A 53,920-nucleotide genomic window follows, 5' to 3' on the forward strand; every position below is an offset into this window, starting at 1 on the left:
CTCCAGAATCTATTCAAGGGATATTCGGAGATTAGCTGAATCCTACTCAAGAACAAATTGACAGATTTTTCCTCTAAAAACCAAAAATTTAAAAGTCAAAAATTCTTAGAATCAAAACAAAGTAGATTGCATATGTTGAGGGGGAGAATCTGAATTTTAAGCAAGCTAAATCATTAAAAATATATAAGCCAAACAATTGATTGCATGATATGAAGGCATATATAATTCCAAATGAAAGGGGGAGCTTTAACTCCGAAATTTATTGTTCACACCTTTCAAACTTGGATAAATTAAATTACCAGACATCTGAATTCATTTATGGATTTTACTTCCTTGTTTATAGAGCAATTCACTTTACATATACTCAATGTTTTGTCATCATCAAAAAGGGGGAGATTGTAGAGTGATTGATTAAAACCCTATTTGATTTTGATGAGCTCAAAGCATTTGATTATATCTCTTGTTTACTAATGAATTCAATTAAGTGTTTCAGTGAAAATCTTGTCTAAGTGTCTCTAGACTTGGTTCATAATATTTTGGATAAGTTAAGAAGTCAGCTTGAACCAAAGTCTGAGACTCGAGTCGACTCCAGAGTATCACGAGTCGACTCCAAGCGTATCAAGTTCACTGGCACGAGCTCGAGTCGACTCCGGATCAGTACGAGTCGACTCTGACTGAGAACAGACAGACGAACAGAAAGCATCAACTCAAAACCTGTCAGCGAGTCGACTCCTGAACTGCACGAGTCGACTCCGATGTTCACCGAGTCGACTCCAGGGTAGTATGAGTCGACTCCTAGGAGTCACAGGCAGAAAAGTCAGAGAGCAGTTTTCGAGTCTGAGATTCGAGTCGACTCCAGTGGAACGCGAGTCGACTCCGATGGTTGGCAAGTCGACTCCAAAGAAAGTGAGAGTCGACTCTCAGAGGAACACAAAGAAAAAGTCAGAGAACGTTTTTCGGACTCTGAGATTCGAGTCGACTCCCGCAATACGCGAGTTGACTCCTAGACACCGCGACCCCAAAGAAGACAGAAGACCAATCTGCTGTGTCTGAGAGCCGAGTCGACTCCTAGAAAGCTCGAGTCGACTCCAAGGCAGCGGTACACCAAAAGGGCAGAAGACTTAGTTTCGGAAACTGAGAGCCGAGTCGACTCCGGGGAAGTTCGAGTCGACTCCAAGACTGGACGAGCCAAAAGACAGAAGATCGGGAGTTCGGGCTCTGAGCGCCGAGTCGACTCCCAGGACAGTTGAGTCGACTCGAGTTGGCCAAGTTGAAAATTGGCTCCGTGGACTTCATGGGATGAGCCGACTTCGAAAATGCCAAGTCAGCTCCAGAAGTTGGCGAGTCGACTCCGGGTCAAGACGAGTCGACTCCCAGTCGAAGAGGCTACTTTAATTCAAATCCGAAACAGTTGCCGAGTCGACTCCAGAAAAACATGAGTCGACTCCCGCTACAGCCGAGTCGACTCCTGATCGCGCGAGTCGACTCCAACCCACCAACGGACATATTGTCAGGCTGTGCAGAGTGTGCAGAACGGGCAGAAAAAGGTCTCTAACGGCTAGTTTCCGTGGGGGTTGGTTTAAATAGCCACAGAGGACTGTAGCAAAGTAGAGAACAACTATTCCACTCAAAGTAATCAAGTATTCAATCTCTGCAACCTGTTCTTCAACGAAAAGAGGGAAGAGCGGCATTAACTCCATCCAACTTCCTCTTCCCAGCAATTAAAGAAGCCTCCTCCTGCATTCAAGTCGACCACACATTCAAGAGGAGACCCGAAGTTCGAGAAGCCCCACTCAACTCCAACTCAAACGTGTTTGAGGGCTTCTAACTTTTCTTCTGTTTATATTGTTATTTATCTGCTTTTTGAGAAGCTGTGTTTTCTGTTTGTACCTTTTATTTTCACCTGGTCTTTACTTGGTTCAATCGGAGGATTGAATCAAGGGTATTGAGGTTGGTTGGTGAGCCGAGTGTAAAACCAACGTGTGTAAGGGTTCGATTGTGATCCCGGGAAAACAATCGGGGCGGTTCTAGTCGGTGAGCCAGGAAAAACCGACCGAGTTCGTTGTGAGCTCGTAAAACAACAAGTTTGGTTGTGAGCTTGGAAAACAACCGGCTGTAATCCAAGGAGTTATAGTGAATTCCCAAGTGAGACTTGGGGAGTGGACGTAGGAGCAAGGGTTAGCTCCGAACCACTATAAAACTTGGTGTTTGTGATTGATTGTCTCTCTTTCTCTTACTCTCATATCACTCACAGCACATAGCAATTAATTAAACAACTTGCAATAGTTTTAATTAGTCATCCACAACGTTTTAAATAGCTAAATTATTTTAAAACCCAATTCACCCCCCCTCTTGGGTTGTCTATCTGGGCAACAAAGAAGAAGTCTATGTTGAGCAACCACAAGGCTATGTGGTGAAAGGAAAAGAAGGAAAAGTATATCGGCTTCGCAAGGCTCTTTACGGGTTAAAACAAGCCCCTAGAGCATGGAACAGTAAGATTGATTCCTATTTTCATCAAAATGGATTTAAAAAAAGTCAATTTGAGCCATCACTTTATGTGAAGAAGATTGGAGCATCGGATTTTTTGGTTGTCTGTCTCTATGTTGATGATCTAATCTATATTGGTACTGATGCTAAAGTGATAAAAGCATTCAAGGATGCAATGATGAAAGAATATGAGATGACAGACTTGGGGCTGATGAAGTATTTTCTCGGAATTCAAGTGAAACAATCAAAAGGCAATATTTTTATCTCTCAAGAAAAATATGTTACAGATATGCTCAAACGGTTTAATATGATAGGTTGCAAACCAGTGGCAACACCTATGGCTCTCAATGAGAAACTGCAGCAAAATGATGGGACAGAGAAGGCTAATCCAAAAGTTTATCGAAGTCTTGTTGGTTCCTTGATGTATCTCGCAAACACAAGGCCAGATATTCTACATTCTGTAAGTCTAATTTCTAGATTTATGAAACAACCAAGCAAGATCCATTTTGCAGCAGCAAAGAGAATTTTACGCTATTTACAAGGCACTAAAGAGCTTGGGATCAAGTATGTGAAGGAAGAAAATAACAATCTAGTTGGCTTTACTGATAGTGATTGGGCAGGAAGTCTTGATGATCGAAAAAGCACATCAGGCTATATTTTTTGCTTGGGATCAAATGTGATCACATGGAGTTCAAGAAAACAAAGTTCTGTTGCATTATCATCAACTGAAGCTGAGTATATAGCAGCAAATGAAGCTGCACGTGAAGCTATTTGGCTAAGGCAAATTCTTTCTGACTTGCTGCAAAAAGTTTTAGAACCAGCAGCTATCTTCTGTGACAATATGTCAGCTATTGCAATGACTAAAAATCCATTTTTTCACGCAAGATCAAAGCATATTGAGCTGCGTCACCATTTCATAAGGGATATGGTAAGGAAGAAGCAGATCTACTTAGAGTTCATCAACACTTATGATCAGCCTGCAGATGTTCTCACCAAAGCTGTATCTTTTGAGAAGTTTGAGCAGTTCAAAAAGTCTTTGAAAATTACAAATTAAGAGGGGGTGTTAAGAAGTAATTTGTAATTTTCTAGATTGTGCAGAAGATATTTTTGACTGAATGTTCTCTAGCTTGAATGACTCTTTGTATTCCCTAGACTTTGGAACTTGTTGAACCAGCTTAAATGATGTTCCAGAGTCATCTTCTAGAAATATGTCGCTCATTGTAGTCTCAGAAGTAGTGAAAAAAAAAAAGCTACAGAACTTTAAAATAGTAGTAGCCCTGATGTATCTGAGAAGTTGTAATCAGCCCCCATTTTGAATGAAAAGCAAACATTCTGTAGCAAATCCAATTTTCTAGTCCTTCTCATCCCACTTTGCTTTCGTTGCCTCCAACACCATGCACATCTGATAGCAATTAGATCTTTTCCTGCCACGAGTCTGGATACTTCCAATATTTTTCCTGGTCATTTGCCAAAAGAAGGAAGCATTCTCCCTCCCGATACGCTTGTGGTTATTTATCTGGCAGGGCAACCCAGATGCATCAATCCGAGTGCGAGCTTGCCCCTCATCATGTTCAGCATCTTGATTTGTTACAATTGCAGGATCGTCACTTACCTTAAAATGCTGGCTGCTGGAGTTGCTCTCCTCCATACCACCCTCTTTGCTGAACTCTTGCACATCAATTGACATTTTCGTGCTATCGATACAATGTCCAAAATAGTTTACAGATTGAGATCTCATGTGGGGTGATTTGATCTCTGTGTCTGGGTAATGCGCATTGCTGAATGATTTTTCTTCGCAGTCGCCTGCATCCTTCAAACATGAATCCACGGTTTCTCAGGCTGTGGCGGACATAAACTACGGAACCTCGGAAAGTTAATACTGCACTGAAAGAACCAGGAGTGGATCCCGGATGCTTATTTTCGCTGGTCTTTGGGGGAGATATTTTATATATATTTCTTCGAAGATCGTTTGGTATACGGTGAGGCGGTTGTCTTTGACGGCATCTGTAAGGCTACGCGCTCGTCGTCGTACTTCTCATTTCAAAGGTCATATCTCCGTCTTGCCGAAGCTTTTACTATGGTCAGAGGATAAAGTTACGAAAAGGTCCTTGTAGTTGGCAAGGTCTACGACGACACTGTTGTCTCCAGATGTCTGGGCGCCGTGTTTGCTTACGATCTTCTATGTCACGAGAATAAAAAATTTATAGTCTCCGAAAAAATAAGTGGAAACAAAGTTTTTTTTTTTTTTTTTTTTTTTTTTTTTTTTTTTTTTTTGAGTCACTATAGCTCGCTGTATCTGCTGGTTGGGATCCATCGCTCCACCAAGAGAGATCCCAGGTTCAATTCTAGAGCAAGATAGCCACCGTCTTCCTCAGGAAAGAAAAAGAAATTCTTTTTTTATAACTTAAATTTTAGTTTTAATACTTGACATGTTCTGTAGAAGATTCAATAGTAAAAATTAGGCAGATTGAATATGTGTTCTACATGACTGTTTATCATTGTCACAGACACATGTATGATTGAAGGAGAGATTTCAAGCATAATTTTTCCAATATACTATCTTTTTTCCAATAGTGCACTATCTACTCATCCATACTTGTTGAGATTCTCTAATTGAGCCTTGTTATCTTGTACTTCTCATATTCCCCTCCAATACTATTAAAATATAAAATAGGTAAGAAGTAAAATTGGTGCACCACATCATATGTGGTAGTATTAGAAATGTTACTGTAATGCATACTTAGAAGATTATGACATCAACTTGATTTGCACTTACTGTGATTGTAGATGTGTCACGTCTCGAATCCAGCACCCGAGTCCAGTTCGCGACCGCCTATATGAGCCCTAGAGCAGTGCCCTAAAGATCATGCAAGACCTAAGATGAACAAAAATCCGATAATTCCGTAATTAATTAATTAATGCAAATAGATAAATCCAACATATTCCAATAATCAAATTGGTTCAATTACAGTAGCTTTCAATGTTCACTGGTATCAAATAAACTATCTAACTAACCGATGCCTCTAACGCTCGCACTCTGCGCCCAACCCATCTATGTCTATACATCCTACGACTCTAAAAAGAAAAAGAAGGAGGGTGAGCTTTACAGCCCAGTAAGAATTTTTACACATCCACACCAATATAATAATAAAATAGGTTTGAAAATCACAGAAAACGTTGCACAGATCATGAAATCACAAAGCGACTATAAATATTGTTTGAATAATTAATATAAATATGTACATCAAATATCCATAGAAATCTAGTGATTCAAGAGTGACAAAGCATATGGTATCTCTTAAATCTTCATTATTATTTTCAATGCTTTTCATTCCATTCCTTATTAACTTGATCCGGATCAATTATGTTATCCAACTTTTGGCTAAATTCCGATCACGTTTTCAGCCCGTGACGGGACGATCGATAGTATCACATTTCTAGCATGTGATGGGGCAATCAATAATATCACATTTTCAGCCTATGACGGAGCAATCGATAATATCACGTTTCCAGCCTATAATAGGGCAATCGATAATATCACATTTATAGCCTGTGACGAGGCAATTAGTAGTAATGAGATAAGCCCAAAGTTTCTGTTTATTTAATTAATTCACATCCACACATCAATTTCTTTTTATTCATTTTCAGTTTTAAACTAACCATAGTCATGTTTCCAACTCGTGATGAGGCAATCAATATAGCATGGTTAGTTTAGAGCACCACATCCATTAGTCTGATTATGCAAATGTAAGTTATACGCATACATGCATCCATCATAATACCTATTACAAGCAAATACGATCAAAATACACATTGATATTAAACTATTCTTGCTTTATCTGGATCATAGCATATCATACATATATAGGTACAAAAGTATTTATATCATGCAGGTCGGCATACAAAGATTCTTACCTCTTTGCTGACAATCCAGACAGACTAATTACCTACCCACACCACGATCTACGAACAGAGTATGCAAAACTCTGCTCAACATCTTCTCGTCCATCAGATTGTTCTCCTATAGAACCAAGTCAACATTAAAATTTATCCAGGGAATATGACAAACGAGAACCCTTCATTGATCCTCCAAAGGGTCCACTAGCACTCCAAGACTATCCATTAGTCCTCAAAATAATGATCTTCCCGAATCAAGCTAAAGAGAGAAAATCCCAATAAGAAGAGAGAAAAACTAGAGAGAGAAATAATCTAGGTAGAGAGAGAAAGTCCATAGGGAGGGAAAGTCCATAGAGAGAGAAGAGAGAGAAGAGAGAAGAACTCTCTTCTTCTCCACTCCTCTTCTTTCCGAAATAGGGGAGACACTTCCCTCTCCCCCTCCCTCTTAACCATTCTAGAAGGACTCCATGATCAGTGTCCACCGCAGCCTCTCCACCCGGCGGTGGCAGCCCTATAGTGACGATCCTTGTCGGCAGTAGTGGCCGACAAAAGCAAGAAAAGAGGATGAAAGAACAATAGAAAAATGAAGAAGAGATCCTCCCATCTTGGCCAAGACAGTGGTTGTTTTCTTCAACGCACCACTACATGATCTCGGGGGTTCCTCGACGGCGGCAAAACCTGGCCAAACCCGACGGCCAGTGGTGGCAGAACAAGGAAGAAAAAGGGCCCGAGCAGAGTACTCTATTTTTGGATGAAGGCCCGGTGATTTGCCGGCTTAATTCAAAGGAAATCGATGGCTAGATGGCCGGGAGAAGAAGAGGGGAGGGTGGCTCGGGTCTTACCTTAGTCCGGCGACAATCTAATGACGTTTTTGGTGAGGAATCAAGGGAAGAACTCGAAAGAGCAACTCGGAATTGGCGGCGATTCATGGGGTGGAAATCTGAGGGGGAGAAGGGGATCAGATTTATAGGCAAGATCTTCGAGTTCGATTCGAACTCGGGCTGCCTCGAGATGCCTTCGTCTCCACCGGATTCGGGGAGGAAAAAGACTCCCAGCTACGGTCTTCTTCCCCTTTTTTTCCCCATGGGCCGAGCATAGGTCGGGCAAGGCCTGGCCTCTTCGGGCCCACCCATGAGCCTCTTTTTTTTTTCTTTTATGAGGTTTTACAAGATGTCTAGAATATAATTTATTGTTGAAATCCTCAAAAACCGACTCTCACCAAGTACACAATGCCATGTAGACATTGCGCTTGAACTCTTGCACCAATTCACTTTGTAGCCTTTTTTTAATTTATTTTTATTTGAGAAATAACTCATTTTGTATATTCTTCTGTCGGATATACTTTTATCCTCTGAACTCCTGCAACTTAGTCAAGTGGGTATTCCAGTCGAAACACTTGAAACAAAAAGAAGGGATATCTTTAGTAATTTGGCACCATGACTCGTTCAAAGTCTAATGAGTCGGAGTTGCGAGTCAATACAATCGTTTGTCAAATTTTTTAAAAATATATCATTTTACCAAACACTCCTATTTTATCTAAAAGAGCTTTTGGATGGCCAGAAATTGCATTTTGGCTCTCCAAAAGTTCCTCAAATAGTGCCTTAGTCAAGTGGCTACTTCAGTCTAAACACTTGAAACAAAAAGAAGTGATTAATCGGTAGAAATCTCACTCCCTATCTGCTCAGTCCATCTAGCTCTGAAAAACTGTTCCAACATCCGACTAATCATATCCGGCTCCTCCGTCGTCTGGTCATCATCTCCCCTGATAGTCCTGATCCTATTCCTCTGCCTCCTGATTAGTGTCGATTGATGATAGAATTTAGTATTTCGATCCCCCTCCAAAATCCATTAAGCCCTTGACTTCTGCCTCCAAAAAATCTCCTGTTGGCGAAGGAGAGAATCATGCAAAGATAGAAGTGATCTGAGCTCAGTCAACTGCCCTGCCAACAACCCTCCCCTTAATGTCTCCTGAGACTGTAGCCTAGTAATGGCCTCCTCAATTTCCTCTACCCCTCTGAAAATATTTCCAATCTCTTTCCTATTCCACCTCAACAACCGTAGATCTTTTCCTGTCACGAGTCTGTATACTTCCAATATTTTTCCTGGTCTTTTGCCAAAAGAAGGAAGCATTCTCCCTCCCGATACGCTTGTGGTTATTTATCTGGCAGGGCAACCCAGATGCGTCAATCCGAGTGCAAGCTTGCCCCTCATCATGTTCAGCATCTTGATTTGTTACAATTGCAGGACCGTCACTTACCTTAAAATGCTGGCTGCTGGAGTTGTTCTCCTCCATACCACCATCTTTGCTGAACTCTTGCACCACATCCATTGACATTTTCGTGCTATCGATACAATGTCCAAAATAGTTTACAGATTGAGATCTCATGTGGGGTGATTTGATCTCTGTGTCTGGGTAATGCGCATTGCTGAATGATTTTTCTTCGCAGTCGCCTGCATCCTTCAAACATGAATCCACGGTTTCTCAGGCTGTGGCGGACATAAACTACGGAACCTCGGAAAGTTAATACTGCACTGAAAGAACCAGGAGTGGATCCCGGATGCTTATTTTCGCTAGTCTTTGGGGGAGATATTTTATATATATTTCTTCGAAGATCGTTTGGTATACGGTGAGGCGGTTGTCTTTGACGGCATCTGTATCGTTAGACTACTGGCTCGTCGTCGTACTTCTCGTTTCAAAGGTCATATCTCCGTCCTTCCCGAAGCTTTTACTTTTGTCAGAGGCTAAAGTTACGACAAGGTCCTTATAGTTAGCAAGGTCTTAGGAACTACGGCGATACTGATTTCTCCAGATGTCTGGGCGCCGTGTTTGCTTACAATCTTCGATCTCACGAGAATAAAAAATTTGTAGTCTATGAAAAAAATAAGTGGAAACCAACAAAAATCCGATAATTCCGTAATTAATTAATTAATGTAAATAGATAAATTCAATATATTCAAATAATCAAATTGGTTCAATTACAGTAGCTTTCAATGTTCACTGGTATCAAATAAACTATCTAAGTAACTGATGACTCGAACGCTCGCACTCTGCGCCCAACCCATCCATGTCTCACTACAGAAAAAGGTACATTTCCCGACGCTAGGAAAAAGCGTCGGGATAGTTTTGATCAGCGCCAAATTTTACCGACGCTTTTTAAAAGCGTCGGTACATCATTAGAATAGACGACGCTTTTAAGCGTTGCGGTAAGCTGGACCTACGACGACGCTTATAAGCGTCGTCGTAGGCCAAATCCTTTCCAACCCTCTCTGCCTTAAAAAGTCTCGTCTCGTCTCCTCTCCTCTCATTCAAAAGGGTCCCCATCTCCTCTCCTCTCCATCTCGCTTCCCGAGCTCCGATCGGCGTCCCCGAGCTCCGATCGCCTCTCCATCTCGCTTCCCGAGCTCCGATCGGCGTCCCCGAGCTCCGATCGCCTCCCATCTCGCTTCCCGAGCTCCGATCATCGTCCCCGCGCCGACATCAATCCATCGCCTCCCCATCTCGCTTTCCGAGCTCCGATCGGCGTCCCGCGCCGACATTAATCCATCGCCTCCCCATCTCGCTTCCCCGCCACCGTCGACCTCGCACTCCGGTTCCCTTCTTCTTCTCTCGTTTCTTAAAAGTGGTTATCTCTTTAGATTATTGAAGAAAACCAAACAGAAATGAAAACATTGGTTATCAAAGATGGTTTTCTTGGCACTGGTCAAATTCTTTCTTTCATTAAACTTCTTTTTTGGTTGTGAAACAATGGGCATTTGTCCCAAGCATTAATTTTCGTGATATCTATGTGCTATTTTATTTGCACTCGACAGCAATCTGATCTCGTGTTTCTTGTAGTTAATGGTTAACGAGTTATAGTCATACAGGGGGTTGAGCTGATACCTGTACAGCTACTTTGTTAATTTTTATGTGTTTGCGATTTATTTACTGTTAGCTTCTTTTTTCTGTGCAGTTTATTTACACTAAAGTCTGCAGTCATCCCAACCCTGATGTGGATATTACCTGATCAATGTGAAAAATTAAGTTCACAGAGTCTTTGCGACCATAAAGCAGCTTTAGCACTTTATTCCTTCTTACGTTTCATCCTTGTTCAGATTTTCTATGTAAGTGCTCTACGGTATTTATCATTACTTCTAGTCAATAAATTAATTTTTATAGTGTGTAGTCCATTTGAAACACTTCCAGTAGGGGGAAGAGTGACGGTGGTAGGGTGCTTTAATAGCAAGTACAGTAACAAATTCAACTACCAGGGAAAGTATGGTTTGGGGTCTTCAAATTCTTCTCACTCTGTTCTTGAGTGGAATATTATGATGTATGTAGTTGAGGATATGCTCCTAGTTTTCCTATGCTTCTCAAAGGGACTCCCATGCCACACCATGCACTTTCCTATATTCTCTTCAACAACCATATCTATATATTCCCTCAGAGGTAGCTGTAGTAAGTGGGTGTCCTAAGAATTTCAAAGCATTTAAGAAAACAATATGCACGCCTCTTGGCCTGCTCAAGGCTGTAAAATTGGTCAAAACATCATAAGTTGGTTAGAGGAAGTTCACCATTTTTTATATTCTAGTTATCTAAAATAATCATTCACCATTGCAGATACCGTTAATTATTTTTGTGGAAAATTTTGGATTACCTTATACTAGAAAAGTTTACCTTTTAAATTTGAATCTATTCTTGCCCTCATTAAGTCTGTAGAACATCTGCAACAAACTATACATATCCCTATGCATAATGAATATAAACTATTATTTTTAATTTTAATTTTTTAAAGATGGAATCCTAGACTCTCACTTTGGAATAAGAAATAAATAGCAAACTGAAGTTTGCACTGTCAGATCAGGTGTATAATCATCATTGAACTTCAACCTCCCCAAGAGTATTCATTCTTATTGTTGATAGTTTGCCTATGACCATATTGCTTTTAGTGTACGTGATTTTGAAAAATTTCTTGGTAATAGTTTAACATATCATCTCTCTATATCAATGCTATCCTTAGTTGTTTTTCTTTTCTTTATGCTTTCTCTCTTTTCATATACATGTAATACATAAATGGCTTTAAAGTTTGCTTGTTGTTATCTTATATATTGACTTTGTCATCTACTTACCATTGTTTTGCAGATTTTCTGGTTTTATCCTCTTTACGTTTTCAGCTTCATACTGTGCACCCTCTGGTAGGTACCTCACTGGTTTTATCCTCTTTATGTTTTCATATATCCTTAGTACTGCTTTTTTTTTTAATTATCAAGAATATTTAATTATTTGCCATTATCATAGATTTTATGATTTACTCATGAATTGCCCATGACTGATTCAAAAACTTTGATGCCTTACAAATTAATGATGCTATATGTTGTTACTGGTGGTCTTGTTTTTGCTACTATTTATGGTTAGTTCTCACCAATTCTATTTTTTTTGTGAAGAAATATAATAGATAGTTCAATAATCAAAGTTTCTTTATTTTTGTTGTTTTTCTAATCTTTGATCACCATAAATCTTCTGAGAAGCATTATCTTCATTCCAGACAACATATTCGGACATTTAAACATATCAACAACTTGCAAGGATAAGAAATCAAACAGTAGGTGAGTTGATGTTTCTCGAACTGGTTGTTGTTGACATTCTTAAATAAATTTCATGTGTTCATGCTTGTGTTGGTACATCCACAGGGATTGTAGGTGAAGAGCCCTCTCTTTCACCCCTTTCACCGACACTGTTATCTGCAAACTTTAAGCTTGCTGAGTGGTAACCTTTCTCTTTCTCATTCTCATTCCATTCAGCTGCATAATATACTTATTCTGTTGCATTTGGTTTCGTGCCTTAATTACATGTGGACCTTTAATTACAAGTGGACCCCATTGTGGGAAATAAATCCGCACGATGGGTAGGGTGCAGCACATGAACATTAATTACATTAATTACTTTGCATTTTACTTAATTTTGTTTATCTTTTTTTTAAATACTGCAGTTCAATCGGTATTCTAATAGAATGGACAAAAGTTGGATAAATAAGTTAAGATCTAGTGCTGAATATTTGGATGGAGTTCAGAATTTCATTAAGTTTGCTTTTGAGAAATCTAATATGAACGGAAAGATTTTATGTCCATGTCAAAAATGTGTAAACGGTTCTGCTCTTCACCTATCCCGAGGGCTCGATTGCTGAAGGATATATTGCTGAGGAGTGTTTGACATTTTGTTCGAGATATCTTGAAGGTGTTGAAACGGTTTTCAATCGACCTCAAAGGAATTGTGATATCATAGAGAATGCAGATGTTTACAAGTTCTCATCTGGCGGAAGAGTTTTGGGAAAAGTTGAAAGTGTTGTTCTTGACCAGAAATCGTTGGCACAGGCACATCGCTATGTCTTACTTCATAGTGATATAATATCCGAGTCTCGCAGGTTAGTACGGTTACTTAAAATTTAAATTTACTGTCATGTCAGAAGAATGTAATATTGGCTTTTAATTAATGATTTTCTGATCGTGCAGAGAATTTTTAATAGCTCAGCGAAGTCTCAACCATAACATTCGTCCTACACCAAGGATTGAGCAACGATGGTTGGTTGAGTTATTTCCAGAATGGCTTTTCGAACAGGTTAGATGTCTAATATATTAAGCTTTGTTTTAAAATTTTTGTAGAGAGAAATTAATCATTACTTCCATAATTTTTTTTAGGTACCGGTGATGATGGAGAGGAATTGTTCTGAGGAGTTAATAGTCATTGCTCGAGGTCCGAATAATATTGTCAACAGATATGATGGGTTTATTATAAATGGTTTTAAATTTCATACTCAAGAGCGTGAGAAATTTAGAAAAACCCAAAATAGTGGAGTAATGGTTGAGGCGGATGGGAAAAATTATTATGGTGCTCTAACAGATATTTATGAGTTGGATTATTATGGAAAGTTTAAGGTAGTATTATTTCGATGTAATTGGGTGGATATAAACTCACCTAGAGGTTTGAGGCAAGATATAAATGGCTTCACACTAGTAAATTTTTCAAGGTTGATACATACAGGTGTGCTATTGAAAGATGATCCATTTGTTTTTTCATCTCAAGCTCGACAAGTATTTTTTGTACAAGACTCAAAAGATAAAAATTGGTCTCTTGTTATTAAGACGAAACCTAGGGACTTGTATGATATGGGAAAAAGGTTGGAAGAGGAGGACGATGATACTTATACTCAGTGTATGCCTTATAATGTTGTGCCAACTGATGAAGTAAATGCGCCAATGAGTTTGATCAGGATGGATGTTGAATGAGAATGTAGTTTCATAATGGTAAGTACAATTTATGAAGCATACGTTGAATGAGTTATTATATTCTCTTTTATTAGTCCTTTATTTAGTATAAATTTATCATTTAACCAAATATTGACCATATTTGCAGGATCAGCTTGACCATATTTCATCTTTTTTGCAGAGATTTGCTCCTCCGGTACATAACTAAATATATTTGAATATTTTATATAATTATAATGTATTCTTGTATGAGCGTGATGACTTTCGTATTTTTAGTTTCTAAAGTATTTTTTCTTGTAGGTTGCTGATACTTCATCTACTCGTAGAGATGATGATGCCGTCGACTCTTGATACATCGTAGATTGTGTACTTACGATTTTGAGATGAATGTTTTTAGATTGTTTTAAATTTTTTCAGAGTAGACAGAACACTTGCGGCTTTGATCTCGCATGTTTCTCTGCAAGAAGAGGTCATTCAGATATAGTTTCTTCCAAAGACGCAGGGAATAGATGATCTGGATCCTGTATAAATAGGAGGCTTCTCCATAAAATCTATTGTACATAGAATCTGCATAATAATACTGAACGCTAACACTTGTGTTCTTGTTACAAAACATCTTCAGTTGTTTTTTCTCAAATGTTTTGATGCTCCAGAAACCAGAAATATTTGCACAATATTTTGCAGTGGAAGTCCTGCAGAACTTGTATGACGATTATCTAGCTTATTGTTTTCTTTGTATTGAGACAGGGGATGTAACTTGTTTAGCCACTGTTCCGGTGGACATGAAAGCAGAAGCCCACTTCATTGCAAAGGAGGATGGGGTCATTGCTGGAATTTCTTTTGCAGAGATGATTTTTAATGAGGTTGATCCATCATTAAAGGTATAACTCCTTGCTATAAATTCTCCAAGATTCAATATAATGCTCGCTAGTTTCATTCAGCAGAATTTTTCTGGATAATTTGATAGGTTGAATGGTCTCAGAAAGATGGAAACTATGTTCACAAAGGCATGCAGTTTGGCAAAGTATATGGTAAAAATTTAGATTATAACATGACTTGGTCTTTTGATTATACTCATGAGAATGCTTGTTTATTTTTCTTTTTTATTTGTTATGTTAAGGATGTGCATGCAGCATTATTGTGGCAGAAAGGGTTGCCCTCAATTTTATGCAAAGAATGAGTGGAATAGCAACACTTACCAAGGTAGCTTTCCATGTATCAACTAATATTCCATGGTCTTTTTTCCAGCCTCAATCAGAATAGCTTTACATTTTGCATGGTTCTTCATGCACATATTCATTGTGTTGTGTTGGGTTTGCTAGGGTTGTAGTGGTAAGATAGCTGAAATTATACTGCCTTTTTTTTGTAAAGTCCATCTTGAATTTGTAAAGAAAACATAAACATAAATTTCCAGACCAGGTTTCCATCAATTGAGGTCACGCCTTTCATATCTAATGTGTTCAGATTTATGGCATCATTCTCATTTTTATAATTGTTATGATGTATTTTCTGGATGCAAGGCTAATGCTGGGAAGATTTTGCTGTTTGGTAATTCTCACATGACTGCAATCGAGTGATTAACATTTTATTTCAGGACTGTCTTCATGTATTCTTCTTGGGCACTTGTTCTTATTGGGCAAAAAGACAGCGCAGCTAAGACTGTATTGGGGCTTGATAGGTGAAGTTCCTCTTGGAAGAGTGCCTTGAGAAATTACTACTTACAACCTTGTAAGTTGTAACTGACTCAAAAAGACAGCTACTACCACCACTCCTTCAGATATGGTCCATTTAATTTCCTCACTGCCTATTTATTCCAAGGAATCTTCAACATGATGTTATGTGTTGGAACAACAATACTTCCACTACAGTTCATTTATAGGATATCTATACCTTACCATCGGACGAGCAGAATCAAGTTCCATGCAAGATGCCAATTTCTGATGGATTTGGTAGTCAAATAATATCAGTTCTCCACCAGGGGTTTGATACATGATCTCTTGGGACCTCCCAACTCAGGTGGAAGACGCTGATCATGTCAATATACTCTTGCAAATGCTAATCCATATGGATGTACTTTCTCAAAAGAACATAATAAAACTATAGACATGCTGCCACATCCTTTTTGCCACACACATACACACAAAAAAATAAAAATAAAAAAAAAATCCCTTGATTGAATTCTAATATTTCACTGCTTTCATGTCCTCTTATTTTTTTCAGTCATCTGTGCTTACTAATTATTTGGAGCTTGAAGACAAAGAATTTATTTCTCTATGCCAAGTTGTTCTCATCTAAACTAGCAGTATTAATATCTCTTTCTCTCTAAGAAGAAAGGCTAGAAATGTATTGTAGGGCATATACGAGCACTGGTGGTGATGGTATTTTCTTCAAGTGCCATGTGAAAAGTTCTTATTTGTTTGAATGATAAAATGTGGCAGCGTTCTTGCTAATCTTATTAATCACTTACTTTTTGATTTCTAATTTATAGGTTGAAGAGGTACGAAAAGTGACTTAAGCGGCCTAATTAATTTTCATGGACTGCTCATCGTATCAACTTATCGAGCTTTTACATATATTTATAACACTTTCAACTTCCTGAGCAATTAAATTTGACTCTATTATAGCAAAGTCTTGTTGCATTTGACTTCCATCTATAGTGTATCTTGCGTTATTAATACGTTTGCTTTGACTCTTGATTTGCAGATTACGGCAGCAACAACCACTTTCATTGTTCTTGGTTTGCAGATTATATTTATAACTTTTGTCTTTCTTATTGACTCTATGTGAGCCATGTATAATTGTTTCTCTAAGCTGCTGTTGGGAAATAAAAATGTCTTTCTTATTGTTTCTTATTGCAGCTGTTGTACCCAAAAAAAAAAAAAAAAAAAAGCAGCCCAGAACTTTATTTACTGCTAGACAGGTACCTTGTGTTTTGGTTGTAGTTAATTGTGCTCATGTATTAATTCTTTATTGTTGGTCAAACAGGGTGGTACAGTGCAAGTTAGGTATTTATTGTGCTCATGTATTAATTTTAGACTCAGTCAAGCTGCTACAGTGCCATTTCTCCCAGCTACCGGGAACAAAACCTTAAAAAGGAACTTCCAGGTTTTTTCAGTGCACCCTTGTTCCGTATGATTGGCAACATATTGTTGGATGCTGATTTGCCCAACATTTTCATAACCAGAATATTGGCCCAGTCAAGGAAGCTTGGTGATTTCCGGCATATACACTGCCAAGAGGCCATTGCATATATGATATTGCAGACATCTTCAAGTGAGTGATTCTTTCTTGCATTTACATTTTATTCAATGAATATGCTTCTGATGCTCACTCCCAGCGTGCAGTGAAAATGCTTCTGAAAAAAGCGTATAATTGTTGATAAATTTTGTGCCAGTTTGGTTCATGTTATAGTTTTGAATTAAAGTAGAAGGCTGGTTGAATTTTGACCTTATTTGTCATTCTTAGTATATTTGACATTGCAGATGGAACTTTTTTTCTTTTTCATGTTTCTCCAAAGTGATTTCAATAAGATGAGTCAGCATCCAGTGAACATATATTAGTTAATGACTTTGAACTAACCAGCAAGAGATAAAGCCCGTAAAGCATGCATGACGCAATGCCCTCATCTTTTCAACGTTATATTCTTACAATGCCGGCGCCAAGGTTGCATCTCCCTGATTCTGTTTTATTTTTTTCCAGCATTTTGCCTGTCCATAGAGGGGATTGTGGTCCGGAGATCCTTGAAATTATCTTGAACAAGGTACCCGTCTACTTCAAAATCATGTAACAGATATTTTAGTCTTAATTTATTAGTTTTCGTATCCAACTTTTTTAAAGTTTGGTCCTTCTCAGGATGATCCTGATGGTGATTCAGACATGAACAACCAAGCAGGCTTCTTCTGTGGCTCGCCGCCTGTGCGCACTAACAACCCAGTAGTCCAAGATGCGAAGTTCGCTAAACAAACTCGAGAGTTGGCTTCTCATTTAGGAAACTTGATACATATTGTAGATTGTGTACTTAGGAATTTGACTTGTATGTTTTTAGAATGTTTTTGAAGCACAATGTAATCAAATATGATAATATGAATGTAATCAAAGTTCTTGTTTGTGACTCATATTGTGTTATATATGTGATTCAGTGTATTTGTTTCTATTGTTTTGTAAGAATTTAATGCACACAGAGTATTTAAAAATTACTGTTACAAAATTTTTTTTTAAAAAAAAATTTAATGCCGACGCTTATAAGCGTCGGGAAATGCAACAGAAAAAAGCTAATGGCACGCCTTTAACGACGCTTTTAAGCGTCGGCCTAAACCTGTTGTAACCAACCATTCTCCCCGACGCTTATAAGCGTCGGAGTCTGATAGAAGAAACGACGCTTAAAAGCGTCGGGAAAAGCAAGCCTGTAACGACGCTTTTAAGCGTCGGCCTAAACCCGTAGTAACCAACCCTTCTCCCCGGAGTCTGATAGAAGAAACGACGCTTAAAAGCGTCGGGAAAAGCAACCCCTCTCGCCGACGCTTATAAGCGTCGGCGTATGATAAAAGGAACGACGCTTAAAAGCGTCGGCATAGACCAACGACGCTTTTTAAACGCGTCGGGTTAAACCCGACCCACGCCCACCTGCCCGACGTCTGAGCCATGCTTTGCGAAGCGTGGGCTTGGAATTCGCCGACGCTTATAAGCGTCGGTATAGACCAACAAAAGCGTCGGGAGATTTCCTTTCTTTTGTAGTGTCTATGCATCTTACGACTCTAAAAGAGAATGAAGGAGGGTGAGCTTTACAATCCAGTAAGAATTTTCATACATCCACACCAACATAATAATAAAATAGGTTTGAAGCCCATAGAAAACGTTGCACATATCATAAAATCACAAAGCGACTATCAATATTGTTTGAATAATCAATATAAATATGTACATCAAATATCAACAGAAATCCAGTGATTCAAGAGTGATATAGCATATGGTAGTTCATAAATCTTCTTTACTATTTTCAATGCTTTTCATTCCATTCCTTATTAACTTGATCTAGATTAATTATCTTATCAACTTTGGGCTAAATTTCGGTCATGTTATTACATTTCTAGTTTGTGATGGAGCAATCGATAATATCACATTTTCAGCCTATGACGGGGTAATCGATAATATCATATTTCCAGCCTGTGACAGGGCAATCGATAATATCACATTTCTAGCCTGTGACGGGGCAATCAATAGTAACGAGATAAGCCCAAAGTTTCCGTTTATTTAATTAATTCACATCCATACATCAATTTCTTTTTATTCATTTCCAATTTTAAACTAATCATAGTCATATTTCCAGCTCATGATGAGGCAATCAATATATAGCATGGTTATCTAGAGCACCACATCCATTAGTCTGATTATGCAAATGTAAGTTATGCGCATACATGCATCCATCATAATACCAATCACAAGCAAATATGATCAAAATACAAATTAATATAAAACTATTCTTACTTTATTTGGACCATAGCATATCATACATATATAGGTACAAAAGTATTTATATCATGCAGGTCGGCCTACAAAGATTTTTACCTTTTTACTGACAATCCAGACAGACTAATCACCTGCCCACACCACGATCTACGAATAGAGTATGCAGAATCCTGCTCAATGTTCTCTCGTCCAACAGATTGTTCTCCTATAGAACCAAGTCAACATTAGAATTTATCCGGGTATATGACAAACGAGAACCCTCCATTGATCCTCCAAAGGGTCCACTAGCACTCAAGGACTATCCAGTAGTCCTCAAAATAATGATCTCGCCGAATCAAGCTAGAGAGAGAAACCCTAAGAGAGAAGAGAGAAAAATTAGAGAGAGAAAGAGAGAAAAGAGAGAAGAACTCTCTTCTTCTCCACTCCCCTTCTTTCCGAAATAAGGGAGACACATTCCTCTCCCTCTCCCTCTCAACCATTCCGGAAGGACTCCATGATCAGTGTCCACCGTAGCCCCTCCACTCGGTCCTGGCGGCCCTATAACGACGATCCTTGTCGGCGGTGGTGGCCGGCAAAAGCAAGAAAAGAGGATGAAAGAACAATAGAAAAATGAAGAAGAGATCCTCCCATCTTGGCCAAGACAGTGGTTGTTTTTCTCTTAACGCACCACTACATGATCTCAGGGGTTCCTTGACTGCGGTAAAACCTAGCCAAACCCGACGGCTGGTGGTGGCGGAACAAGGAAGAAAAGGGGCCCAGGCAAAGTACTCTATTTTTGGATGAAGGCCCGGTGATTTGCCGGCTTAATTCAAAATAAATCGATGGCTAGATGGCCAGGAGAAGAAGAGGGGATGGCTCAGGTCTTACCTCAGTCCGGCGACAATCTGATGACGTTTTTGGTGAGGAATCAAGGGAAGAACTCGAAAAAGCAACTCGAAATTGGCGGCGATTCATGGGGTGGAAATCTGAGGAGGAGAAGGGGATCAGATTTATAGGCAAGATCTTCGAATTCGAATCGAACTCAGGTTGTTTCGAGATGCCTTCTTCTCCACCGGATTCGGGGAGGAAGAAGACTCCCAGCTAGGGTCTTCTTCCCCTTTTTCCCTCATGGGCCGAGCATAGGTCGGGCTAGGCCTCGCCTCTTCGGGCCTGCCCATGAGCCTCTTTTTTTTTTCCTTTCCTGAGGTTTTACAAGATGTCTAGAATATAATTTATTGTTGAAATCCTCAAAAACTGGCTCTCACCAAGTACACAATGCCATGTAGACATTGCGCTTGAACTCTTGCACCAATTCACATTGTAGTCTTTTTTTAATTTATTTTTATTTGAGAAATAATTCACTCTGTATATTCTTCTGTCAGATATACTCTTATCCTCTGAACTCCTACAACTTAGTCAAGTGGGTATTCCAGTCTAAACACTTGAAACAAAAAGAAGAGGTATCTTTAGTAATTTGGCACCATGACTTATTCAAAGTCTAATGAGTCGGAGTCACGAGTCAATACAATCGTTTGTCAAATTTTTTAAAAATATATCATTTTACCAAACATTCCTATTTCATCTAAAAGAACTTTTGAAAGGTCCGAAAATGCTTTTTGATTCTCCAAAAATCCCTCAAACAGTGCCTTAGTCAAGTGGCTACTTCAGTCTAAACACTTGAAACCAAAAGAAAGGATATCTTTAGTAATCTAGCACCATGACTTGGTCAAAGTCTAATGGGTCGGAGTCACGCGTCAATAAAATCATTTGTCAAATTTTAAAAAAAATATATCATTTGTCCTCAGTATTTCTACTTCCTCCCCTTATCCTCAGTCCTATGCCTGTTTTCCATCTCACAGCGTTGCAGCCATGGCTCTTCCCAAAACCCCGTCTCCCTTTCCTTCCCCTTCCTTCTCTCTCCTCCTGTTCCTCCTGTTCTTAGCTCTCCAAAGCCCTCTCTCCTTCTCAGCTGACACCATCTCTTCCAACTCCTCCATCTCAGGGGACCAGAAGCTAACCTCCAAAGGAGGCGACTTTGTTCTGGGCTTCTTCTCTCCAAGTAACTCCTCCAAATACTACATAGGCATCTGGTACAAAAAAGTCTCACAGCAAACCCCCGTCTGGGTAGCCAACAGAGAAACCCCTGTCTCAGACAAGACCAAATCCGAGCTCAGGCTCTCTGACGATGGAAACTTGGTTCTCCTCAACCAGTCCAAAGCCCAAATCTGGTCCACTAACGCCAGCATCTCCGCCAAATCCACTGTAGCGGTTCTCCGAGACACTGGAAACCTTGTGCTTGCAGGTGGCTCCAACTCCTCCATGATCTTGTGGCAGAGCATCGACCACCCCACCGATACCTGGCTCCCCGGAGGCAAGCTCGGCCTGAACCAAAGACTCATCTCCTGGAGGAGCACAGCTGACCCAGCTCCTGGGATCTTCTCCTTTGAATTCGACGGAAGCAACGGAGCCTTCATTCAGTGGAATACGTCTGGATGGTATTGGGATGGAGAAGACTTTGGTTTGCCGCCGGGAATGATGAAGAATTATAAATACGACTTAAAATACGATTACGATAATGACGAGGAGTACTTGACTTACTCTGTTACATATCCCTCGATCATCTCGAGGATTATAATAGACCTCTCAGGGCAGATGAGGCAGTTCACATGGATGGAAGATTCCCAGACGTGGAAACTGCTCTGGGCCCAGCCGAGAGCGCAGTGCAAAGTGTATTGTCTCTGCGGGCCGTTCGGGAGCTGCAGCGAGAGCAGTGGGACATTCTGCAAATGCATCAAGGGTTTTGTGGCGCGGAACCAGACCGAATGGGATTTGCTGGATCGAACAGGGGGTTGCGTTAGGAGCACTCCATTGCAGTGCGGTAGCAACAACTCGCGAATGTCAGGAAAGATGGGTTTTATCCGATGGATAGTGTGAAGTTGCCAGAAAATGCTCAGAATTTAGATGCTGGGAGTGCTGAAGATTGTGAATCAGCCTGTTTGAATGATTGCTCTTGTACTGCTTACTTATTTAATGGTGGGTGTTTCGTGTGGCACGGGGATTTAATGAATCTACAGGAGCAAGACGGATCGGATGTAACCCTTTACCTTCGGCTGGCTGCTTCGGAGCTGCCAGACTCCACGAGCAAGAAGGGAACGGCCGTCGACGGGGCCGTCGACGGGGCCGTCCCCGGTGCGGTTGCGGGCTTGGTAGTTTGTGTGGCTATCATATGGGTGCTGATCTGGAGGTGCCGGAAGAGGCGGAGGATTCATGCTGTTAAAGCAGTAGGGAGAGTTCTGGTGCCATTCAGATACAGCGACCTGCAGCATTTCACCAAGAACTTCTCCGAGAAATTGGGTGGAGGAGGTTTCGGTTCGGTGTTCAAGGGGTTCTTGCCGGATTCGACCGCCATAGCTGTAAAGAAGCTTGAAGGCCTTCGTCAGGGAGAGAAGCAGTTCCGGTCCGAGGTGAGCACGATTGGAATGGTGCAGCATGTGAACGTGATTCGACTTCTTGGGTTTTGCTCCGAAGGCGCCAAAAGGTTGCTGGTTTATGAATTCATGCCAAAGGGTTCTCTGGATACCCAGCTGTTCCAGAACAATTCCATGGTCTTGGACTGGAACACGAGGCACCGAATTGCTCTTGGAACTGCTAGAGGATTGGCTTATCTCCACGAGGAGTGCAGGGACTGCATTATACACTGCGATATAAAGCCAGAAAACATTCTACTGGATGCGTCCTTTGTTCCAAAAGTGGCAGACTTCGGTCTGGCAAAGCTTGTAGGCCGGGATTTCAGCCGAGTATTGACTACGATGAGAGGAACAAGAGGTTATCTCGCACCTGAATGGCTAACTGGGGTAGCCATCACTACCAAAGCTGATGTCTACAGCTACGGGATGATGCTTTTGGAAATTATATCTGGCAGGAGAAACTTAGAGCGGATAGAGGAAGAAAAAGCTGCATGTTTTCCTGCATTGGCTGCGAACAGACTCGTGCAAGGGGATGTCCAAAGCTTGGTGGATCATAGATTGGGTGATGATGTGAGTATCGAAGAGCTCGAAAGAGCTTGCAAAGTTGCTTACTGGTGCATTCAGGACGATGAAAGATCCAGGCCAACGATGGGACAGGTTGTTCAAACTTTAGAGGGCTTTCTAGAAATGAACATGCCTCCTATTCCAAGATCACTTCAAATTCTTGCGGAAAGCCCGGAGAACATAAATTTCTTCTCAGACTTGTCATCGAATCAAAGTTCCCAAACACGGAGTACCACTTCTATCGGCTCTCAAGTTAAAAGCACAGCATCAAGGAGTTCTAATGTGTGAAGATGCCCAGGACTTCCCAAGCTCCGCATACCATCTAAGTGAGTCCACTTTGTATTTTTCCAATAGCATCGCAAAGTTGTAGCTTCATTCCACGTCTATGAAGTGTTGAATGTTCTTGTAGCATAAGTAATTGGTATACTAATAATGGTCAAGGCGTCATGTACTCAGATGTGAAGTTACACACCCTTCATGTCCTCGTGTAATTGAGTGAAGAATAACTTAAATCCTCGTATTTTCCATATAATTGAAGTCCGATCAGTATTGCCCATGCATATTCCATTATCTTTAATGTACCATAGCTTGGCATATGTTATCTGGTTTTGATTGCTGTAGGCAGTCTTAGCTGATTTATGGAAGCTAGAATTTGCAGGATGGCATGCACAAACTCTTTTGAGAAATCATTTTAGTATTTTTATGCATTATCTCTCACATTTCATTCATTGAATAGTCACCCACCATCATTTCCATGTTCTATGCAAATTTACAAAAGAATGGTACTGAATGTAGTAGACTGCATGCATAATTGCCCTCAGGAGCCCTGCTATGTTTGTTAGAAGTATGCCCCAGAATCCAATCTGACCGACACATTATTAATTCCGGGACATAATTTTGTACTTAACTTTATTATTATTGATTAATAAATGGGCATTCTTTTCTTTCATATTGTTTATGTATCTATGAATCGTCCAAGAAATTAATAAGATGATGATACATATTCTCAAGAGTTGAGAATTTGAGCCATGTATCATTGGTGATTAATTTCTAAATGCTCCTGATCAATGGATCATCATGAGGACGGTGATCGATCCGATGAGATCAGTGCACAGATCGCTTTCCTTATGGATGGACGAGACTCGAGTCCACAGTGTAGGGACACTGAAGTGATAATGCAGGTGCTTGTTAGAGAACAAGGGTACTGAGCGTGACCAAGACAAGAAGTCACTTGGATGTCTATCCACTCGTCAGTGACTTGCTTGATGTTGCAGTAGTGTGACTAGTCCTTTGACCTGCGGTGCTTCAGCTATTCCCAGTAAGATTATTGCAATTTAACTGCACGTATACATGGTCTCTAGCCATATGGATCCATGTAGTGTAGATTGGCTGCAGTAGGTTCACTGTAGGAGTAGGGTATGCACCTACATGGAATCTATCGACCTTGGTAGATAAGGAGTGATCCTATGTGATTTATACGACTGAGTTCGTAAGACCTCGGCCGGGGCAGTATGAACAGTGGAGAAAGAGTTTTCCACTCTCGAACTTAAGTCGAATAAATCTAGACATATGACAGACGACGGGGTTTGACGAGTTATCCATGACCTCCGTTCTGCAGGGATCCATGATAGAAAGACTGTATCATACGATAACTGCATCTAGAAGTTCATCATTCCATTCTGCTGGGTTGCCACTACATGCTGCTACATGTCACTGGTGGATGGTGAGAGTCACATGAACTATCTTGATGATCGATGATCCCTGGTGAGTTGAGTTGGAATTGTTCCAACCCATTGAAAGGAGTTTTCAATGATATTGTGATGGAGATCGTAATATATCTCACTACCAGACAGAATAGAACCTATGGGATCACACACATTAGAGGTATTGACCGATCCGATGGTTGAATTGTGATTTGGAATCCCAAATAATTCATAATTATCAATTTGATTGATAATTGGTGTAACCCACTAAGAGTTAGTGAGTTGAAGAAGGAGTAATTGCAATTGTATTGCAATTTAATTGAATTAATTAGATTTAATTTAATTGGACTTGATCATATTAAATATGAGTTCTACTTGGAGTAGGATTCCTAGAGTCCTAATTGGATTAGGATTTCAAATTAAATTAGAGTCCTACTTGGAGTAGGATTTCTAAAGTCCTAATTGAATTAGAATTTCTTAAGTCCTAATTAATTTTAATCTAATAAATTAAGATGACTCCTAATTAGATTAGAATTGAAGAATTCAATTGAGTCATGATTCAATTAGGTCCTAATTGGATTAGGACTTTTATAAATCCAAATTGGTTCATAATTTGGTAGAGATCTAATTAGATTAGATCTCTAATTTGAGGGACCACCTAATCCTCATTACATGAGGATTAGATGCACACAAGAGGAGGGGGTACGCCCCCTCCTCTCATGTTTCTTTGGTGCGGCACCAAGAGGGGCGTACGCCTCTCTTGAGATAAGGATGGAGCTCCTATTTTTTAGGAGCTCCATACGCTATTTAAAAAGGGGATAAAGGGGCAGCCATACATGGAAGAATTTCTCTTCCCTTGGCTCTTTACGTGAGGAAAAGAGGGAGGGGCGTACCGCCCCTCCTCTTTCCTAAAAGATAAACATGGAGCTCCTATTTTTTAGGAGCTCCACACGGCTAATTAAAAGAGGGAAAGGGGCCCACGCCAAATAAGAGATTTTCAACCCCTTTTCAGCCGTGAAAGACCCTCTCTAATCCCTCTTAGCAGCCGCCAACAAAAGAAAAAGGAGGAGGGGTTGGCTCTCCTTTCTCCCTTCCTTCTTCCACCCAAAATAAAAAGGCTGCAACTTGTTGCTCCCTTTTTATTCTTCTTTCTCCAATCCTTCTTGTTCAAGGGAGAGCAAGCACTACAAAAGAAAGAAGCAAAGCCGACGCTTCAATGCCGACGCTATGGAAAAGCGTCGGCAAATTTGGCCTCCCTTGAACTTTTGCCGACGCTTATCATAAGCGTCGGCAATTCAAAGGAATAAACGACGCTTTTAAGCGTCGTCATAGTCCATATTTCCAACTCACGCTCGGAAGCGTGGGAATTGGTTATAGGGCGACGCTATTACGCGTCGTTGTTCTTCCAGACCTACAACGACGCTTATAAGCGTCGTCGAATGCGAGCACACCAGCGACCGACCCCGATCGAGCCCTTATTTCTCCTCTCCGGCGCTGCTCGAGCTTCCGTGTTCACTTCCGTCTTGCTCCTCTCCGGTGCCGGCCGTCCGACTCCAACCCCTTCTCCTCCTCCCTCCTCTCCGGCGCCGACCGACCGACCAACCGAGGTATTTTTCTCCTCCTCCCTCCGCTCCCTTCTTCTCGCTTGTTCTCCTCCTTCTCCGCCTCCTTCTGCAAAGCTTCCGTGTTGCCGAACGACCGACCCCAGGGCCTTTGAGAGGAAACAAAGGGGAAGCTGGTGAAGCGCCCCTGGATTCGGTTCTTCGTACCATATCCAGAAAAAAAATTCCATTATGGAAAAGAAAGAAAAGAAAAGGGGATTCCTCTCTAGGGTTTCAAGTTGGGACGGTAGCAGCCTTTAATTTTAGGGTTTTTTGGGCCACGGTAAGGGTATCGTTTGCTCTCACTTTGCTGCTCCCCGCATTCCCATACCCAATCTCACCTCTTATTCTTCACCCCTTCTTCCTCCCTTCTTTCAATCTTCGCAGGGTTACAGTGGATCGATCCAGAGGCGTCACCAGTGGCTGGATTCCGAAGCTAATTACCACATCGGAGCTGTTGGGGAACAAGGGTTAAGATTTTGGAACAGATTAACGGCGTTGAGATCCGAGTTTGAAGCTCGCGAGCCGTTGTCTTCTCTGATCTCAGGTATGCACTTCTTTCTTAGGCAAATGATGTTTCTCGGTTTTTCTGAGGATTTTAATCGGGAAAGTATCGGGTTCCCTGTTGTTCATTCATGTAGTTCAAATATTTTTTGTCCATTGAAATTAATATGAGTTATTTTTGGAAATATATGGGGGAATAGGTGTTAAGAGTTTTTTGTGTCCTGGAATACTGATGGGAATCTTGATTATAATTGCTGCTATGTGGAACAGTAAAAGTAATGTATCTTGTTATATGGTAAAAGTGAGGAGCTTGAGGTCTAGCTTACTCCTTTTTTTTTGTGCCTGTGAGCATGTACTTGAAAAATTGCATACATTGCTGCTTGAGGCGTACCACAAGTGCAGGGGAACAAATCTCTTGATGCTTGTGGCTTGCATAGTCCTGTACCTACTTGATCCTTTTTTTTTCTTCTTTTTTCTGTTTTAGGAAAAGAATGTTTTTACTCGGTCCAGGGAGTTCTAAAGGAGTCCGAAATCTTTCAGCTTGGAAAAGGTGAAGTTAAGGTGTATTAAAAGAGTTTGATGAGGGCAGACATACATGGTGTAATGTGATTGATATTTTTAAATTAAAGCTGACTGTTTGATTCAGTAATGAAATAAAGAAATTTTCAGAAACCATGGGAAGAATTTTAAGATTGTTGGGAGAAATATAGAGATTTATAAGGAGAAACAAAGGAGATAAAATCTAATATGACCGGATAAGCTTTACTACCTCTTGCATTAATATATTTAGCAGTAGTTGCAAAGTCCTGCTCAATATCTGACTCCATTTAAAGTTTAATTTGGTAACTTGAGCCTAGAAACTAGCCTATCGGCAGGGTTAACAATACCATAACGTGACTAGTACTGACTCTTTGACTAGTAAAATTGGTCTGTTAATGGGATCCCATAGGTCAACTTCCTTTAAACTTCATCAAGTTCCACAAGACAGATCTTATTTCATTTAAGTTGCTCTAGCTTTTTATATAATTTTAGTCGGATTGTCAAATACAATGTCGTTGTGAACATATAAATAATGTATAATATTGATAAAATCAAGAATTATAATCTTGCCATTGGATCCTGTATCATTAACTTATCAATATGGGACGGGTCGGTATGGTGTACTATTAGAGTTGGCACAGTAGTTGTACCATGTCTCGTTACAGCTCCATACCAAGCCCGTATACTGTAAATAATGTCAATTTGACAATTTAAGAATATTGGGTACTATAATGTAGCAACCATGAAATATGTTCAACAAATTGTATTCTCTTTTATTAGCCCTTTATTTAGTATAAATTTATCATTTAACCAAATATTGATTCTTTTTTGTACATACCAGGTAACAATATGCCCCGAGGGAGGCGATTTAGAGATGTGGAGTTCCAGCATTCTCAGGTGGGATCCAAATACACATATATTATGGATAGAGAATGCAAATGCAAAATTGAAGGCTGTCCATGACATCGAAGCAGGTCTGTTAAGGCACAATCTTTGTTCCAGTTACCTTATGAAATTATTTGCATTATACTATCCTTTTCTTTTCTACTATGAATGGAAGCTAATTGTCTTGATAATTAATTAATATTTTAACTGGTTTAGGTGAGGAACTGCGGATCTGCTATATTGATGTTAGCATGGGTTATGAGGCTCGGCAGAAAATTCTTGCTGAAGGTTTTGGTTTCAAGTGTAGCTGTCTTCGGTGCTTATCTGGCGAATAACAAGCATTTTTCTTATATTTAATAGGGATGATCTTACACTCCAAGAGGATTAAAAGTACTGAAGGCGGCTAACAGCAAAGCCCAGGACTCCTGAAGGTAACTAACAGCAAATCCTATTTCAGGGCAGCAGATGGCCCTGCCTCCATTTACACTATGCTGTTGGTAGAGATGCCAACTGGCATTGAAACCAACAAGACTGATGCTCCCAAATGGGCCTGATACAAGCATTTGATGAACAACTGATGGTTATCTATACACCAACTTCGCAGATTACACAAGTGGATATCTCCTGACCACCTTGGCTTGATAAGGTTGTCATTAGTCAAAGTCTATTCAAAATCAGCTATCAAAAAATGCTCGCACCCAGGGAGCAGGTGAAGCCTTGAGATGTGGAATTTGCAAATTTTGCCTGTCCAGGAATGTATGAACACGGCAGCAGTGAAGTTGCCAATTCAGTTGTTTCAACCATCATGCAGGGATCACTGGATCAAACAGAGCATGCATTTTCTTTATCTCCAATAGCAATTTTTTGTTAATGCTTCTCTGAAGCCTAGGACTCTTAACCAGCCCAGAACTTTATTTACTGCTAGACAGGTACCTTGTGAAAGACTATAAAGTTTTTGAGTTTTTCTCTAAGCTGCTTATTTTTTTATATGATATCATATAGAGGTCTTAATGTTATTGATCTCTGCAGATTGATATTTGGAGGTTTTGCTAAAGATATCTCTTATTTCTTATGACTTTCCCTGCTAGTTTGACATGCTTGTTGAGTATCCAACTCTCTGATAAAGAGATGCTTAAAGTGTATCTCTTATTTCTTAATGTTATCAACTCTCTGATATTTGAGTATCTCGGCTTGTTTTGCAGCCGAGTTATTGTTTGCATGTATTCAATGGGCACAACTCCCAGGTGACATCTCTTGATTTTCATCCAAAGAAGACAGATCTCCCCTGCTCTTGTGATGGCAATGGTGAAATTCGGTTATGGAGTGTCAGCCAGTTTTCATGCTCACGTGTTTCTAAGGTTAGTTTTCATGATTATGCTTTTATATGTTCACCTTTGGTTGTAGTTAATTGTGATCATGTATTAATTCTTTATTGTTGGTCAAACAGGGTGGTACAGTGCAAGTTAGGTTTCAGCCTTACATTGGACAGTATTTAGCAGCAGCAGCGGAAAATGTGGTGACTATTTTTGATGTTGAGACAGACAGAAAGATATACACAGCGGAAAATGATGGGGGCTTCTACTCGGCCATCATTAAAGTTAATTGTTTAATGTGCAATAGAATTATTGAAGCCTTCTGTTTGTTATAATTATTATATTGCTATATTGTATTTGAAGAATAGTTGGAAGAAGGAACAAAAATTGTACCTTATGCATCATGCAGGTTATATACTAGTATTATCTTTAAAATATAGCCTCCGTCTGATTTTTTTGGCTGCACCACTGTGTTCTGCTTGTGGGTGACAAACTTATGATTTCTGCCAACTTAAAGAAAGGACGATTTGTTTTGTTCCTTATGTTGGAATTTGATCTGAGCATTTATTCTTCTAATTCTATTTTTGTATAATTGGTTTAGAAGTGTCAGATAATATTTAGAATAAAAAAAAGACTATCATTATATTTGGTACTTTCATACTTGTATGTATTGAGAGTATATATATATACTCTCAGCACTCTGGCTTTATAGAAACGTTTGGGACAGATGAGCTGTATTCTTGTTTTTTGCAGGTAGCCTAAATCTGGAGGTAATTAATCTTTTCAGTAATAATTCTACGTATGTGATTAATCTTGCTTCAATTACTATTTGTTCAGAGAACAGAATAGAAATCAGGGTGACAAGGCCTTGAGGGTGGAAACCAGAGTTCTGGTCAGCGGCCAAGGTATATCCGAAGACTTAACAAATTATGGGTTTTACTCATCAGGATGATGGACCATTCAGGATTACAATTAAGTAATATAATATAAAAAGGGGTGGCTTATTAGATAAGGTGGGTTTGGAAAGGATCAGATATATGCCATCCTATCCTATTTATGTGTGCGCAGAAGATGTTTTAATATTTCAAATTTGTGATATCCAGGCCATACTGTAGTATTTCTATTATTGCAAAATTTCAATAAAAGGAAGAAATAATCTCCTATGGTTCGTTGGCTGGTTGTTTGAAATCAATAAAAGTGGAGGTGTCTGCGAGAGTGAACCGCGGAGGATGCAAGCATGTGAAAGGGTAATTTTGGTGGGTAGGGCGGTATTGGACAATGGATTAAGGTCTTAGTTCGCATCCCATAGGTTTGATGTTTAACGACGCTTTATTGCGTCGCTCAAGTAGCATAAGCCGACGCTTTTAAGCATCAGCATAGTCCAACACAAAATACGGTGGGAAGCGTGGGTTGAAGTACGCCGACGCTTTTAAGCGTCGGGTTTGTATAAAATGAACGACGCTTAAAAGCGTCGGCATAGTCCAACACAAAATACGGTGGGAAGCGTGGGTTAAAGTACGCCGACGCTTTTAAGCGTCGGGTTTGTATAAAATGAACGACGCTTAAAAGCGTCGGCATAGAGCGACGACGCTTTTTTGACGCGTCGGGTTAAACCCGACCCACGCCCACCTACCCGACGTCTGACCCACGCTTTGGGATGCGTGGGCTGGAAATTCGCCGACGCTTAAAAGCGTTGGGAGAGACCAGAAAAAGCGCCGGGAGATATCCTTTCTTTTGTAGTGAAGCAAGGAGTTGTTTGCTGCAAAAAGAAAGAGATTCATCCATCCAAAATCTTCTTTGCAAGGGAGCTAGCACCCCGGGGAGATTCAAAGGCTTCGATTGGTCCTCTGCCTCATGTGGATACCCGTAGAGGCCGGACGCGTGTGCGGCTTCAAACGAACTTTCATAAAATACCACGATCATCAGTTTGCAGTGATCATCTACCCGCACAAGGTGAAGATCTGATCTTTCTAATCATGTAAAAAGTATTTAATCCTAATCTATCTACGAACATCGATTTTAAAATACATTCATGCGATGAATGGGATCTCGTGCATTCCTCTTCCGCTGCGCGCAGAATTTTTTTGGAATTTTCTGCGGCATGAGTGGGATCCCAACAATGTTTGCTTAATTTGCTTGTTAGCTTTGCTGGATTGCTATCAGTGAATTTAGACTTGCAATGTTCGTATGAGATACATTCAGAGCTTTTTTGGAACTTCTGCTCTCAGAATCGTAATAATCTAACCTGCCCTCGCCAACTTGCAGCTCCCTGTAGATACTGAGGAGACACCTGCTGCTGCTGGTGCTGTAACTGTTACTGCATAAATTGTTGTTGTTGTTCCATGAAGCGTTGTTGCATCTCCATCATTCTCATCATGTCTGAACGGGAAGTAGCTTGTTGTTGCATCATTGCTTGCATCTTCTGAGAAGCACTCAGTGGTTCATTAGGCTGAATTCCAGGCTCACCTGAGGTTCTTGTCCTTGGAGTTTCCGGGGTTTCCATCTCCAAAGCACTACCAACAGGGTTGACGTGGTGTTCCTGCTGGTGCATACTCCTGGCCGGCGAGGGTGGAACACCTTCTTGTTGTTCGAAGGGCGTCCAAGCAGCGGAGCCATCGGCAAAGCGAGTCGGCCTCCTATTATGCCCACGTCCACTCCCTCGTGCCATATCAACCTAAACAAGTTACTTTAAACATTTTAAGATTGCAATGAAAAATGTATCTAGAGGGTACTTTAGTAAGTCATTTAATATTCTTCCCCCACTCACTCTCACTTGAACCTAATCCCTACGATACTTAAACCTTAAGCTCTGATACCACCCTGTCACGCCCCGAACCCATCACCCGGGTCCGGCACATGATCGGCTGCATGAGACATAGAGCAATACCCTAAAGAACATGCAAAGCCTAAGATAAACAAAAATCCAATAAAACCACAACTGATTAATTTATTCAAATTGACAAATCCAACATGTCCAGATAATCAATTTTAGTTCAATTACAAGATCTTCAAATGTTCATCGACTTCAAAGAAAAGTAAACTAACTAACTAGCTAATGACTTTGATACTCGCGCTCCGCGCCCAACCCATCCATGTTTATGCATCCTGCAACTCTGAAAAGAGAAAACGAAAAGAAGGAGGATGAGCTTTACAGCCCAGTAAGAATCCCTACACATCCATACCAACATAATAATATTGTGAATTTGAAAACCCTGACAAATCGATGCATATATCATGAAGTCATATACCGGCTATCAAAAGCTCAAATAATCAATATAAGTATGTACATCAAACATCAATAAAAGTCCAGCTACACAAGAATGATATAGCATATGATAGCTTATAAATCTTTATTATAGTTTCAATGCTTTTTCTTCAACTTGATCCGGATCAATTATCTCTCCGACTTTGGGTCAAATCTCGATCACATTTCTCAGCTTATGGTGGGGCTACCAAATTATCACATTTTCAGCCTGTAGCAAGGCCTGCACATTATAGTTCCACATTTCTAGCCTGTGATGGGGCTTGCCAAAGTATCATATTTTCAGCCTGTGGCGGGGCCTACACATTATAGTTCCACATGTCTAACTTGTGAGGGGGCCTACCAAAGTATCACATTTTCAACCTGTGGCGGGCTTGCACATTATAGTTCCACATTTCTAGCCTGTGAGGGGGCCTACCAAAGTACCATATTTTTAGCATGTGACGGGGCCTGCCATAATAACAAGATAAACCCAAAATCCGTTTTCATACAATCCAATTTACATCCACACATCAATTCCTTTATATATATATATATATATATATATATATATATATATATATATATATATATATATGGCTTTAGACTAACCACGGTCACGTTTCCAGCCCGTGACGGGGCAACCAATATCACGTGGTTAGTTTAGAGCACCACATCCATCAGTCCAATCATGTAGGTGTAGGTTATGCGCATGCATGCATCCATCATGATACCAATCACAAGCGAATACGATTAAAACATAATTTAATATAAAATTAGTTTGCTTCTTTCTTATTTGGATCATAGAACATATACATAAATAGGTGCAAAAATTATTTTTATCATGCAGGATTGACGTACGAGGATCCTTACCTTTTGTTGAAAACTTAGACAACCAATCACCCGCCCTCACGGTGATAAAGAACCGGAATGCACGGAATCCTGCTCAATGTCCTCTCGTCCAACAGATTGTTCCCCTACAGAACCAAATCAATATTAAAATTATCCAAAATATATATATAAAAACCCAAAACTCTCTAGAGATCCTCTTAAGGGTCCACCAGTATCTAGCACCCCAGGACTAACCAACAGTCCATGATCTCCCTATATTGAACTAGAGAGAAAACAAAGCAATAAAAGAGAGCAACTAGAGAGGGAGAAGAGTAAGGAAGATGGAAGCGGTTGTTCTCTCTCTCTCTCTCTCTCTTTCTTCCTCCTTCCCGTCAATAAAATAACAAAGATGAGAGAGTTGGATCTCTCTCTCTCTCCCTCTTCCTTCCTCCTTCCCGACGGAAAGGAAAGTGCTCGACAACAGGTGGCCCATGGCCGGCGACGCCCCATGGCCGTCGGCCCATGGTGGTGCCGGTGGTGCCACACCCGACGACGGCCGGCCAGAATGGAAGAGGAGCAGGCCGAACAGGGCTCGGCTTCTCCATCAATCCGACGGCTTCCTGGCCACATTCCCAAAGAAGTAATGGCCAAAAACGAAGGAGGAGGAGGAGAAGGTGCTCACCTTGCCTCCGGCAAGATCCTCCCGACCGGATCGACGGCGAATGCTCCGATCCTTCCCGCGGCAAGGTAGAACTCCAATCTCTTTCCTTTTTTTTTGTGTGTGTGTGGGAGGGCTCTCGGTTGATGCCCTAGGGAGAGAGAGAGGAGATTTTGGTAGGGTTTTATCACCCTATAACTCCCTTCCGGTGGATTCAGGAGGAGGGAAAAATTTCTGAAACAGGGGAAGGAGGGCATTTCAATCGGGAGACTCCCTCCCCCTTTTCACATGTTGGGCCGCCCTTGCTCAAAGGCCGGCCCAACTCAAACGTGGCCTTTACACCTACAAACCTTGACAAAACATTTTCTGTTTTTTAGGTCATTGTTGCTCTCATTGAACCTTAAAGCCTGTTTCTCCAGCAACTTTTGTTTCTTCTTTGGTGCTTGTAAATCTTTCTCCATTTACTTAATGAAGTAAAAGAAAAGGTGAAGGATAAGATGAAGCAGTTGGCATGGATGGAGGAATACCAGACATGGATACTGTTTTGGTCCCAGCAAAGAATGCAATGCCAAGGTGCATGTCACGCCCCGAACCCAGCACCCGGGTCTGGTACACGACCGGCCGCATGAGCCCTAGAGCAATGCCCTAAAGATCATGCAAGGCCTAAGATAAACAAAAATCCAATAAATCCATAACTAATTAATTGATTCAAATTGACAAATCCAACATGTTCAGATAATCAAATTGGTTCAATTAAAAAGGCTTTTAATGTTCATTGATATCAAGATAAACTAACTAATGACTCTCATACTCGCATTTTGCGCTCATCCCATCCATGTCTATGCATCCTGCAACTCTGAAAAAGAAACAAGAAGGGGGTTGAGCTTTACAGCCTAGTAAGAATCCCTACATATCCATACCAACACAATAATAATATGAATTTGAAAACCACGACAAATCGATGCACATATCATGAAATCATATATCGGCTAGCAAAAACTCGAATAATCGGTATAAATATGTAAGTCAAATATCAATAGAAATCTAGCCACTCAAAAGTGATATGTCATACAATATCTCAAATATCTTCTTTAATGTTTTCAATGCTTTCAATTCCATTCCTTTTAAACTAGATCCAGATCAATTATCTTTCCGACTTTGGGCTAAATCTCGGTCACGTTTCCAGCCCGTAATGGGGCAAACCAATAGTGTCACACTTAGAGCCTGTGACGGGCAAACCAACATTGTCACACTTAGAGCCTGTGACGGACAAACTAACATTGTCACACTTAGAGCCTGTGATGGGCAAACCAATAGTGTCACACTTAGAACTTTTGACGGGCAAACCAATATTGTCACACTTAGAGCCTGTGACGGGCAAACCAATAATAACGAAACGGCCCAAAGTCCATGTTTGTTTAATCAATTTTACATCCATATATCATCCCTTTTTATGTACAACTATAGACTAACTACAGCCACGTTTCTAGCCCGTGACAGGGCAGCTAATAATAACAAGGTTAGTCTATAGCACCACATCCAAAAATCTAATTATGCAGGTACAGGTTATACGCATACACGCATCCATCATAATATCAATCACAAGCCAACACGATCAAAATATAATTTAATATAAAACTATTTTTGATTTGTCTGGATCATAGCATATCATACATATATGGTGCAAAAATATTTATATCATGCAGGATTGGCGTACAAGGATTCTTAAACTTTGTTAACTCAGACAGACTAATCATCCGCCCTCACGGCGATCTATAAATCCGGATATGCAGAACCCTGCTCAGCGTCCTTTCGTCCAACAAATTGTTTTCCTACAGAATAAGTCATCATTAAAAATTATCCAAAATATCTGGCAACCCAAAAATCTTTATGGATCCTCTAAAGGATCCACCAGTATCTATCACCCCAGGACTAACCAATAGTCCATGATCTCCCTAAATTAAACTCTAGAGAAATCATAGCATTAAGAGAGAGCAACTAGAGAGGGAGAAGAACAAAGAAGAGGGAAGTGGGTGGTTCTCTCTCTCTCTCCCTCTCTTCCTTCCTCTCGATTGGCGGAGAAACTTGATGGCGGCGGCCTATGGTCGACACTGCCCCATGAATGACGGCCCCGGCGGTGCTGGCGATGCGCCCCGACCGGCGACGGCCGGCCGGAACAGAAGAGAAAAAGCAAACCGAAACAGGGGAGTTTGGTTCACATCGATCCGGCGGCTTGCCGGCCGGATTTCCAAGAAAAACAGTGGCCTAAAGACAAGGAGAAGGAGGAGGGGGACCTTACCTCACCTCCGGCGAACTCCTCCGGCCGGCCCGATGGTGAACAACCCAAGCTTCTCACGGATCTCTCTCTCTCTCTCTCTCTCTTTTGAAAGAGCACTCGATTGATGCCCTAGAAAGAGGGGAAAGGGATCTTTTATAGAAGAGAATTGGTTCAATTTTGGTAAGATTTGATCCCCCTTTTTCCTCTATTTTTTTTTCCCTTTCCAATGGATTTGGGGGAGTTCGGTGAAGGAGGAGAGGAAGACTCCAATCGGGAGTCTTCCTCCCCTGCCTCATGGCTAAACAGCCGGGGCCCTTAGGTTGGCCCCAGCGTAGTGGCCTAGGGGTCGGCCCAAACCCAAAAAAAAAAAAAATATGGGTTCTTACAGTGCATGCTCTCCGTGGGCCGTTTGAGAGCTGCGATGAGATCATCTTGCTATTATGCAACTGCATCAAGGAGTTCAGAATCAAAGCATTGGGATAGGATCGATCAAATAGGTGGGTGTGCAAGGAAAATGCCATTGCAGTGCAGCGGCAATAGCTTTGCCAATGCGGAGAAAGATAAGTTCTGGGGAAGTTGATAGCCGGTCCCTCATTGGCCGGACTCTAACTTTCAATCTCCGTAGACTCGGACCTTATTTCCAGTTCAAGTTTCAATATTTCTGTAACTCCCAGTCCCTCATCTCATAGTACCTCTTCGCCTAGTTTTCAAGAAGGCAACGACAATGGGTTCTCAAGCTCCGCCCCTCTACCTGGTCTTCTTGCCATTCCTTCGGAGTGGTCAAAATTTAGATGTTGAAAGTGTTGTCGATTGTGAATGATCTTATTTCAAGGTGTAACAATTTAGGACTTCACCCAAAAAAGCTAGCCAAAGGATGTTATTTAAGTTCTTTGATCCTATATAAATATCCAAAATCTACTCGGTGCATAGCCAATGTGAAAATACAACATATGTCTACATGGGTCCTTATAAACTTTCTCCGTTTAAGCTCTTCTTGATGAGAGGAGAGCTATCTACTTCTCTCGAGCTCAAAATTAATAATGAACCATCTAAATTAAAGATTGACCCTATTGCTTATGATCTATATAACTAAAAACAGTTAGAAATGACGTGTTTTAGTAGTTTATAGCGCCTTGAGTGGGTGCAAAAATGAATGGTTAACATAATTTAAGACCCTTATTTTGTTGTGATTTAAGAATCAGAATCAATGAATTTTCAATTTATAGATGTTCTAACATGTGCAGATCATGATAAATAAGATGGATTTCTGATGCAAATAGTTTATCATATGCTTTAATATACTAGTACAATAAAAATCATCCATTTTTGTGTCTACATGATGCATAAGTTAAAAATCACTAAAAATATATGATATTTAGTTTCTACACATTTTTTGTAGCATAGATCATAAGTAATAGTATGGATCTTCGATTTGAATATTCTGTTATTGACTTTGAATATGAAAAGTAGATACCTTTTTCTTTTAAGAGAAGCATAGCTCGTTTTTATATAGGGAGAGAGGGAGAAAGCATTGGGACTATTACTTATTTTTTCCCTTTCTTTTTTTCCCCTTATAGTTGTTAAACTTGACATATTAATACCAACCTATTTGCTAATAAATTTAATTAAATTTTTTTTTGAGTAAACTAACTATTTAAACTCTTGAGGTCAAGTACTTTATGGACATTCTAATAAAAAAAAGTGCTTCATCAACATGATATATATGCTGCAACTAATGTATTTGGTACAATTATAAATTACCAAGGCTGTCATTTTGAATCATTTAGAAACTTCAGTCTACAATCATTTATGTCTCTCAAAATCTAATCCAAATCAATTATGTTCTTGCACGTCGATTGAATTACTAGCATCCAAAGAAAACTTAAATAGTAGTAACCATAAAAAAAAAATATCTTAAAACTTAAATAGTAGTAACCATAAAAAAAAAACTATGCCAGAACTTTTGTGAAATAGTACAGACAAAGTAACAAGGCAATGAAAAAATACTTTATTAAGCAAGATTTTTCACAAGGACAGGCGTTATGGGTGCACAACGATCTACCGTTCAATTACCGACAAGGGAGAGACCGACGGCAACTATCATCCGCTCGCGTAAGTACTTCCGGAAGATAGCATTGTCTCCGTTTGGGCTATTTATCGTTATATATTTGATCTCATGCTGTGATCCCACCATGTTCGCCTCTCAGGCGGTGAAGGAGCGACCTTTCTGGGTTCCTCCTCCCTCTTTCAAGCTAGGGTTAGTTTTTTTCTTTTCCCCCCTCTTCTTGGAGAATTTCGATCGGCCCATGGCGTAGCGCTCCGCCGGCACTACCATGGGCCGTCAACCACGGGGCGTCGCCGACCATGGGTGGTTGCCCGCTGCCAAACACTTCCCTCTAATCGAGAAGAGGGAAGAAACTGAGTCCTCTCAGTTCTCTACTCATTCCTTATCTTTCTCTCTCCTCTCTCTAGTTTCTCTCTTCTTGCTGGTAATTTCTCAGTTTAGCTTGATTCAGAGAAATCATTGGTTGTGAGGGTTGTTGGATAGTCCTGCGTTGCTATATGATGGTGGACCCTTTAGTCGATCAGTAGCGGGTTCTGGGTTGTTGAACACCTCGGGTAATTTTTAACATTGATTTGGTTCTGTAGGAGAACAATCCTTCAAACAAGAGGACGTTGAGCAGTATTCTGTACACCCCGTCACAAGTTGAAAATGTGAAACTATAGCAGTCCCTATCATAGGCTGAAAATGTGATATCTTGGCAGGCCCAATCACAAGCTGAAAATGTGATTGAGATTTGGCCCAAAGTCGAAAAGATAATTGATCTCGATCAAGTTAAAAAAAAATGAAATGAAAAATATTGAAAATACTAATAAAGATTTATGAGATATCGCATGATATATCACTCTTGAGTAGCTAAATTTCCAGTGATATTTGATGTATTTATTTATACTAATCACTTAAGCATTATTGATAGTTGGTTTGTGATTTCGTAATGTGTGCAACGATTTCTTGCTATTTTCAAACTTATATTATTGTATTGGTGTGGATATTTAGGAATTTTTACTGGGCAGTGAAGCTCACCACCCCTTCTTTTTTTTAGAGTCGCAGGATGCATAGTTTCATATGGGTTAGGCATGAAGTTCGAGTATCAAAGTTATTGGTTAGTTTATTTTTCTTTGATACCAATGAACGTTTGAAGATCTTGTAACTAAACCAGCTTGATTAATTGGATATGTTGGATTTATCTATTTGAAATAATTGATTTATTGTGGAGCTATCAGATTTTTGTTTATTTTAGGCCTTGTATGATCTTTAGGGCATTACTCTAGGGCTCATGCGATCACGTGGTCGACCCAGGTGTTGGGTTTGGGGCATGATATAGTGGTATCAGAACTTAAAGTTTAGGTATTTTAGGGTTTAGGTTCGGATGAGTGTGAGTGGGAAAAAACATCTAATGACTTGTTAAAATACACTCTAGATTTCTTTAAGCAATCTTAAGATGTTGAAAATAACTGGTGCAGGTTGATATGACACGAGGGAGTGGACATGGGTGTACTAGGAGGCTGACCCGCTTTGCTGATGACTCCATTGCTTGGACGCCCTCCAAACAGCAACAAGGTGCTCCAACCTCGCCGGCCAGGAGTGTGCACCAACAGGAATACCCCAACCACCCTGTTAGTGATGGTGTGCGTGCAGAGGGCTAAGCATGAATTTCAAAAATTTTATGCGGAAAGAACGGGTTAAACATTTTAACCCAAAACATGCTTGATATTTTAGATATTTTGACTCTGGTACCAGTCAAAGACAGTCTTCAACTACACATCACATGTGGCGCGGGCCCAGTCCCAATACATAGGGTGACACCCGTGCATGCCTATCAAAGCACTCATCATATGAGCCCTCGGGTGGAGAGCCACGCTTCGTCACACGATCACGCGTGAGAGTTTCCGGAAATCGGATAGTCTCCACTAATCTTTTGCTTTGACACCAAATATCACAAAGCCCTCAGATCCTGAGGATTGTGTGATTCAAATAAATATGCATAAATCACAACTTTTTATGATTTGAAGATTGAGATCATATCTCAACCATAAAAGAGATCAGATCTCTTACCTTTAGAAAGAGGTTCCTTCAAGGATGCTTCGCAGCCGCACAAGCGTCCGGCCTCGATGACTCGTCCACGCGAAGCTCCGAAATGATCAGCTTCCCGGGGAGTGCTAGTTCGCAGGGAGGCAGAAGCTTGGCTGAAAGGAAGAAGAAGGAAGAAGATGGACCTTCATAGCTCAAGAACTCCTTCTTGAGCTTTCACCTTCAGAGCTTCTCTCTCTTCTCACTTTCTCTGGTGCTCTTGATCTCAAGAAGAAGGAAGAGGGGTGGCCTATTTATAGGCCAAGAAGAGGGTGAGGTGTCCCTATGAGGTGTCCGATGAGGTGTCTGTTAGAAGTATGCCCTAGAAGCCAACATGGCTGACGCATATTTGTAATCTGGAGTATAAATTTGTAATTTGACACTTATTAATAAATAAGATTGGGCAATTTATTTTTCATTCATGTTTGTATATGTCCATGAATCGTCCAAGAAATTAATAGATGATGATACATAATTTCAAGGAGTTGAGAATTTGAGGCATGTGTCATAGGGATTAATTTCTAAATGCTCATGATCGATGGATCCATCACGAGGGACGGTGATTGATCCGCTGAGATTAGTGCACAGATCACTTAGTCAGATGGACAAGTCTCGAGTCCACGGTGTAGAGACACTGGAGTGATTATGCAAGTACTTGTTAGAGAACAAGGTACTGAGCGTGACCAAAGATAATAGTCACATGGATGTCTATCTACTTGTCAGTGACTACTTATGCTGCAGTTGTATGACTGGTCCTTTGACCTGCGATGCCTCAGCTATTCACTGGGAGGTTGCTGTAGTTTGACGAGCATGTGAACGTGGACCCTAGTCATTCGGGTCCTTGTAGTGCGAATTGGCTGCAGTAGGTTCATTTTGGAATAGGGTTGCATCTAGATTGGATCTATCGATCTTGATAGATTAGGAGTGATCCTATGTGATTTATGAGACTGAGTTCGATAAATTCCTGGCCAGGTATTTTGAAAAAAGAGTTTTCATATCTCGAACTGGAAGTCGTATAAATTTGACATATGACAAACGATGGGATTTGACGAGATATCTATAACCTCCATCACATCGGGATCCATGATAGAGGGACTGTATCATACGCTAACTGCACCTAGAGGTTCAGACATTCCATTCTGCTGGGTTGCCACCACATATTGCTAGGTGTCACTAGTGGATTGTGAGACTCGAAGGCATTTACTTGGTGATCAGTGAACCCTAAGAGTAGAACTAAAATCGTTTCAGTCCACTGAAAGGAGTTTTAGTGATATTGAGATGAAGATCTTAATATATCTCACTACCAGTCAGAATAGAACCTACGGGGTCACACACATAGAGGATTTAATTAGTCAGACTATCATAATTGTGATTTGGAATCATAATAGAAATCAATCATCAATATGATTAGTGATTGAATTAACCCACTAAGTGTTAGTGAGTTAATGGAATAAGAATTAAGGGAAATTGATTGCAATTGGATTGCAATTGGGCTGATTTAATGAGCCAAATCAAATTAGGTTCGACCCAAATTGATTTGGGTTCATAATTGGGTCAATTTGATTAAACCAAGATTTGTGCAGATTTTAAAGATCACATGTCATCGTAGGATGAATATGACTTAAGTCATGTTCACACTATGCGGACTTTAAAGTCCACATGGCGTCGTAGGATGCATGCTCCCAAATCAATTAATTCTCCTAATGAGATTAGGAATCTTAATGTGATTGGAAAATTAATCAATTGATTAAATAGACACATGTCATGCATCTATGAGCACAAGGACTGGACACTTGGCATTAACGCAAGGGTGGGTTATAGTCCCATACTCCTAATAAGATTAGGAGGAACCCTAAACCCAATCTATAAAAGGGTAGCAAGGGAGACATTATGAAAAAATTCTCTCCTCTTCCTCTCCACGCCTCCTCTTCTTTCTTCCTCCTTCTCCACGGCAGCAAGGGGTCTTCATCCTCCTCTTCTTCAACGGTAGCAAGGCAAGGAAGATCCACGTGTAAGGTTCCTCCTTCCTCTTCCTCCATTGCGAGCAAGGTTGAAGAAGAAAGGATTCTTCTTTAAGGAGGTATGTTGCAGATTTTTATCTTCTAATCTATATGATAGTCATGAGAGATCTTTGCAAGGAGCTAGCACTCCGGTAAGACCCTATCTCAGATGATTAGATCTTCGTGTGGATATTTATAAAAGTCGGACAATTGTGTGGCTCAAACAGGAACCTAGATAGATCAGCAGGCTGTGGTGTTCTTCACCTGCAGAATTTTTAAAGATGAGATCTTCAAATTAATTTCTTCTGATTTTAGTTTCAGTTTTATGAATCTTAATCAACCTTCCTCAGATCCTAATCTCCCCTCCCTAATGAATTCAAAGATCTTCTGGATTTGGATCCAGAAAATTTTTTGAATTCTACGATCCGAGGCGCGTTCATGCGATGAACGACGTTCCGTTTGAATTCCGCTGCGAACGTCGCATCGAACGGGGCGTAACTCAGCAGTGGTATCAGAGCCATGGTTCTAGGAAGCATGATTAGGATCTAAGGATTGATTACCACATTTTTAATCTGATTTTTAAAGAAATTATGCTTGCTAGATTTTCTGCGTGCTGAAATTTCAGGTTGCTGAAATTTTCAGCATGCAGATTTTTATTTGCTATGATCTTGCAAATTATTTTAGAATTGCAATTAGATTATAATATTTTAAATCAAGTAATGCATGATCTGAAATTCAGAGAATATCATAATAGGTTTAAAAATTCAGATATAAAAATATACATGAGATGCATATGGTAATCATAATGTTCATACTTGTTTAAGGTTATGTTTAAAATAATGTATGCATGAGATATATGTAAATTTATTTGCATGAGATGTAAATAAAACTCTTAAATAATAGAAAATTTACATAAGATGTAAACTGAAACAATTATGTCATTTACATAAGATGTAATCACATAATATATGAAAGGGTTTCATAATTACATAGGATGTAAACCTGAACCAATGTGATATTTACATAAGATATAAATCGAATGACATATGGTATGGGATAGATGGTTACATTAGATGTAAATCCCAAGAAACCTAAAATCTTCCTAAATCAATCGAGAGTGAACGATACATTGAGCTAGCCATATTTGATTAATTGATCTAATTGGTGTCTAGGCAAGCTCAAAGGTGGTTACTTAATTAGGACCTTACTCTCTGAGTAAGGGGAGCCTCCCACCTGCTTACCTGGCCAATTGATCGATTACCTCCTATGGAAAGCTCAAAGTTGGAATCACTAAGATCTGATTACCCAATATTAAGTCGATTGGTCTTCCACCATAGTAGCGTTGCTAAGATCTTTCCGACGTTGATTAGTCTCGGCCGGATACAGTGGGCTAGTTGCATCGAGGGATTGGACCTCTCTATTAACATGAGATGTTGTGGGGTAAAGATAGGGTTGGGCTCCAATAACTATTAGGTGAGGACCCAATCATAGCTTTATTTTCGTGGGATATACGGTGGGTCTGACTTGACCAAGGAACGAGTCCAATAATTGTTAGGTGAGGTCCTTATGACTTGGAGATCAGGTTAGCTCAATATGCTTACGAAGCATTGTACAAGAGTTGTACACTCATCGTCTATGTGTCTCCAATAACTGTTAGGTGAGGTGACATGTAGATTGGTGGGACCGCAGCACCCCACTCGAAACCCTCAGTCGCAGGTTTTCGTATCTTTACCAGAGAAGTGTGAGAGATCCGAAAAATAGTGGGAGGATTTGATCCAATTTTATTTTAAAAGTTCCTAAAACAAATTAATATCAAATACAAATTTCTAATTAAAATCTTTACTCTCTGCATATGTCAATGGCAACCCGATAGTTCGAATTTTAGATAACAATAGGTTGACCGGACCAAACTATAAAGATTGGCTCCATAACTTGAAGATTGTCTTGAGCTGCGAAAAGATAGCTTATGTTCTTGACCATGAACTCCCAATGTTACCAACCCGTGCAACCAATGAGCAGCGTGAGACGCATGCAAAATGGTTGGATGACGACAATAAGGTTAGGTGCTATATTTTGGCATCCATGTCCAACGAATTGCAATGCCGACATGAGAGCATGAAGACTGCTAAGGACATACTTGATCACCTACAAGAGTTGTATGGTGAATAGAGTCGTGCAGCAAGGTTTGAAGTGTCCAAGCGGCTCTTCAAAGCCAAGATGCGTGATGGGCAGTCCGTCCATGAACATGGTTTGACCATGATCAAGGATCTTGAGGAGCTTGAGAAGCTTGGCATGACCATGCACAAGGATTTGCAAACGGATTTAATCCTACAATCGTTGCCATCTTTATATGGGCAGGTTATTGTAAACTACCATATGAATAAAATTGAATGCACCAAACTTGAATTGTTGAATATGTTGGTAATAACTGAGGGAGCCTTGAAAGGTTCAAGAGGCACAGTTCTCGCTGCTGAGCTAGCTTCTACTTCCAAGAGAAAGTCTACTGGAAAGAAAAACAAGCCTGCGAAGAAGTAGAAGACCGAGAAAAAGCCGAAGAAGGAAGTTCCTAAGAAGAAGGCTGAACCCAAAGAAAAATATTTCCATTGCAATGAAGACGGCCATTGGAAGAGGAACTGTCCTATCTAAATGGAAAACATAAAGAGCAAGAAGGGTGACACGCCTTCTGAAGGTATGTCTAATATGCTCATTATTGAAACTAATCTAATAGTTTCTTCTATTTCCAGTTGGGTTATAGACTCTGGTTCTAGTGTTCACCTGTGCACTACCATGCAGAATCTAAAGAAAAGTAGAAGGCTTACAGAAGGTGCGGTAACCCTAAGGGTTGGCAATGGAGCAAGAGTTGCTGTTGTTGCTGTGGGCACATTCTCTTTGCATTTACCGTCAGGATTTAGTTTGATACTTAGAGATTGTTATTTTGTACCTAGTGCTAGCAGAAATCTGATTTCTGTATCTTGTCTAGCACAGAAACATTATGAATTCAATTTCAATAAAGACTACGTTTCTATTTATTTACGAAATAAACTGTTTGGACGTGGTTTTATGATTGACGGTCTCTATCACTTACATATGGATGTATCTGTAAACGTATCTGAGCATACAGTGAGTACCATAGGATCTAAAAGATCTAGAGATGAGATAAATCAAAAGTATTTATGGCACCTCAGACTTGGTCATATAGGAGAAGACAGAATTAACAAATTGGAGAAACATGAACTTTTGAGTTCATTGACTTCTGAGTCATATCCGATTTGTGAATCCTGCCTTCAAAAAAAAATGGACAAATTATGCTTTGTAGGACATGGGGAGAGGTCCACTGAAATACTTGCCCTAGTACACACTGATGTGTGTGGCCCATTCGATGTGTAGGTTAGGGGTCAATTTTTCTACTTTATTACTTTTACCGATGATTTCTCACGGTATGGTTATGTCTATCTTATGAGACATAAATCTGAAGCATTTGAAAGGTTCAAAGAATTCAGATTTGAAGTAGAAAAATAGACAGAAAAACTCATTAAGGTTCTTCGATCAGATCGAGGAGGAGAATACCTTAGTGGAGAGTTTCGTGATTGTCTTAAACAAAATGGTACAGTTTCACAATAGACACCTTCTGAAACACCTCAACTCAACGGAGTGTCAGAAAGGAGGAATCGGACCCTATTGGATATGGTCAGGTCCATGATGAGCTTCACTGACTTACCCTTATTCTTGTGGGGAGAAGTCCTACTTACAGCTATCTATATATTGAATAGAGTTTCCTCTAAGTCCGTTCCTACCACACCGTATGAGATATGGCATGGTAAGAAACCAAATCTTGGTTATCTTAAGATTTGGGGATGTCCAGCCCAAGTCAAGCGACAACAGGCGGACAAGTTAGAGTCTAGGACAATTGGTGCTCGTTTCATTGGATATCCTAAAAAGTCGTTAGGATACAATTTTTACATCCCAGAAGATCACAAAGTATTAGTGAGCCGACATGCCATCTTCTTGGAAAAACAGTTTACCCTTGATAGAGGCAGTGAAAAAAAAATTGAGCTCGAAAAGAAAGTCTCTGAAGAGTAACGAGCAATTGAGCCTAGTGAACCTATTTACATTGAGCCAATACATGAAAAACCTTGTCCACTTCGTAGATCCAGTAGGATCTCCCATCCTCCTGAAAGATACTTAGGTATGCTTACAGAGGAAATAGAGGAAGAGTTCCTCATGGAAAAAAGAGATCATAGTAATGATCCCAAGACCTACAACGAAGCGATATTAGACATCGACTCCAAAAAATGGATGGATGCGATGAAGTCAGAAATAAACTCCATGCATTCCAACCAAGTATGGACCTTAGTAGATCCGCCTGAAGGTATAGTACCTATTGGGTGTAAATGGATCTACAAAAGGAAAATGGGTTCGAATGGCAAGGTAGAGACCTATAAGGCAAGGTTGGTGGCAAAAGGTTATAGTCAGCGCGAAGGCATTGACTATCAAGATATCTTTTCACCGGTAGCCATGCTGAAGTCCATTCGAATGTTGCTTGCCGTTGCAGTTTATCATGATTATGAGATATGGCAGATGGATATGAAAACTGCATTCCTTAATGGATATCTTGAGGAAGATATCTATATGGAACAGCCTCAAGGTTTCACTTCCAATGATGGTGATCACAAGGCCTGCAAGTTGCAAAGATCCATTTATGGACTCAAGCAAGCATCTCGGAGTTGGAACACTCGTTTCGATGATGTAATCAAATCGTTTGATTTCATCAAGAACGAAGAGGAACCATGTGTGTACAAAAAGGTCAGTGGGAGGGCTACAGTATTCCTCGTATTGTACGTGGATGATATACTCCTAATTAGGAATGATATTCTCATGCTCACATCGATCAAGTTATGGCTGTCTAAGAAGTTCTCCATGAAAGATCTAGGTGAAGCATCTTATATTTTGGGAATTAAGGTCTATAGAGATAGATCTAAGAGGATGCTTGGCCTTCACAGAAAATGTACATAGAGGAAGTGCTGAAAAGGTTCAGCATGGAAAACTCTAAGAGGGGATTGTTACCCCTAAGGTATGGGATAAATCTCTCCAAAAAGATGTGCCCCAAAACATCTGAAGAGATTCAGCGCATGAGTAGGATCCCTTATGCATCGGCAATAGGGAGCCTCATGTATGCCATGCTATGTACTCGACCTGATATAGCACATGCTGTGAGTATCATTAGCAGATATCAGTCAAATCCAGATGAGGAGCACTGGATAGCTGTGAAAAATATCCTTAAGTACTTGAGAAGGACTAAGGATCTGTTTTTGGTCTTTAGGGGAGGCACAGAGTTAAAGGTAGAAGGATATACTGATTCAGACTTCATAATTGACCTTGATGATAGAAAGTCTACATCAGAATATGTATTCTTATGCAATGGAGAATTGGTAAATTGGAAGAGTTCCAAGCAACCGATTATTGCAGATTCTACCATGGAAGCAGAGTACATTGCTGCATTGGATGCTGCGAAGGAAGCGTTCTGGTACAAGAAGTTTGTCGAAGAGCTAGGAGTCATGTCATCAGATGCCATAATTCTTTTCTGCGACAACAACGGCGCGATAGCACTGGCTAAGGAGCCGAGATCTCACCAGAAGTCCAAGCACATAGAGCGGCGATTTCATCTAATTCGCGACTACCTTGAAAAGAAATATGTAGAGGTGCAGAGAGTAAACTCCACTGACAACGTGGCGGACCCATTCACTAAGCAACTGAGTCAGAAGAAATTAGAAGTTCATCTTGAAAAAATGGGACTTAAATATATGTCTGATTGGCTTTAGTGCAAGTGGGAGATTATTAGAAGTATACCCTAGAAGCCAACGTGGCTGACGCATATTTGTAATCTGGGGTATAAATGTTGGGAATTGTATCCTAAATGTCAATCGTCAGCATATTGATGATTGAATTTTGTAAATAAATTGACAAATTAATAAAGTATTATTTGGCATTATTCATCATTTCATCTTCAAATGAACTCTTATATGATGAAGTCCTTAGGACTTATATTATGATAAAGGAGGATTTATTTTTGAGTCCTTAATATGTTTATTTATAATATGTTTATTTTTGAGTCTTCAAATGAACTCTTATATGATAAAGTCCTTAACATATTTATTTTTTGTTCGCGACCAAATAATATGTTGTTACTAGGACGACAACATTATCGAGATTAGGTCGTTGTGTGACATATACGTTGGTTGTCCTCTTAACCAAGGAGTGTGGAGACACTGGTATGCCATACAGGTGAAGTGTAGGAGTACATTTCACTGAACGTGACCAATTCCGGAATGCTCTACTGTCGAGAGATGTTCCGAGTGGATATGGGTATAAGTTTGGCCCTCTGACCTGAGACCGCAACCTGTGACTAGCAAGCAACTCACTGTACTTTGGTACCGGACTACCTAAATTTCTAATTCAGTGACGGAAGGTCACTGGGTGCAGTCAAGTACTTGCGTAGTCAGTTGTGAGTCAAGATGGAATTGACCCCTTCTGAAAACAGGAGATAATGTCTTGTGATTAATTTAGCAAAACCTTGGCCAGGGTAATTCCAGTGAGGAGTCACGGGATATCTAAAGTTAATCACATAATGGATGTACTAATTATAGGGTTGACAGTGAGCTCTAAGTCATCCTGGCATTAGGAGTCAAAGGGATTGAATTATACAGTAACCATAGTTCAAGGTTCCAGAATATTTGCTTCGCATATATTCGGCCTATCCGGACGTCGGGTACCATTGCTAGATGGTCACATCGATTAGTGTAGGAAGTCGTTCCTATACTACCGGCTTAGGTTCGAACCTATGAGGTCACACGCATAGAAGATTCCTGATTGATCAAGAAGGCTGATGAATGATTAAGAATCATTCAGGGGTAATTTGGTCAATTCGATTGGCAAATTATCTTATAAAATAATTAAAGTAATTATCGGAGGATTGATTAGTAATTAGATTGCTAATGAACTCAATTGGATTGAGTAATTAGACTAAGGATGAGCCAAATTGAATTAGATTCAATTTTGGGCTCAATCAGGATTTTTGACCTGATTGGATTAGGTCTGAATCAAGAGGACTTAGGTTGACCAAATTAAATTAGATTAAATTTGTGCTTAATTAAGGATTGACCTAATTGGATTAGGTTCAACCCATGGTAATTGGATCATTCTAATTGTTAGGATTTAATTAAATTAAATGGGTTTGATCTGAAACTGTTTGGATCTTGAAATCCACTTGTCACATATCCATGCAAGGCGCCATAAATTGATTTTTAATATGATTAATAATTAATTTAATTTATTTAATGGTGCCATGGGACACTTGGCAACATCAGGGACCTCTTTCATCATTAGATGGGTCGAAATGGAGAGATAAATTCATGAAAAGAATTGGATAAGATCAAATTCTCTCTCTTCATGACATATGTCATCCTTATCTTTATCTCACTTCTAATTAAGGTTGAATTTCGAATTTAATCATCACAAAATCACCACGTGACCCTCTAATCTGTTTGGGGGCATGGGAATTTCGAAATTAAAAGAGGAAAGTGGCAACATGATGAATGGTTTAGATTAGATCAAGCTTCATCATGTAATGGCACATGAACTTGAATTTTGAATTCAAAATTCAAAACCCCACAAAATCCTCCACAAATATGGGATGGTTGGCATGAAGTTAAGTAGGAGAGCAATATTAAAAGGACCTCCATCATCTGATGGTCGAATTCAAGGAAAAAAGAGAGAAAAAGAAGAAGAAAAAAGGAAAAAGAAAAGAGAGGAACCCTAGTTCATGCATGGAAAAATTCTGCATTCAATCTAGCTGACTTCTTCCTCCTCTAAGTCCATCGCGCCATTAGTGTTAGGGGTCCCTGATAAGAGTCTTTAGATCAGATCTAAGTCCTCTTCAATCCCTTTAAACCTTTCCTCCAAGTTCTTCCAAGAAGGCGGATCAAAAGTTGATAGCGTTTGGAAGATCAAATTTCAGCCTCAAGAAATTCTGCGCAAGCTAGCACTTCCGCAGGATTGGATCTCTTCAGGAACTTCGCGTGGACTTCTCGTAGAGGCCATTCGTGTGCGTGGCTGCGAAGTCGAGGATCAGATCCACAAGTTTCATCCATCATAAAAGGTATTAATCCTACATTAATCTTTTATTATGGTGTCAAGATCTAGGTCTAATTCCCCGAGGTTTTACCCTCTTTTGGGGCTCCTCACGGAGATATCTCCAGAATCCATTCAATGGATATTCGGAGATTAATCGGAATAGAGTTCTTAAGTTTCAGATCTGATAGTTAATCATGCATGAAAGTTTTAGCATAATTGTTTAAACGATTCCGGCATAATCCTATGTGTTCTTAATGTGCTGATTTCTAGATTTGATCTTGTAAGCATGCATGAATTAAATTGTTTGATTCATTTTTTCGCTGCGTTTTTGAAACTTAAAAAGAACTACGTATGGCTTGATCCCCCTTATGAAGGGGTACGTAGGCAACCCGATCAGGTTCAGCCATGGTTTTAAAAAAAAAAAAAATCAGCATGCTTAACACCGAAGAACCTAGGATTCACTTTCAATAAATTTGTAATTTGACACTTATTAATAAATAAGATTGGGCAATTTATTTTTCATTCATGTTTGTATGTGTTCATGAATCGTCCAAGAAATTAATAGATGATGACACATAATTTCAAGGAGTTGAGAATTTGAGGCATGTGTCATAGGGATTAATTTCTAAATGCTCATGATCGATGGATCCATCACGAGGGACGGTGATCGATCCGCTGAGATTAGTGCACAGATCACTTAGTCAGATGGACGAGTCTCGAGTCCACGGTGTAGAGACACTGGAGTGATTATGCAAGTACTTGTTAGAGAACAAGGTACTGAGCGTGACCAAAGATAATAGTCACATGGATGTCTATTTACTCGTCAGTGACTACTTATGCTGCAGTTGTATGACTGGTCCTTTGACCTGCGATGCCTCAGCTATTCACTGGGAGGTTGCTGTAGTTTGACGAGCATGTGAACGTGGGCCCTAGTCATTCGGGTCCTTGTAGTGCGAATTGGCTACAGTAGGTTTATTTTGGAATAGGGTTGCATCTAGATGGGATCTATCGACCTTGATAGATTAGGAGTGATCCTATGTGATTTATGAGACTGAGTTCGATAAATTTCTGGCCAGGTATTTTGGAAAAAGAGTTTTCATATCTCGAAGTGGAAGTCGTATAAATTTGACATATGACAGACGATGGGGTTTGACGAGATATCCATAACCTCCGTCACGTCGAGATCCATGATAGAGGGACTGTATCATACGCTAACAAAGGCATTTACTTGGTGATCAGTGAACCCTAAGAGTAAAACTAAAATCGTTTCAGTCCACTGAAAGGAGTTTCAGTGATATTGAGATGGAGATCTCAATATATCTCACTATCAGTCAGAATAGAACATACGGGGTCGCACACATAGAGGATTTAATTAGTCAGACTATCATAATTATGATTTGAAATCATAATAGAAATCAATCATCAATATGATTGGTGATTGAATTAACCCATTAAGTGTTAGTGAGTTAATGGAAGAAGAATTAAGTGGAATTGATTGCAATTGGATTGCAATTGGGCTGATTTAATGAGCCAAATCAAATGGGTTCGACCCAAATTGATTTGGATTCATAATTGGGTCAATTTGATTAAACCAAGGTTTGTGCGGATTTTAAAGACCACATGTCGTCGTAGGATGAATATGACTTAAATCATGTTTACACTATGCGGACTTTAAAGTCCACATGGCATCGTAGGATGCATGCTCCCAAATCAATTAATTCTTCTAATGAGATTAGGAATCCTAATGTGATTAGAAAATTAATCAATTGATTAAATAGACACATGTCATGCATCTATGAGCACAAGGATTGGACACCTGGCATTAATCCAAGGATGGGTTATAGTCCCATACTCCTAATAAGATTAGGAAGAGCCCTAAACCCAATCTATAAAAGGGTAGCAAGGGAGACATTATGAAAAAATTCTCTCCTCTTCCTCTCCACGCCTCCTCGTCTTTCTTCCTCCTTCTCCACGGCAGCAAGGGGTCTTCATCCTCCTCTTCTTCAACGGTAGCAAGGCAAGGAAGATCCACGTGTAAGGTTCCTCCTTCCTCTTCCTCCATCGCGAGCAAGGTTGAAGAAGGAAGGATTCTTCTTTAAGGAGGTATGTTGCAGATTTTTATCTTCTAATCTATATGATAGTCATGAGAGGTCTTTGCAAGGAGCTAGCACTCCGATAAGACCCTATCTCAGATGATTAGATCTTCGTGTGGATACCTGTAGAGGCTGGACAATTGTGTGGCTCAAACAGGAACCTAGATAGATCATCAGGCTGCGGTGTTCTTCACCTGCAGAATTTTTGAAGATAAGATCTTCAAATTAATTTCTTCTGATTCTAGTTTCAGTTTTATGAATCTTAATCAACCTTCCTCAGATCCTAATCTCCCCTTCCTAATGAATTCAAAGATCTTCTAGATTTGGATCCAGAAAATTTTTTGAATTCTACGATCCGAGGTGCGTTCATGCGATGAACGACGTCCCGTTTGAATTCTGCTGCGAACGTTCATCGAACGGGGCGTAACTCAGCAGTGTCCTGCCAGGACACATGTCACACATGCAAGAAAAAGAGGTGTCCTGCTCCGCCACATGTCACGCATGCAAAGGGGTGAGGTGGCCTGGAGGGCGATGTCATGGATGACCTCATGAGGCAGATGAGGTCATGGATGACATCAGGAGGAGTGTGAGGTGTCCAGGCCCGCCACATGTCACACATGCAAGCAAAAGAGGTGTCCTGCTCCACCACGTGTCACGAATGCAAAGGGATGAGGTGGCCTGGAGGGCGATCGGGATGTGGGTCCCACATACAGGACGTGGGTCCCACCTAAGCAGAATGTGGGTCCCACCTAAGCAGAATGTGGGTCCCACATACAGTATGTGGGTCCCACCTACAGTATGTGGGTCCCACAGGCAGGACGTGGGTCCCACATACAGTATGTGGGTCCCACAGGCAGGACGTGGGACCCACATACAGTATGTGGGTCCCACAGGCAGGACGTGGGTCCCACA

At 40.2% G+C, this 53,920-nt stretch overlaps 1 protein-coding gene and 2 pseudogenes across 13 annotated transcripts; all 3 read left to right on the plus strand.

Moving 5' to 3' along the window:
- The first annotated feature begins 2,824 nt into the window (after positions 1-2,824).
- LOC148715275 (secreted RxLR effector protein 161 pseudogene) lies at positions 2,825-3,541 on the plus strand (annotated as a pseudogene).
- Positions 3,542-11,860: 8,319 nt separating this feature from the next.
- On the plus strand, positions 11,861-30,086 carry LOC120105472 (G-type lectin S-receptor-like serine/threonine-protein kinase At2g19130 pseudogene; annotated as a pseudogene). Of its 9 annotated transcripts, XR_015967399.2 has the most exons (8): positions 11,861-11,967; positions 12,052-12,127; positions 28,289-28,421; positions 28,549-28,620; positions 28,693-28,763; positions 28,937-29,261; positions 29,535-29,690; positions 29,780-30,086. The product of XR_015967399.2 is annotated as a G-type lectin S-receptor-like serine/threonine-protein kinase At2g19130 pseudogene, transcript variant X8 (transcript). The 9 variants fall into 9 exon arrangements; XR_015967398.2 differs by having other exon boundaries at positions 11,866-12,127; positions 29,780-30,085; XR_015967400.2 differs by lacking the exons at positions 11,861-11,967; positions 12,052-12,127 and adding an exon at positions 26,269-26,950 and having other exon boundaries at positions 29,780-30,085.
- On the plus strand, positions 14,162-17,763 carry LOC120112906 (nicotinate-nucleotide pyrophosphorylase [carboxylating], chloroplastic-like). Of its 4 annotated transcripts, XM_089923655.1 has the most exons (6): positions 14,163-14,504; positions 14,591-14,654; positions 14,744-15,639; positions 16,327-16,543; positions 17,323-17,383; positions 17,476-17,751. In XM_089923655.1, the coding sequence occupies exons 1-3, from the start codon at positions 14,268-14,270 to the stop codon at positions 14,884-14,886; spliced, it is 444 nt and encodes a 147-aa protein (XP_089779781.1). In that variant the 5' UTR covers positions 14,163-14,267; the 3' UTR covers positions 14,887-15,639; positions 16,327-16,543; positions 17,323-17,383; positions 17,476-17,751. The 4 variants fall into 4 exon arrangements, with proteins under 4 accessions (XP_088557462.1, XP_089779781.1, XP_089779777.1 ...); XM_088701336.2 differs by lacking the exon at positions 14,744-15,639 and having other exon boundaries at positions 14,162-14,504; positions 17,476-17,763; XM_089923651.1 differs by having other exon boundaries at positions 14,744-16,543; positions 17,476-17,749.
- Positions 30,087-53,920: the final 23,834 nt, after the last annotated feature.

The sequence above is a fragment of the Phoenix dactylifera genome, chromosome 1 (genome assembly GCF_051530095.1).
Source record: "Phoenix dactylifera cultivar Ajwa chromosome 1, Ajwa_hap1_PhDact_Kaust_v1.1, whole genome shotgun sequence".
NCBI lineage: Eukaryota > Viridiplantae > Streptophyta > Magnoliopsida > Arecales > Arecaceae > Phoenix > Phoenix dactylifera.

What these genes read in the sequence shown, in the direction of transcription:
- LOC120112906 (XM_089923655.1), top strand. Translation starts at nt 14,268, where the DNA reads ATGCTCCAGAAACCAGAAATATTTGCACAATATTTTGCAGTGGAAGTC. An exon ending in AGGTTGATCCATCATTAAAG is followed by an intron (nt 14,505 to 14,590) that starts GTATAACTCCTT and finishes ATAATTTGATAG; the next exon opens with GTTGAATGGTCTCAGAAAGA. An exon ending in GCAGTTTGGCAAAGTATATG is followed by an intron (nt 14,655 to 14,743) that starts GTAAAAATTTAG and finishes TGTTATGTTAAG; the next exon opens with GATGTGCATGCAGCATTATT.